The sequence below is a fragment of the Triticum aestivum genome, chromosome 4A (genome assembly GCF_018294505.1).
Source record: "Triticum aestivum cultivar Chinese Spring chromosome 4A, IWGSC CS RefSeq v2.1, whole genome shotgun sequence".
Classification (NCBI taxonomy): domain Eukaryota; kingdom Viridiplantae; phylum Streptophyta; class Magnoliopsida; order Poales; family Poaceae; genus Triticum; species Triticum aestivum.
In genome coordinates this window covers 75,643,716-75,715,804 of record NC_057803.1, presented here as the reverse complement: position 1 = coordinate 75,715,804, position 72,089 = coordinate 75,643,716, and positions in this window count along the sequence as shown.

Here is a 72,089-nt window from a genome sequence, read left to right as displayed (position 1 = left end):
AGTAGTGAACAAAAATGGGACCAACCTAGACATGATGCTTGTTGCTTTGTTACAACAAATTCAGCATCACCCCCTTTATAAGCCAGTAATTGATGCCACTCTCAGAATTAACTACTGATCTATTTTAAGAGAATTTCTCTATTAATATGAATCAATGCAACCGTTTTAGAAATGCTACTATCCTATACTTTGTTTTCCATCAAGATAAGGTAGATGCTTCATTTTGTGGCCGCGTGTTTCATCCTCCTTTATTGGCCAATAATTGTTTTCTTTTTTGCCTCTTAAAACAGGGATATCTATTCAATTTGTTGCTATAGAAAACTTAAATGTCACACCGACAACTTTGCTTGATTTCAGTGCAACTGCACAAAACTTGATTGGATTTCCTATTCGTGTTGGTAGATTCGTATTTTATCTTGGTCGTCTCATGAAAGGTCAGTACAGGCCTTCATCCACATGATTGTGCAGTGTGCTTTGAGATGCTGTGCTACTTGTATTGGTACTATTTTAAATAAATGATGAATTGAAGCTATTGTATTGCTGTCTTTTCCCATTAAGTAGTGAACAAAAATGGGACCAACCCAGACATGATGCTTGTTGCTTTGTTACAACAAATTCAGCATCACCCCCTTTATAAGCAAGTAAGTGATGCCACTCTCAGAATTAACTACTAAATCTTATTTCAAAACTGCAAAACTTGTTAGGGATTGGTGGGATTACCATTTTTGTGGCCGCATGTTTCATCCTCCTTTATTAGCCAGTAATTGATTCCTTTTTTTGCTTCTGTTTAAACAGGGATATCTATTCAACTTGTTGCTATTGCGACATTTTGCTTCGCTACGCGAAACACTTTGCTTGATTTTAGTGCAACTGCACAAAACGAGATTGGATTTCCTATTCGTGTTGGCAGATTCGTATTTTATCGTTGTTGGTCTCATGAAAGGTCAGTACAGGCCTTCATCCACATGATTGTGCAGTGTGCTTTGAGATGTTGTGCTACTTGTATTGGTACCATTTTAAATAAATGTTGAATTGAAGCTATTGTATTGCTGTTTTTCCCATTAAGTAGTGAACAAAAATGGGACCAACCCAGACATGATGCTTGTTGCTTTGTTACAACAAATTCAGCATCACTCCCTTTATAAGCCAGTAATTGATGCCACTTGCAGAATTAACTACTGAATCTTATTTCAAAACTGCAACACTTGTTAGGGATTGGCTGGATTACCATTTTTGTGGTCGCATGTTTCATCCTCCTTTATTGGCCAGTAATTGATTCCTTTTTTGCCTCTGTTAAAACAGGGATATCTTTTCAACTTGTTGCTATTACGACATTTTGCTTCGCTTAATTTTGGTGGAACTGCACAAAATGAGACCGGATTTCCATATATGTGTTGAGATCTCTGTGAGATCTTCCTCACGAGTTGTTTCAAATCTTGGTCTTGAATGGTCAGTACCGACCTTCCTCCGAATTAACTACTGAATCTTAGTTCAAAACTGCAAACACTTGTTAGGGATCGGCAGGAGTACCATTTCTGTTAGGGATTGGCCAGAGTACATGTTTAAGAAATGTATTGTTCAGATAATGTCTCTGTTATTATATATCAGTTACAGACTTACAATGTTTTACAAATGGTACTATCCTGCTTTGTAGTTCTTTCTACATGTTTAACCAAGGTATTGTTAAGATAATGTCTCTGTTAAAATGAATCAGTCGCATTGTTTTAGGAATGATACTTTAATGCTTTTTCGTTCTTTATACATCTTGAAACAAGGCATTGTTAAGATAATGTCTCAGTTAATATGAATGAATCACACTGATTGATAATTGCTACTCTCCTCCTTTGTTTCCCATTAAGATAAGGTAGATCAGTGGATGTTTTTCTTCTGGGAGTACAAGTCATCAACCATTATTTCTTAGTAATTGTTTCCCTTATACTTTTTGTTGCTTACAGGGATATCAAAATTAAAGCTCGGTTTTATTCCGACTTCGATTTTAGTTCAACTACACAAAAGGAGCCAATGTGTCCAAGGCAAACTGCTGCATTACTGGGTCCAGTTGGTCGTTCCACTTTGCATAAAGAAGCAGTCACTGTTTGCGCTACATTACAGAAGGAATGACCGAGAAGCTTACAGAGTATTATTAGACACCGGTGACTCATTAGTCTGCAGAGACCATTGGAAATTTAACAACACGTGGAGTGCCTCCATGATCATAGGCATTACATATTTTGAATGGGAAAAGCTTGTCAAAGTTTAATCATTGATGTTAGCAAGAAGCGACAGGACTCCACGATCATAGGCATTACATATTTTGAATGGGAAAAGCCTGTCAAAGTTTAATCATTGATGTTAGCAAGAAGCGACAGGACTCCACGATCATAGGCATTACATATTTTGAATGGGAAAAGCTTGTCAAAGTTTAATCATTGATGTTAGCAAGAAGTGTTGGAAATATGCCCTAGAGGCAATAATAAAATGGTTATTATTATATTTCTTTGTTCATGATAATTGTCTATTGTTCATGCTATAATTGTGTTATCCGGAAATCATAATACATGTGTGAATACATAGACCACAACACGTCCCTAGTGAGCCTCTAGTTGACTAGCTCGTTGATCAAAAGATAGTAATGGTTTCCTGACTATGGACATTGGATGTTATTGATAACGGGATCACATCATTAGGAGAATGATGTGATGGACAAGACCCAATCCTAAGCATAGCTCAAAGATCGTGTAGTTCATTTGCTGTAGCTTTTCCGAATGTCAAGTATCATTTCCTTAGACCATGAGATTGTGCAACTCCCGGATACCGTAGGAGTGCTTTGGGTGTGCCAAACGTCACAACGTAATTGGGTGACTATAAAGGTACACTACAGGTATCTCCGAAAGTGTCTGTTGGGTTGGCATGAATCAAGACTGGGATTTGTCACTCCGTATGATGGAGAGGTATCTCTGGGCCCACTCGGTAATGCATCATCATAATGAGCTCAATGTGACCAAGTGGTTGATCACGGGATCATGCATTACGGCACGAGTAAAGTGACTTGCCGGTAACGAGATTGAACGAGGTATTGGGATACCGATGATCGAGTCTCGGGCAAGTAACGTACCGATTGACAAAGGGAATTGTATACGGATTGATTGAATCCTCGACATCGTGGTTCATCCGATGAGATCATCATGGAGAATGTGGGAGCCAACATGGGTATCCAGATCCCGCTGTTGGTTATTGACCGGAGAGGCGTCTCAGTCATGTCTGCATGTCTCCCGAACCCGTAGGGTCTACACACTTAAGGTCCGGTGACGCTAGGGTTGTAGAGATATTAGTATGCAGTAACCCGAAAGTTGTTTGGAGTCCGGACGAGATCCCGGACGTCATGAGGAGTTCCGGAATGGTCCGGAGGTAAAGATTTATATATAGGAAGTCCAGTTTCGGCCATCCAGAAGGTTTTGGGGGTCTCCGGTATTGTACCGGGACCACCAGAAGGGTCCCGGGGGTCCACCGGGTGGGGCCACCTATCCCGGAGGGGCCCATGGGCTGAAGTGGGAGGGGAACCAGCCCCTGGTGGGCTGGTGCGCCCCCCTTGGGCCTCTCCTGCACCTAGGGTTGGGAAACCCTAGGGGTGGGGGCGCCCCCCACTTGGCTTGGGGGGAAGCCACCCCTTGGCCGCCGCCCCCTTGGAGATCCATCTCCTAGGGCCGGCGCCCCCCAAGGCCCCTATATAAAGAGGAGGAGGGAGGGCAGCCATAACCCTCGGTCTTGGCGCCTCCCTCTCCCTCCGTAATACATCTCCTCCCCGCTTGTGCTTGGCGAAGCCCTGCCGGGATCCTGTTGCATCCACCACCACGCCGTCGTGCTGCTGGATCTTCATCAACCTCTCCTTTCCCCTTGCTAGATCAAGAAGGAGGAGACGTCTTCCTAACCGTACGTGTGTTGAACGTGGAGGTGCCGTCCGTTCGGCACTTGGTCATCGGTGATTTGGATCACGGCGAGTATGACTCCATCAACCCCGTTCTCTTGAACACTTCCGCGTGCGATCTACAAGGGTATGTAGATGTACTCCTCTCTCCCTCGTTGCTAGATGACTCCATAGATTGATCTTGGTGATGCGTAGAAAATTTTAAAATTCTGCTACGTTCCCCAACAATGGCATGATGAGCTAGGTCTATGCGTAGTTTCTATGCACGAGTAGAACACAAAGCAGTTGTGGGCGCCGATATTGTAAATTATCTTGCCGTTACTAGTCTTATCTTGATTCGGCGGCATTGTGGGATGAAGCGGCCCGGACCGACCTTACACGTACGATTACGTGAGACTGGTTCCACCGACTGACATGCACTAGTTGCATAAGGTGGCTGGCAGGTGTCTGTCTCTCCCACTTTAGTCGGATCGGATTCGATGAACAGGGTCCTTATGAAGGGTAAATAGAAATTGGCAATTCACGTTGTGGTTTTGGCGTAGGTAAGAAACGTTCTTGCTAGAAACCTATAGCAGCCACGTAAAAACTTGCAACAACAATTAGAGGACGTCTAACTTGTTTTTGCAGCAAGTGTTTTGTGATGTGATATGGCCAAAGGATGTGATGAATGATGTATGTGATGTATGAGATGATCATGTTCTTGTAATAGGAATCACGACTTGCATGTCGATGAGTATGACAACCGGCAGGAGCCATAGGAGTTGTCTTTATTTATTTATGACCTGTGTGTCAACATAAACGTCATGTAATTACTTTACTTTATTGCTAAAGCGTTAGCCATAGTAGTAGAAGTAATAGATGACAAGACAACTTCAAGAAGACACGATGATGGAGATCATGATGATGGAGATCATGATGATGGAGATCATGGTGTCATGCCGGTGACAACGATGATCATGGAGCCCCGAAGATGGAGATCAAAAGGAGCAAATGATATTGGCCATATCATGTCACTATTTGATTGCATATGATGTTTATCATGTTTTACATCTTATTTTCTTAGAACGACGGTAGCTTATATAAGATGATCCCTTGTAATAATTTCAAGAAAGTGTTCCCCCTAACTGTGCACCGTTGCGAAGGTTCGTTGTTTCGAAGCACCACGTGATGATCGGGTGTGATAGATTCTAACGTTCGAATACAACGGGTGTAAGCCAGATTTACACACGCAATACACTTAGGTTGACTTGACGAGCCTAGCATGTACAGACATGGCCTCGGAACACAGAAGATCGAAAGGTCAAGCATGAGTCGTATAGAAGATACGGTCAACATGAAGATGCTCACCGATGTTAACTAGTCCGTCTCACGTGATGATCAGACACGGCCTAGTTAACTCGGATCATGTTTCACTTAGATGACTGGAGGGATGTCTGTTTGAGTGGGAGTTCATTGAATAATTTGATTAGATGAACTTAATTATCATGAACTTAGTCTAAAAATCTTTACAATATGTCTTGTATATCAAATGGCCCACGTTGTCCTCAACTTCAACGCGTTCCTTGAGAAAACCAAGCTAAAAGATGATGGCAGCAGCTATATGGACTAGGTCCAGAACCTGAGGATCATCCTCATAGCTGCCAAGAAAGATTATGTCCTAGAAGCACCGCTAGGTGATGCACCTGTCCCAGAGAACCAAGACGTTATGAACACTTGGCAGTCACGTGCTGATGATTACTCCCTCGTTCAGTGCGGCATGCTTTACAGCTTAGAACCGGGGCTCCAAAAGCGTTTTGAGAGACACGGAGCATATGAGATGTTCGAAGAGCTGAAAATGGTTTTTCAAGCTCATGCCCGGGTCGAGAGATATGAAGTCTCCGACAAGTTCTTCAGCTGTAAGATGGAGGAAAATAGTTCTGTCAGTGAGCACATACTCAAGATGTCTGGGTTGCTTAACCGCTTGACTCGGCTGGGAGTTAATCTCCCGGATGACGCGGTCATTGACAGAATCCTTCAGTCGCTTCCACCGAGCTACAAGAGCTTTGTGATGAACTTCAATATGCAGGGGATGGAAAAAACCATTCCTGAGGTATATTCAATGCTGAAATTAGCGGAGGTGGAAATCAAAAAGGAACATCAAGTGTTGATGGTGAATAAAACCACTAAGTTCAAGAAAGGCAAGGGTAAAAAGAACTTCAAGAAGGACGGCAAGGGAGTTGCCGCGCCCGGTAAGCAAGCTGCCGGGAAGAAGCCAAAGAATGGACCCAAGCCCGAGACTGAGTGTTTTTATTGCAAGGGAAGTAGTCACTGGAATCGGAACTGCCCCAAATACTTAGCGGACAAGAAGGCCGGCAACACTGAAGGTATATGTGATATACATGTAATTGATGTGTACCTTACTAGTACTCGTAGTAGCTCCTGGGTATTTGATACCGGTGCAGTAGCTCACATTTGTAACTCAAAGCAGGAGCTGCGGAATAAACGGAGACTGGCGAAGGACGAGGTGACGATGCGCGTTGGGAATGGTTCCAAGGTCGATGTGATCGCCATCGGCACACTGCCTCTACATTTACCTACGGGATTAGTTTTAAACCTCAATAATTGTTATTTAGTGCCAGCTTTGAGCATGAACATTGTATCAGGATCTTGTTTAATTCAAGATGGCTACTCATTTAAATCCAAGAATAATGGCTGTTCTATTTATATGAGAGATATGTTTTATGGTCATGCTCCGTTGGTGAATGGTTTATTCTTAATGAATCTTGAGTGTAATGTTACACATATTCATAGTGTGAATACCAAAAGATGTAAGGTTGATAATGATAGTCCCACATACTTGTGGCACTGCCGCCTTGGTCACATAGGTGTCAAACGCATGAAGAAGCTCCATGCAGATGGACTTTTAGAGTCTCTTGATGACGAATCATTTGACATGTGCAAACCATGCCTCATGGGTAAAATGACCAAGACTCCGTTCTCAGGAACAATGGAGCGAGCAACCAACTTATTGGAAATCATACATACTGATGTGTGCGGTCCAATGAGTGTTGAGGCTCGCGGTGGTTATCATTATGTTCTCACCCTCACTTATGACTTGAGTAGATATGGGTATGTCTACTTAATGAAACACAAGTCTGAGACCTTTGAAAAGTTCAAGGAATTTCAGAGTGAGGTTGAGAATCAATGTGACAGGAAAATCAAGTTCTTGCGATCAGATCATGGGGGAGAATACTTGAGTCACGAATTTGGCACACTCTTAAGAAAATGTGGAATAGTTTCACAACTCACGTCGCCTGGAACACCTCAGCTTAATGGTGTGTCAGAACGTCGTAATCGCACTCTATTAGATATGGTGCGATCTATGATGTCTCTTACCGATTTACCGCTGTCATTTTGGGGCTATGCTTTAGAGACTGCCGCATTCACTTTCAATAGGGCTCCGTCGAAATCCATTGAGATGACACCGTATGAATTATGGTTTGGGAAGAAACCTAAGCTGTCGTTTCTAAAAGTTTGGGGATGCGATGCTTATATCAAGAAACTTCAACCTGAAAAGCTCGAACCCAAATCGGAAAAATGCGTCTTCATAGGATACCCTAAAGAAACTATTGGGTATACCTTCTACCTCAGATCCAAAGGCAAGATCTTTGTTGCCAAGAATGGGTACTTTCTAGAGAAAGAGTTTCTCTCGAAAGAAATAAGTGGGAGGAAAGTAGAACTTGATGAAGTATTACCTCTTGAACCAGTAAGTGGCGCAGCTCAAGAAAATGTTTCTGAGGTGCCTGCACCGACTAGAGAGGAAGTTGATGATGATGATCATGAAACTTCAGATCAAGTTGCTACTGAACTTCGTAGGTCCACGAGGACACGTTCCGCACCAGAGTGGTACAACAACCCTGTCTTGGAAATCATGTTGTTAGACAACGGTGAACCTTCGAACTATGAGGAAGCGATAGCGGGCCCGGATTCCGACAAATGGCTGGAAGCCATGAAATCCGAGATATGATCCATGTATGAAAACGAAGAATGGACTTTGACTGACTTTCCCGATGATCGGCGAGCCATAGAAATAAATGGATCTTTAAGAAGAAGACAGACGCGGATGGTAATGTGACCATCTATAAAGCTCGGCTTGTCGCTAAGGGTTATCGACAAGTTCAAGGGGTTGACTACGATGAGACTTTCTCACCCGTAGCGAAGCTGAAGTCCGTCCGAATCATGTTAGCAATTGCTGCATTCTATGATTATGAGATATGGCAAATGGACGTCAAAACGGCATTCCTTAATGGTTTCCTTAAGGAAGAATTGTATATGATGCAGCCGGAAGGTTTTGTCAACCCTAAGAATGATGACAAGGTGTGCAAGCTCCAACGCTCGATTTATGGGTTGGTGCAAGCATCTCGGAGTTGGAACATTCGTTTTGATGAGATGATCAAAGCGTTTGGGTTTACGCAGACTTATGGAGAAGCCTGCATTTACAAGAAAGTGAGTGGGAGCTCTGTAGCATTTCTCATATTATATGTGGATGACATACTGTTGATGGGAAATGATATAGAATTCTTGGAAAGCATAAAGGCCTACTTGAACAAGTGTTTTTCAATGAAGGACCTTGGAGAAGCTGCTTATATATTAGGCATCAAGATCTATAGAGATAGATCGAGACGCCTCATTGGTCTTTCACAGAGTACGTACCTTGACAAGATATTGAAGAAGTTCAAAATGGATCAGTCAAAGAAGGGGTTCTTGCCTGTATTGCAAGGTATGAGATTGAGCACGGCTCAATGCCCGACCACGACAGAAGATAGAGAAAAGATGAGTGTCGTCCCCTGTGCCTCGGCCATAGGGTCTATCATGTATGCTATGTTGTGTACCAGACCTGATGTAAACCTTGCCGTAAGTTTGGTAGGAAGGTACCAAAGTAATCCCGACATGGAACACTGGACAACGGTCAAGAATATCCTGAAGTACCTGAAAAGGACTAAGGATATGTTTCTCATTTATGGAGGTGACGAAGAGCTCGTCGTAAAGGGTTACGTCGATGCTAGCTTCGACACAGATCTGGATGACTCTAAGTCACAAACTAGATACGTGTATATTTTGAATGGTGGGGCAGTAAGCTGGTGCAGTTGCAAGCAAAGCGTTGTGGCGGGATCTACATGTGAAGCGGAGTACATGGCAGCCTCGGAGGCAGCACAAGAAGCAGTCTGGGTGAAGGAGTTCATTACCGACCTAGGAGTCATACCCAATGCGTCGGGCCCGATGACTCTCTTCTGTGACAACACTGGAGCTATTGCCCTTGCCAAGGAGCCCAGGTTTCACAGGAAGACCAGGCATATCAAGCGTCTCTTCAACTCCATTCGTGAAAGTGTTCAAAATAGAGACATAGAGATTTGTAAAGTACATACGGACCTGAATGTGGCAGATCCGTTGACTAAACCTCTCCCTAGAGCAAAACATGATCAACACCAGAACTGCATGGGTGTTCGATTCATCACAATGTAACTAGAATATTGACTCTAGTGCAAGTGGAAGACTGTTGGAAATATGCCCTAGAGGCAATAATAAAATGGTTATTATTATATTTCTTTGTTCATGATAATTGTCTATTGTTCATGCTATAATTGTGTTATCCGGAAATCGTAATACATGTGTGAATACATAGAGCACAACACGTCCCTAGTGAGCCTCTAGTTGACTAGCTCGTTGATCAAAAGATAGTCATGGTTTCTTGACTATGGACATTGGATGTCATTGATAACGGGATCACATCATTAGGAGAATGATGTGATGGACAAGACCCAATCCTAAGCATAGCTCAAAGATCGTGTAGTTCGTTTGCTGTAGCTTTTTCAAATGTCAAGTATCATTTCCTTAGACCATGAGATTGTGCAACTCCCGGATACCGTAGGAGTGCTTTGGGTGTGCCAAACGTCACAACGTAATTGGGTGACTATAAAGGTACACTACAGGTATCTCCGAAAGTGTCTGTTGGGTTGGCATGAATCAAGACTGGGATTTGTCACTCCGTATGATGGAGAGGTATCTCTGGGCCCACTCGGTAATGCATCATCATAATGAGCTCAATGTGACCAAGTGGTTGATCACGGGATCATGCATTACGGCACGAGTAAAGTGACTTGCCGGTAACGAGATTGAACGAGGTATTGGGATACCGACGATCGAGTCTCGGGCAAGTAACATACCGATTGACAAAGGGAATTGTATACGGATTGATTGAATCCTCGACATCGTGGTTCATCCAATGAGATCATCGTGGAGCATGTGGGAGCCAACATGGGTATCCAGATCCCGCTGTTGGTTATTGACCGGAGAGGCGTCTCGATCATGTCTGCATGTCTCCCGAACCCATAGGGTCTACACACTTAAGGTTCGGTGATGCTAGGGTTGTAGAGATATTAGTATGCAGTAACCCAAAAGTTGTTCGGAGTCCCGGATGAGATCCCGGACGTCACGAGTAGTTCCGGAATGGTCCGGAGGTAAAGTTTATATATAGGAAGTCCAGTTTCGGCCATCGGGAAGGTTTCGGGGGTCTCCGATATTGTACTAGGACCACCGGAAGGGTCCCGGAGGTCCACCGGGTGGGGCCACCTATCCCGGAGGGCCCCATGGGCTGAAGTGGGAGGGGAACCATCCCCTGGTAGGCTGGTGCGCCCCCCCTTGGGCCTCCCCTGCGCCTAGGGTTGGGAAACCCTAGGGGTGGGGGCGCCCCCCACTTGGCTTGGGGGGGAAGCCACCCCTTGGCCGCCACCCCCTTGGAGATCCATCTCCTAGGGTCGGCGCCCCCCAAGGCCCCTATATAAAGAGGGGGGAGGGAGGGCAGCCATAACCCTTGCTCTTGGCGCCTCCCTCTCCCTCCGTAATACCTCTCCTCCCCGCTTGTGCTTGGCGAAGCCCTGCCGGGATCCTGCTGCATCCACCACCACACCGTCGTGCTGCTGAATCTTCATCAACCTCTCCTTTCCCCTTGCTGGATCAAGAAGGAGGAGACGTTTTCCTAACCATACGTGTGTTGAACGCGGAGGTGCCGTCCGTTCGGCACTTGGTCATCGATGATTTGGATCACGACGAGTACGACTCCATCAACCCCGTTCTCTTGAATGCTTCCACGCGCGATCTGCAAGGGTATGTAGATGCACTCCTCTCTCCCTCGTTGCTAGATGACTCCATAGATTGATCTTGGTGATGCGTAGAAAATTTTAAAATTCTTCTACGTTCCCCAACAAGAAGGCGTTAGTTTAATATATTGGAATTGGAAAACCTTGTCAAAATTTGCTCATTGATGTTAGCCAGAAGCGTCGAGTGTTTTTTCCTATCCCTGTGTTCAGTTTAGAAGTAGATAGTTACTCTGCTGAGATATTCCTGTGTTAAGAGTTTGTTCTGAATATTGTCTATGTAATGCCAGGCCTTGTGGTTGATTACAAAGTTGAGCTTGGAATGTTGTGGCATGCGGCATCACGAGCTGTTCACCGTGCCTCCTGAGAATAATGCTTCGTATTGTTTTGCATGTCGATCTAATGCCAGTGATTTGCTTGTTAAGAAGATCATCCTCTTCTGTTGTTTCCGTGCTTAAGAAGTTCATCGTCTGATGTTTCATTCATAGCCTATGCGACAAGTCGGGTTGGTTAGACATGAAACCATATGATCTTCCGACCAACTCATGATATTAGGCCGTGATTGGATCATCGTTTTCCAACCAAAACCGCTTGTAAAACTGACACTTGTAAATTAAAGCAGATGGTCTCCGGCGAAGGCGCTTGGTTGGTCGATTTCGACTAGTAAAATATCGGAAGTACTTGACACACGATAAAAACGCTGAACGACACTCGGACGATTGCTAATCCAGCCGTTAGCTGTTGTTTCAGCCTTGCCCATGGATGGCATGATACGCACGTCGTGCATGTATCGTCTGGTAATGTCGTCCATATAGCAGTGCTCGTAAAATATACACTGGTCTCTCAAATTACACGCATAACCCGCCGGTTTTACTTACAGACCTCGGGCCCTCGGTTTCATTACGCCTGTATTTTACGCGTTGTTTTCGATGACGAGTAAATTACACTTGTATGTTAATACAGGTTTGAAATAAACCAGAGCTCCCAAGCGTGGCCTTACCATTTCATGGCATCTCAGTTTCTCGAAGGTGCTCATAGGTGTCCGATGATCCTGGCTTCCTGAATGAGTAGCGGGCGCTGTATCAGACCATCCGTAGGGCCCGCGAGGCCCTCTCCGTTGTCCTTCGAGTTGTTGCGCTTGCCGTGGCGCCGAGCATTGTTAACATCGTCAACGAACATGAGGATTTAGGAGATGACTTTATTTTGACTGGATGACACTAGGGACCCACTAGGGCCATAGCCGTACGTACGCAAGTGCCTCCTTATTATGTACAACTATATTTTTTTTGCTTTCTCCTGGTTTCCTGACATCACGGTCCCACACCATTGTCAACCTATGTAGTCAATATAAACGAGAGAATTGCACAAGGTGCGGCCGACAGCTGGGACCAAGCAGCTCGAGCAGTATTGAGGAGAGCAGGGTATTAACTGGGCAGGCTGTGGCCCATCTAGCCCAGGCCAGATATCCAGCCCAGATACTAATTTTTTCAAGATGAAAATGGCTAGCCCAGCTATACGTCTTTTTGAGGAATACCCGCTGGGCTGCAAATCTTTCCTAGGAGGGATGCATTAGGCTTAACAGGAAAATGGGCTTTAAAAATAATAAATGGGATGTAATTATAAAAACTGGGCAGTAACTATAAAAAAATGCACCAAACACGAAATTAGTTTATAAAATATTATTTATGGATTTTGAAAATCTTAAATTTTCATTGTTGCGCGCGCAATGTTTCGTTAGATTTTTACGTAATACAAATTTATATTTAATCTGACTAGAAATTTCGGGATAAAAATATTTCGGAGCCCATCAAAATGTGGGAAATTTTATTGAATTCTGTCTTCAACGGTTGGTTGAAATTATTAATCATTGTCCTAGCTAGAAAATGGGCTGTACTTTTAACAAACTGTAAATGGGCTGTTGTAAATTCCATTAGAATTCCAAAATGGGTTGTACATTCTTACAAAATGTAAATGGGCTATAAGTTCTCTGCCACACACTTGTGGGCCTACTAAGTGACGCGTCCCCTAAAAAAATAAGTTGACGCGTATGCAAGGCTTTGCCAACTTATTATAGTCAACACAGTGTTCTAGTAGCAGTGGCCGTTGGATGTCTATCCAACGGATGTCATGCTTCTTCTTCAATTTCGGATATTCTTAGCTTCGGCCGCCCAAAAAATGATTCCCCCCCTGACATCTGGGGCGCACCGTTTCGGAGGCTGACCTGTGGGCCTACTAAGTTGGGGCGTACCAAGGGCTTTCTCAACTTAGTCAATAATAAACGTTTCTAGCTTCAGTGACCGTACGATGTCCATCCAACGGTCGTAGTGCTTCCTCAACCTCTGGTCTTCTTGGTCCAGCCGCCCAAAGCAGCGCCGGTCGTGCCACCTACTCCTGCCTCCCGTGGCCGGCTGTGCTGCCGTGGAGGCCTCACCGCCCCCATACTACTCCCACCGCTGGCCATCCCTCCACTCACCCACACCCCCTGTTATTCTGCAGCGATGGTAGCCTCACACCGTAGCCGAACCAGTGAACCCTCGTACTCCTCTCTGCACGGGCTTCCACTGCTGCGTCTTCCCTGGCTCCGTGTCGTCCCCTTCCTAGGCCTCGCCATCGTCCAGACCACCGCCCTGGTGCTCTCGGCGCGGTGTGGTCAATGTGGTCAACGACCGACTTCCATCGGAAGAGTATTGTACATGGAGAGGCTGACAGCTGGGTCCAGGCGGCCGCAAGGAAGTGCCTCATTACACGCAAAATAATTATTCCTCCACCTTATAGCAGGGACCCACCGAACGGGCCACCTTATTTCGCAAAAAAACGTTGCCCCCCTGACTGCTCGGACCCGCCGGACGGGCCAGCTTATTTCGCGAAAAAAACGTTCCCCTCGCTGTCAGCTCGGACCCACCGGAAGTGCCTCCTTATTATGCACAAAAAATGAATACCCCCTGCTAGCTGGGACCCACCATGGTGGGAGGCTGACTTGTGGGCCTACTAAGTTGACTGGGATGGGGGCCTTTGTCAACTTTAGTCAATATGAACGATTCTAACTCCAGTGACCATACGATGTGCATCCAACGGCCGTAGTGCTTCTTCAATCTCTGGTCTTCATGCTCCAGCCGCCCAAAGCAGCGCCAGTCGTGCCGCATGCTCCTGCCTCCCGTGGCCGGCTGTGATGCCGCAGAGGCCTCACCGCCCCGTACTACTCCCACCGCTGGCCAGGCCATCCCTCTACTCACCCACACCCCCTGTTATTCTGCGGCGACGGCAGCCTCACACCGCAGCTGAACCAGTGAACCCTCGTACTCCTCTCCGCGCGGGCTTCCACTTTTGCGTCTTCCCTGGCTCTGTGTCGTCCCCTTCCTAGGCCTCGCCGTCGTCCACTGCCCTGGTGCTCTCGGCGCGGCGTGGTTAACGTGGTCAAGGAACGATTTCCATCGGACGTTGACTATACATGGAGAGGCTGACAGCTGGGTCCACAGCCGCAGCAAGGAAGTGCCTCCTTATTACGCGGAAAATAATGTTTCTCCACCTGACAGCAGGGACCCACCGGACGGGCCACCGTATTTCGCAAAAAAAAGTTTCCCCCCTGACTGCTGGGACCCACCAGCTACACCTTCGCACGCAAGGAAGTGCCTGACAGTCGGGACCCACCTGGTCGAAGCGTGCGTAGCGTTGTCATTCTGGTCGCGAACATGTACGTACATATATACTGGTGGATGTAGAGGCATGCACGTGTCGTAGTAGAGGCGCGCACGTGTCGTTGTAGAGGCGTGCACGTGTCGTAGTAGAGGCGCGCACGTAGCATGTACACATACGTACAACGGCCAGGGTGCAAGAAAGAAAATACGGCCATGTATGTGTACATATGGGCGGGGTCTCGAACGCCTACTCGCGCATACGTACGGCGAGGGCTCGTGTACATGGCTGGGTCGGAACGGAGAAACAACGTCGTCGTCGTGTTCATGGGTCGGAACGGAATGCGTGGTCGTGTTCATCGGGAGGGCTTGGACGGAAGAGGCGATGGAAACGAGGCCTGGCGTACCGCACAACGGAGGAAACGGACCTCCTACGGTCGAAACAGGGGTCCTGTTGATCGGGAGGGGTGTGGCGTACCGCAAAACGGAGGAAACGGACCTCCTACGGTCGAAACAGGGGGTCCTGTTGATCGGGAGGGGTGTGGCGTACCGCAAAACGGAGGAAACGGACCTCCTACGGTCGAAATGGGGGTCCTGTTGATCGGGAGGGGTGTGGCGTACCGCAAAACGGAGGAAACAGACTTGTGTTGGAGCGCTACGGTCGAAACGGGGGCCCTGTTCATCGGGAGGGGTGTGGCGTACCGCAAAACGGGACTCCACGGGATACTGTTCATCTCCACCGTCGACCCCCTCCAGCCTCCACGAGCTACTGTTCATCCACTGTCAACCTCCTCCAGCCTCCACGGGCTCCTGTTCATCCAGCCTCCACCGCGCGCTACTCCACCGGCTACTGTTCAACCACCCCTCCACCGTCTACTGTTCATCTAGCCCTCCACACCACGGGGTCCTGTTCAACCACCCCTCCACGGGCACCTCTCCACCGTCTACTGTTCATCCTGCCCTCCACACCACGGGGTCCTGTTCATCCACCCCTCCACGGGCACCCCTCCACCGTCTACTGTTCATCCAGCCCTCCACCACACCACGGGGTCCTGTTCATCCAGAGGCAACGCCACCGCTCACTGTTCATCCAACCCCCCCGCAACGCTCACTGTTCATCCCATCGATCGGCTTTAGTTAGCAGCAGTAGCCAAGGAATCGCTCGATCGGGTTCAGTTAACAGCCATCGATCAATCGCTCGGGTTTAGTAACGCGTAGCCTGCAGTGCAATCGCTTGGGTTCAGTTAGAGCCTAACGCCTCACTCGGGTTCAGTTAGAGCCAACGCCTCGCACACACACGCGTACGTGTACGAGAGAAACGTGCATTGCTCGGCCCCCGACCTCCCACCGTAACCGGGAACTCCCCGAAAGTTTCCTCCCCCTCACTTCTACCACGGGTTTTCCGTCATGGATGGCCCAAAGAATGTCATGCAGCTGCGTCTCCGGCCCGTCCAGGATGAAAAGCCCATTTTCTGTCATGATTTTTTGTCATAGAAGTAGGAGCCCACCACATCTATGATGATACCGGGTTTTTTCACAATTATCGTCATAGAAGTGTCATATGTATGACAGGAAAAAAATTCGTTCGGCCCAAAATGTCACGGATGTGTCTTTTTTTGTAGTGATGTGATTCAAAGCAATAGTCTAGTTTTGACATAATAATTTAGATACTCAATCATATCAACAAGCAACCATGTCTTTCAAAATATCAATGCTAAAACAAGTTATCCCTAGCCCATCATGCTCAAACATTGATCCATTCATGAAACTCACTCGAATATTAACTACACCCAATACTTGAGCACGATCATATTGCCTCCTAGTTGGTGCTTTTTTGAGAGAAGATGGAGACTCAAATTTCAAAATAAAAATTGCATAAAGTAAAAGAAAGTCCCTTCATAGAGGGAAGCAGGGATTTGTAGAGGTGCCAGAGCTCAAAGCGAAAAATTTGAGATAAAAACATTTTGGGAGGTGTATCCATCCCACCAACAAAAATGACTTAGAGTTCCTAATACTCTCCATGAATAGATATATCATAGGTGGTTCCCAAATAGAAAATAAAGTTTATTCTTTTTTCCACCATAACTTTCACTTTCCATGGCTAACCGTATCCACGGGTGCCCTCCCTACCAACACTTTCCAAGGAATTTATTATTTAACAACATAAAGTAAATTCATTTATTTTTGCATTTCGGGACTGGGCATCCCTAATACCTTTGCCTTACTCTCGTGCAATGACAAGTGAATAAACACTCATCTTGAGAATAACACATCTAGCATGGAAAATATTAGCCACCCCTCACCGCTCCGCGAGTGAAACAAACACACAAAAGAGAAGTTTATTTTGAAAATTAGAGATGGCACATGCAAATTTGCTTAGAACGGCAAAATAATACCGCATATAGGTAGATATAGTGGACTCATGTGGCAAAATTGGTTTAAAGGATTTTGGATGCACAAGTAGAGATCATACTTAGTGCAAAACGGAGGCTAGCAAAAAGATTGGGAAGCGACCAACCAAGAAACGAATAATCTCATAAGCAAGCATTAAGCATAATTAACACCGAATAATGCACCATAAGTATGATATAATTTTCATTGCATGATTATTGACTTTCATGCATGCATAGGGAATCACAAACCTTAACACCAATATTCCTACTAAAGCATAATTACTCATCAAGATGACTCACATATCACATCATCATATCTCAAAACTATTACTAAGAATCAAGTTTATTTTGTCCAATGACCTTCATGACATTTTCTTTTACTTTATCCTTCTTGGATATCTATCACTTTGGGACTAATTTTCATGTGTTGCTTTTCATAAGCTCAAACAAATATAAGTGAAGATCATGAGCATAACAAATTTCCTTTCTCTCAAAATAATTTAAGTGAAGCAAGAGAGAATTTCTTAAATTTTTTACCAACTCTCAAATAAATCTAAGTGAAGAAAGAGAGCATTTCTTCAAAAATAACAAAGCACACCATGCTCAAAAAGATATAAGTGAAGCACTAGAGCAAGTCCTAGCTCATAAAAGATTTAAGTGAAGCATAGAGAGCAATTCTAACAAGTCATGAAATAATTTTGGCTCTCTCAAATAGGTGTGTCCAGCAAGGATTGATAACTTAAAACACAAAATAAAACAAGCAAAGACACATATCATACAAGACGCTCCAAGCAAAACACATATCATGTGACGAATAAAAATATAGCCTCGAGTAAAATACCGATAGTTGTTGGAAGAAAGCGGGGATGCTACTTGGGGGCATCCCCAAGCTTAGTTGGTTGCTCATTCTTGGATAATAGCTTGGGATGCCGAGTCATCCCCAAGCTTAGGCTCTTACATCCTTCCTTCATCCATCGTAAGATAACCCAAAACTTAAAAACTTCAATCACACAAAACTCAACAAAGCCTTGCGAGATCCGTTAGTATAAGAATAATAAATCACTACTATAAGTGTTGTATCAAACCAATTCATATTTTGTTTTTGTATTATATCTACTGTATTCCAACTTTTCTATGGCAAAAACTCATCAAAGAAAACCATAGAGCCATCAAAATAAGCACACAACACAAAGAAAACAGAATCTGTCAAAACAGAACAGTCTGTAGCAATCTGACTATTTCGAATACTTCTGTAACTCAAAAAACTCTGAAAAATTAGGATGACCTGAGAAATTTGTATATTGATCTACTGCAATTGCAATGGGTATTTTATCGCTCTCTGGTGAAAAATGAAAATTAATTTCGTGAGCGTAAAAGTTTCTGTTTTTTCAGCAAGATCAAACAACTATTGCCCAAGAAGATCCTAAAGGCTTTACTTGGCACAAACACTAATTAAAACACAAAAAACACAATCATAACAGTATCATAATTGTGCCAACACTCAAGAACATAAAGCAAAAACACATTTTATTCATTGGGTTGCCTCCCAACAAGCGCTATAGTTTTACGCCCTCAGCTAGGCATATAGCAAGGATCTAAGTTTTGTCATCTTTGGTTCGAGATCCATAAGATGCCCTCATGATTGATTCATAAGGTGGCTTAATTCTAGTTCTAGAAAAGTGTTCCATACCCTTCCTCAAAGGAAATTGGAACTTAATATTGCCTTCTTTCATATCAATCACGACACCGGTAGTGCGTAAAAACGGTCTACCAAGAATAATAGGACAAGACAGATTGCAATAAATATCAAGAACAATAAAAATATATGGTCACATAATTCCTATTTGCAAGAATAAGAACATCATTAATTCTTCCCATAGGCTTTTTAATAGTAGAATCCGCCAAGTGCAAATTCAAAGAACATGATTCAAGATTGGTAAGATCAAGCACATCACATAAAGATTTCGGAATTGTAGAAACACTAGCACCCAAGTCACACAAAGCAAAACATTCATAATTTTCAATCTTGAATTTGATAGTAGGTTCCCACTCATCATGCAATTTTCTAGGAATTGAAACTTCTAATTCCAATTTTTCTTCAAGAGCTTTCATCATAGCATCAACAATATGTTTAGTAAAAGATTTATTTTGTCCATAAGCATGGGGTGAATTTATCATGGATTTCAACAAATAAATACCATCAATCAAAGAGCAACTATCATAATTAAAGTCTTTGTAATCCAAAAGAGTGGGTACATCACTAGCTAAAGTTTTGACCTCTCCAAACCGAGTTTCATCAATTTTTTCAACAAGATTTTCACCCTCTGAAATATTGGGACGCCTTCTACCTAAAGTTGACTCTTCTCCAGTCCCTTTTTCATCATTCTTAACTTTACTAAACAAGGAATCAATGGAAGAAACACCATTCATTTTAAGATCTTCATCATCTTTGAAAGAATAATCACTAAAAAAAGCTTTTTCCAAAACTTCTCTTTTAGCTCTAAGCATAGCAGTTATTTTCTTACTTTCATCCATAGAAACACAAAGAGCTTTAATTGATTCATCTACTTTAGGCTCAAAAATTTTCATCTTGAGATTTTCCACATCATGAGCAATTCTATCAAAACTTCTAGACAAATCATCAATCTTGTTCAACTTTTCTTCTATGGAAGTGTTGAAAACTTTTTGTGTGTTGATAAATTCTTTAATATTATTCTCAAGATCAGAGGTGTTCCTATTATTATTGTAAGATTTATTTCCATAGGAATTACCATAATTTTTAGAGGAATTACTAGGAAAAGGCCTAGATTAAAATTACCTCTATAAGCATTGTTGTTGAAATTATTGCGAGAAATAAAATTCACATCAATGGCATCACTATTTTGCTCAATCAAAGTAGACAAAGGCATATCATTAAGATCAATAGGAGCACTTCTACTAGCAACCAATTTCACAAGAGCATCGACTTTTTCACTCAAAGAAGAAATTTCTTCAACCGAATTAACTTTTTTACTAGTAGGAGCTCTTTCGGTATGCCATTGTGAATAATTTGCCATGATATTATCAAGCAATTTGGTGGCTTAACTCAAATTAATTTCCATAAAAGTACCACCCGCGGCAGAATCTGAAAGATTACAAGAAACAAAATTCAATCCCGCATAAATTTTTTGTATGATCATCCAAAGATTTAACCCATGAGTTGGGTAATTCCTTACATCATTTTCATCCTTTCCCAAGATTGTGCAACATGCTCATGTTCAAGTTGCTTGAAATTCATGATCTGGGTTCTATGGGAAATAATTTTTGCAGGAGAAAAATACTTAGTGATAAAAACATCTTTGCACTTGTTCCAAGAATCGATACTATTATGAGGGAAAGAAGAGAACCATTTTTTGCAGAATCACTCAAAGAGAACGGAAATAATTTCATCTTGACCACATCATTGTCCACATCTTTTTTTGTTTGCATATCGCATAATTCCACGAAGGTATTAAGATGGGACGTGACATACTCATAAGGAGTACCAGAAAATTGGTCTTTCATAACAAGATTCAGCAAAGAGGTATTAATATCACAAGTCTCTGCACTAGTGGTGGGAGGAGCAAGCGGAGTGCCAATAAAATCATTGTTGTTGGTATTTGAGAAATCACATAACTTGGTGTTCTCTTGAGTCATGATGACCACACAACAAGATTGCACTCAAAAACAGACCCGGCAAGAAAACGGCGAACGGAAAAAGAGAGGCGAATAAAATGGAATTTTTTTGTGAAGTGGGGGAGAGAAAAACGAGAGGCAAATGGCAAATAATGTAAATTGCAAGGAGATGAGATTTGTGATTAGGAACCTGATTATGTTGAAGATCCTCCCCAATAGCGGCGCCAGAAATTCTCCTTGATGGTAGCTGCAACTATGTCGGTAATTCCCTGGAGAGGGAGGGATGATGTGGCACAACGACGGTAGGTATTTCCCTCAGTTATGAAACCAAGGTATCGAACCAGTAGGAGAACCAAGCAACGCAATGTAAACAACACCTGCACACAAACAACAACACCTCGCAACCCGACGTGTTAAAGGGGTTGTCAATCCCTTCCGGGGTATGGTGCCAGAAATTGCGAGTTGATGGGAGAAAGTTGTAATAGATCGCAAATAAAATAAAGTGCAACAAAGTATTTTTGGATTTTTGGTTTAATAGATCTGAATAAAATGCAAAGGAAAAGTAGATCGCAAGGCAAATATATGAGAAAGAAGACCTGGGGGCTGTAGGTTTCACAAGTGGCTTCTCTCGAGAAAAATAGCAAACGGTGGGTAAACAAATTACTATTGGGCAATTGATAGAACTTCAAAATAATTATGATGATATCCAGGCAATGATCATTACATAGGCATCACGTCCAAGATTAGTAGACTGACTCCTGCCTGCATCTACTACTATTACTCCACACATCGACCGCTATCCAGCATGCATCTAGTGTATTAAATTCATGGGAAAATGGAGTAATGCAATAAGAACGATGACATGATGTAGACAAGATCCGTTTATCTATATGGTGGTAGATATAGATCTCATCTTTTTATGCTTAGTAGCAATGATACATATGTGTCGGTTCCCTTTCTGTCACTAGGATCAAGCACCGCAAGATCGAACCCACTACCGGGCACCTCTTCCCGTTGCAACATAAATAGATCAACTTGGCCAAACAAAACCCAAATATCAGAGAAAAAATATGAGGCTATAAGAGATCATGCATAAAAGAGATCAAAGAAACTCAAATACTTTCATGGATATAAAAAGATAGATCTGATCATAAACTCGAAGTTTATCGATCCCAACAAACACACTGCAAAAGAGTTACATCATATGGATCTCCAAGAGAACATTGTATTGAGAATCAAGAGAGAGAGATGAAGCCATCTAGCTACTAACTACGGACCCGAAGGTCTACAAAGAACTACTCACGCATCATCGGAGAGGCACCAATGGAAGTGGTGAACCCCTCCGTGATGGTGTCTAGATTTGTATCTGGTGGTTCTGGACTCTGCGGCGGCTGGATGAATATTTCACCGACTCCCCTAGGGTTCTGGTATTTGTGGGGTATTTATAGAGCAAAGAGGCAGTCCAGGGGGCACCCGAGGTGGGCACAACCCACCAGGTGCAACCAGGGCCCATTGCCTTCCTTCTGGCCCATAAAAATCTCTGTAAACTTTTGTGGCATTTGGACTCCGTTTGATATTGATTTTCTGTGATGTAAAAAACATGGAAAAAACAACAACTGGCACTTGGCACTATGTCAATAGGTTAGTACCAAAAAATGATATAAAATGACTATAAAACATCCAGGATTGATAATAAAACAACATGGAACAATCAAAAATTATAGATACGTTGGAGACGTATCACGGTGTAAAACCCTACTCCTGCTTTGTGGTGGATTGGCCTCGAGGGGCTATGGATGAACTAGTACAGTTGACGAACAGCCTCAGGAGGTGAGGTGTTCTTGAGCTCGATGAGCTCGTGAGGTGGTCAGGATGGAATGGATTCGATCCCTTCTATGGTGGTGGCTAGGTCCTATTTATAGTGGCCTTGGTCCTCTTCCCAAATGTAGGCGGGAAGGGATCCCACAACGGCCAAATTCAAAGGGAGACAACTAGTACAAGTTATCATGACAAAAGTAGTCTTCACCTGCAAAAGCTCCTGGTCATGACACCGTGGTGGGCTCCATGATGACCTCCGTTCTGCCGTCCTGGTGATCTTGGTCTTGTTGCACCGAAACAGAAACCTTTGCTTGATTCCCTGGGACTCCGCGCCTGCGCTTGCCTCCTTAGCACCAAAGAGGAAACTGCTACACTATGCCCGCTAGCACCCGCCTGGCCATGGTCTTCATGGCTCACGTCATATGAACCTCGTGAGGTGCACCTTGCATTGATATCTCCGCTCCTCGGGAGCCAGCCTGGTGAGGCTGCCCCCAAGGGAGGTCTTGGTGTCGTCTGCCTTGCGAGGCTCGGCCCCTCTCGAGGGTCTTGGATTGTTGTTGTTGAAGCTAGGCCATACCAGGCCGTCGATGGAGCCACGTCATGGGCCGCAGGCAGGCAAGTCTGGGTACCCCCATTCCCAGAACACCGATAGTAGCCCCCAGGCCCAAGGCGCGCTCGAACTTGGCTTCGAGGCGAAGCCAAAGGGCAAGTGCGGAGCGCCACGGGCCCTAACGGCCTATGGCCTTGGTCGATGCATGGCGATTGATGGGACGTGGGGGCCTCCGCTTCCTCACACTACCTCGGCAATCGTCCTTGCCTGGTAAAAAGGCTGGCGCCCACTGCAGAGCTTTCATTGCCTTCCCTTCGTCTTGCTCCAGATCCCCTTCTCCTTCTGCCAGGAAAAACTCCAGATTTGCCGAACCTCCGCCCCTAGCCCGCGATCGATGGCCACTGACAAGCCAAAGCCCTCGGCTGCAGTCGTGCGCTCACCCTCCTGGTTTGAGCCTGCCTTGAGCGCATTCACTGTCACCGAGGAGAAGCACCTTGCCGCCGTGCTCCAGCTGACGGCGGGTAGCAGCAACGAGGGGGGGAACGGCACTCTGGACTGGCTCCGCCAAGCCGGAAGCCTTGGGCGGCATCTTCTATCCCTTCTTCCTTCACAACGTCTTTGCGTGGCTGATTCCCCCTTTCTCTGAGTTCTTCTATGCCGTTCTTCACCACTATAAGCTCCACGCCCTCCATCTTCATCCCAACTCCGTCCTCCTCCTGCCGATATTTGCTTTTTATTGCGAGGCGTTTCTGGGGGTGATGCCCTCCGTGGCGCTGCTCCACCACTTCTTCTATCTTCGGGTCAAAGATGACTAGTGCACGGGGTGCGCCAACTTCGTCGCAGCCAACTACAACAACACGAACTCGCGAGCCGGGAAGAAGGTGGAGGACTTCCGGAACAAATGGATCTTCATGGACGCCAAGCGCTCCTACCCTCGGCTGAAGCTACCGACCGGGATGCCTGCGCCCCATGACAGATGGACTCACCAGAAGCTCATGGGTCCTCGGGTGGGGCAACTGATGGAGAAGATGGTGGCCGATCTGAAGCCGGCCGATCCGTAGGCGGAGAAGCTGACGGGGGCCATGATCTTCAAGGAGTTCCTGATGCAGCGCCTGGCCCCGCTCTAGGCGCGCTCTCGCCCCTTGTGGAAGCTCAAGGGCGCTGGTGGGGACCTCCAACTACGCCCGGGCAACTTGCCCGACGAGGAGCTAAACAAGGCCGTGCACACCTTGCTCGGGAAGGATCAGGGTTGCCCCCGGATACCGATCTTCCGCTGTATCGCCGTCCCGATGGGGAGAAGATCACCAATGCCATGTATGTCTTCAACAAGCGCGGGCTTGTGCCTCTGCGGCCTTCCCGGCCCCTGGGCTCCCCGGTGGCGGTGTCCTTCGGCGAGTCCGACAAGGAGGAGAGGGTGGAATCGGAGGAGACCTTGGAAGGTGCGGGGGAGACCTCCCCCCCGTGCCAGACTGACCTCCTCCTCGTCCGTTCTGACGACGCCAACGACATCGGCGAGCACCTGGTCCATGAGTCCCCCCCGCACTCCGTCGGGGTCACCACGAGATCTAGGGGCACCCCTCCAAAGAAGCTGAAGCCGGGGTCCCGAAGAAGAGCAGGTCAACGCTGATCCCCCGAGGCATCGCCTCCGCCTTGTCACCGGCCGGCACTGCTGCAGATCCGGGCATCACGCCCTTGTCCGCCCCTGGGGCTCGCGTGCCTGTGCCCCAGTGTGCGAAGCCCGCGGGCATGGTGCTTCAGAAGAGGGCGAGGGATTACGCCGCTGTGGACCAATAAGCACACCGTCTTGGTCTTTGTTCCCTGTTCTTGTCTTAGTGTGTTGATGCTTCCCTCTTGTACGACTAGGCCAACGCTGATGAAGAAGAAGGAGGAGTCAGCTAGGACCGCAGAGGCCCAGCAGCCTGCCGCGGCTGCGCCACCTCTGGAACGGAAGGATGGGGCCGACCTGCGCGCTCCTGTGGCTAGGTCGTCCTCCCAAGGCTCGAAGGCTTGGTCTCAGGAGGAGGCGATCCCCGCGGCCACGCCGGCTCCAGAGGCGCCCGCCCTCAGCTCGCGTGCTAAGGTCTTGAAGGGTTTGGAGCCCCCGGCCCTCTCTGCCACTGCTGCCTCGCCAGTCCTGGCGCTAACGTTGCCTTCTCCCCCGTCCATCACGCCGCTGGGCCGTGATTCTTCCACCACGCCCAGTGTTCTAGATGACGCCCTCTCCGTGCTGGATCAGCTCCAGGGTGATCTTCAAGGGCCTGACCGACGCAGGTCGTCGGGGCGCCTGGAGCTGATCTCCGGATGGCTCTGGGCCGACGCGTCCGTTAGGGCGGCCTGGCGCCAAGCCGCGATGGCTTCAGAGGAGGGCGAGCGGGTGGCGGCTTGGCTACGGCAGCTCGTGACATGGCGGTGAAGGATGCCAAGGCCGCCGAGGAACGTTGCCGATCAGCAGAGGCCGAGCTGAAGGCCCTCCTCGATGGGCAGGCCACCGAAGCCCGCCGACTCGAGGTGCGGGAGGAGGAGCTGAAGGCTCGTGAGGCTGCAGTTGCTGATCGTGACGCCGAGCTGGAGCAAGCAGGCCGGGAGCAGGCTGCGGAGCGTGGCCACCTGGAGAAGTTGAAGGAGAAGATGGAGGCGGAGAAGGCCCAACTGGAGGTCAAGGAGAAACTTCTTGCCGAGAGGCGTGCTGCCTTTGATTCCCTTGAGCAGAGGTCCCGCAAGGCCCTACGGGATCTCTATGGGAGGGGGTTGAAGAAGCTGCTAGTGACTGTGGAGGAAGGCCCTGCCGAGCTGCTCCCCCAGCTTGTCACGGCGCTCGAGGGCGTTGTTGATGGGGTCGGCCCTATGGTGGAAGGAGAGGCCCGCACACTCTCCTCCTTGGCTGTGACACGTGTGTCCAGCCACCTCCATCTTTGCGACCCAACTTCGACTTTGGAGCCTTGCTTGAGCCTGTGGACCTGGAGCACTGCATAGCCGCTACTGAAGCCGTGAAGGACCAGCTGGATGCCTTGCTGCGGAAGTTCCTCGCCATCGACCCCGCGACCACGGCTGATGGCGCCATTGACCCTACGGCCACGGCTGACGGCACGGGCAACGGCGACATTGTTGACGATGGGGCACTCCTTGCGGGCGATGGCGGCACCCAAGGCTGAAGAAGGGGCTCGATGGTGGCGCTCCCCTCCATTTTATTTCCTGGAACATGCACCGTGCCTCATGGAGGCGTAAACACTTATATGCTTGGCACCTGTAAGAGACAATATGTGTTGTAATAATTTGCTAGGATTTCACGATTTCCTCCCCGTTTGCTTTAATGTTCTTCATCGGCATGACCCGGCCCCGCGCGTACCTCAGCCGCCGTTGGGTCATCTGGATCGCCAGGACAAGACCAAGGGGTGAGGGGCTACGTGACCAGTTAGGCTCCTGAGTCGCAATGCTCAGGAGTCCCCCTTGATGTACGAACAACCCTAGGGAAGGAGATGTAAGAGTAGGCTTAGAGTTCTGCGTCGGCAGGGCCCAGCCCCGCGCGTACCTCAGCTGCCGTTGGGTCGTCCGGATCGCCAGGACGAGACCAAGGGGTGAGGGGCTACATGACCAGTTAGGCTCCTGAGTCGCGATGTTTAGGAGTCCCCCTTGACGCACGAATAAACCTTCATACCTTTCCTCGCCGAGGTCCCGCTCGGGAGGGGCATGCGAAGACCAGGTCCGAGGGACCTTGCAGGGTGGCGTACGCCAGGCGTGGCCTGAGCGTCGCCCCCGTTCCCAGCCCCCTCACGCGACTCTCCCGAAGAGAAAGCGTTGCGGTGAGGCTGAACACTGATCCCGGTGGCTACTTGAGGTTATTGCGGCCCTGGGGCCGCCCTCAGTTGTTTATCACCAGCGCAGAGCATGGCGCTTCCGCACTTGCATGGGCATAGCCGCTCCTCGACTGTGTTGACTGCCAGCACGGAGCATGGTGCTTCCACTGGTGCGTGGGAGGGGGCTCCCTTTGAGTGAAGTCCTCGGGGCGTGTACAACCCCGCCCTGACATGTGGCTTGCACGACAGTGCTAGAGGAGGTGTGTATGGGCACTCGTGAGCCAGCGCGGGACTCACGAGGCCCTACCTCAAGGCGGGTTGCACCTGGATTTGACTTGTGATAAACCTGCAAGGTGGTTAGGCAACTTGTGCTGAGTGAATCTCCTTAGGTTATCACATGAGAAGGCCGAACACCAACAACCCCGGGAGGTGACGTGAACGGGACCGGCACGCCAGACAGAGCTTAGTCAGCGGGTTTGTCGACGCTGCAGGGATAGACCCAAGCGTACACGCGGTGCCCAGTCTTCTCATGCGAAGGTCCTGAAGAAAAATAGCCGGCGCGTGGCTCCTGTGGTGACAAGGCATCGAGTTGCGTGCCCTAGCTTACCCGCGCGTGATTAGCTCATGCGAGGGCAAGGCACCAAGGACCATGGGAGGTGATGAACACAGGAGCTGGTGAAGGAAATATGCCCTAGAGGCAATACTAAAGTTATTATTTATTTCCTTATATCATGATAAATGTTTATTATTCATGGTAGAATTGTATTAACCGGAAACTTAGTACATGTGTGAATACATAGACAAACTAAGTGTCACTAGTATGCCTCTACTTGACTAGCTCGTTAATCAAAGATGGTTAAGTTTCCTAGCCATGGACAAGAGTTGTCATTTGATGAACGAGATCACATCATTAGAGAATGATGTGATTGACTTGACCCATCCGTTAGCTTAGCACTTTGATCGTTTAGTTTACTACTATTGCTTTCTCCATAACTTATACATGTTCCTTTGACTATGAGATTATGCAACTCCCGAATACCATAGGAACACTTAGTGTGCTATCAAACATCACAACATAGCTGGGTGATTATAAAGATGCTCTACAGGTGTCTCCGATGGTGTTTGTTGAGTTGGCATAGATCGAGATTAGGATTTGTCACTCCAATTGTCGGAGAGGTATCTCGGGGCCCTCTCGGTAATGCACATCACTATAAGCCTTGCAAGCAATGTGACTAATGAGTTAGTCACACGATGATGCATTACGGAACGAGTAAAGAGACTTGCCGGTAACGAGATTGAACTAGGTATTGAGATACTGACGATCAAATCTCAGGCAAGTAACATACCGATGACAAAGGGAACAACTTATGTTGTTATGCGGTTTGACTAATAAAGATCTTCATAGAATATGTAGGAGCCAATATGAGCATCCAGGTTCCGCTATTGGTTATTGACCGGAGATGTGTTCCGGTCATGTCTACATAGTTCTCGAACCCGTAGGGTCGGCACGCTTAACGTTCGGTGACGATTGGTATTATGAGTTTATGTGTTTTGATGTATCTAAGGTTGTTCGGAGTCCCGGATGTGATCACGGGCATGACGATGAGTCTCGAAATGGTCGAGATGTAAAGATCGATATATTGGATGACTATGTTTGGACATTGAAATGGTTCCGGGTGAGTTCGGGCATTTACTGGAGTACCGGGAGGTTACCGGAACCCCTCGGGGAGTATATGGGCCTTATTGGGCCTTAGTAGAATAGAGGAGAGGAAGGCCTAGGTGGAGGGCGCGTCCCCTAGCTCAATCCGAATTGGGTGGGGGGGGGGGCGGACCCCTTCCTTCCCTCTCTCTCCTCCTTCCTTCTCTCCTACTCCAACTAGGGAAAGGGGGACTCCTACTCCCGGTGGGAGTAGGACCCCCCCCCTAGGGCGCGCCATAGAGTGGGCCGGCCCTCCCCTCCTTCACTCCTTTATATACGGGGGAAGGGGGCACCCCATAGACACACAAGTTGATCATTGATCCCTTAGCCGTGTGCGGTGCCCCCCTCCACCATAATCCACCTTGGTCATATCGTCGTAGTGCTTAGGCGAAGCCCTGCGCCGGTAGCTTCATCATCACCGTCATCACGCCGTCGTGCTGACGAAGCTCTCCCTCAACACTCAACTGGATCGAGAGTTCGTGGGATGTCACCGAGCCGAACGTGTGTAGATCGCGGAGGTGCCGTACTTTCGGTACTAGGATCGGTCGGATCATGAAGACGTACGACTACATCAACCGCGTTGTCATAACGCTTCCGCTTACGGTCTACGAGGGTACGTAGACAACACACTTCCCCTCTCGTTGCTATGCATCACCATGATATATCTTGCATGTGCGTAGATTTTTTTTTGAAATTACCGCGTTCCCCAATAGTGGCATCCGAGCCAGGTCTATGCGTAGATGTTATATGCACGAGTAGAACAAAAAGGAGTTGTGGGCGTGGGTATATACATATTGCTTGCTGTCACTAGTTGTTTCTTGATTCGGTGGTATTGTTGGATGAAGCGGCCCGGACAGACATTACATGTCCGCGTTCATGAGACTGGTTCTATCGACGTGCTTTGCACACAGGTGGCTGGCGGGTGTTGGTGTCTACTACACAACCTTCTTCTTGTAGATGTTGTTGGGCCTCCAAGTGTAGAGGTTTGTAGGACAATAGCAAATTTCCCTCAAGTGGATGACCTAAGGTTTATCAATCCGTGGGAGGCGTAGGATGAAGATGGTCTCTCTCAAACAACCCTGCAACCAAATAACAAAGAGTCTCTTGTGTCCCCAACACACCCAATAAATGGTAAATTGTATAGGTGCACTAGTTTGGCGAAGAGATGGTGATACAAGTGCAATATGGATGGTAGATATAGGTATTTGTAATCTGAAAATGTAAACAACAAGGTAACAAGTAATAAAAGTGAGCGTAAACGGTATTGCAATGCTAGGAAACAAGGCCTAGGGTTCATACTTTCAATAGTGCAAGTTCTCTCAACAATAATAACATAATTGGATCATATAAATATCCCTCAACATGCAACAAAGAGTCACTCCAAAGTCACGAATAGCGGAGAAAAACAAAGAGATTATGGTAGGGTACGAAACCACCTCAAAGTTATCCTTTCTGATCGATCTATTCAAGAGTCCATAGTAAAATGACATGAAGCTATTCTTTCCGTTCAATCTATCATAGAGTTCGTACTAGAATAACACCTCAAGACACAAATCAACCAAAACCCTAATGTCACCTAGATACTCCAATGTCACCTCAAGTATCCGTGGGTATGATTATATGATATGCATCACACAATCTCAGATTCATCTTTCAAACCAACACAAAGAACTTCAAAGAGTGCCCCAAATATTCTACCGTAGAGTCAAGACGAAAACGTGTGCCAACCCCTATGCATAGGTTCATGGGCGGAACCCGCAAGTTGATCACCAAAACATACATCAAGTGGATCACGTGATATCCCATTGTCACCACAAATAAGCACGGCAAGACATACATCAAGTGTTCTCAAATCCTTAAAGACTCAATCCGATAAGATAACTTCAAAGGGAAAACTCAATCCATTACAAGAGAGTAGAGGGGGAGAAACATCATAAGATCCAACTATAATAGCAAAGCTCACGATACATCAAGATCGTGTCACCTCAAGAACACGAGAGAGAGATCAAACAGATAGCTACTGGTACGTACCCTCAGCCCCGAGGGTGAAATACTCCCTCCTTGTCATGGATAGCGCCGGGATGATGAAGATGGCCACCGGTGAGGGATTCCCCCTTTGGCAGGGTGCCGAAATAGGGTACCAATTGATTTTCGGTGGCTATAGAGGCTTGCGGCAGTGGAACTCCCGATCTATTATGCTCTCCGAAGTTTTTAGGGTATATGGGTATATATAGGAGGAAGAAGTACGCCGGTGGATCTCCGGGCTGTCCACGAGGCAGGGGGTGCGCCCCCCACCCTCGTGGGTAGCCCGGGACTCTCCTGGTCCATCTCCAATACTCTGTGGGCTTCTTCTGGTCCAAAAATAAGTTCCGTGAAGTTTCAGGTCAATTGGACTCCGTTTGATTTTCCTTTTCTGCGATACTCTAAAACAAGGAAAAAACAGAAACTGACACTTGGCTCTAGGTTAATAGGTTAGTCCCTAAAATCATATAAAATAGCATATAAATGCATGTAAAACATCCAAGGTTGATAATATAATAGCATGAAACAATCAAAAATTATAGATACGTTGGAGACGTATCAGCATGAAATAATCAACGGGCTATGGGGATGCCCATAAATTGATGTTAATGTAAGGAGTAGGGATTGCCATGCAACGGATGCACTAGAGCTATAAATGCATGAAAGCTCAACAAAAGAAACTAAGTGGGTGTGCATCCAACTTGCTTGCTCACGAAGACCTAGGGCATTTAAGGAAGCCCATTGTTGGAATATACAAGCCAAGTTCTATAATGAAAAAATTCCACTAGTATATGAAAGTGACAAAACAAGAGACTCTCTATCATGAAAATCATGGTGCTACTTTGAAGCACAAGTGTGGAAAAAGGATAGTAGTATTATCCCTTTTTATTTTCCTTTTTTTGGGCCTTCCCTTTTTTGGCCTTTTTTTGGGGGACAATACTCTATGAATGATGGTCACCACACTTCTATTTATTTACAACTCAATGATTACAACTCAATACTAGAACAAAGTATGACTCTATATGAATGCCTCCGGCGGTATACCGGGATAGCAATGAATCAAGAGTGACATGTATGAAAAATTATGAACGGTGGCTTTGCCACAAATACGATGTCAACTACATGATTATGCAAAGCAATATGACAATGATGAACGTGTCATGATAAATGGAACGGTGGAAAGTTGCATGGCAATATATCTCGGAATGGCTATGGAAATTCCATAATAGGTAGATATGGTGTCTGTTTTGATGAAGATATAAGGAGGTTTATGTGTGAAAGAGCGTATCATATCACAGAGTTTGGATGCACCGGCGAATTTTGCACCAACTCTCAATGTGATAAAGGGCAATGGACGGTACCGAAGAGGCTAGCAATGATGGAAGGGTGAGAGTGCGTATAATCCTTGGACTCAACATTAGTCATAAAGAACTCACATACTTATTGCAAAAATCTACAAGTCGTCAAAAACCAAGCATTATGCGCATGCTCCTAGGGGGATAGATTGGTAGGAAAAGACCATCGCTCGTCCCCGTCCGCCACTCATAAGGAAGACAATCAAATAACACCTCATGTTTCAAAAAATTTTACACAAGGTTTACCATACGTGCATGCTACGGGACTTGCAAACTTCAACACAAGTATTCCTAAAATTCACAACTACTCAACTAGCACAACTTTTATATCACTATCTCAATATCTCAAAACAATCATCAAGTATCAAACTTCTCTTAGTATTCAATGCACTTATATGAAAGTTTTTATTATATCAAAAGCAAATTACCATGCTGATATAAAGGACTCTCAAAATAATATAAGTGAAGCATGAGAGATCAATTATTTCTATAAAATAAAACCACCACCGTGCTCTAAAAGGATATAAGTGAAGCACTAGAGCAACGACAAACTACTCCGGAAGATATAAGTGAATATCAATGAGTAGTTGATTAATTATGCAACTATGTGAAGACTCAAACATTTAATAATTTCAGATCTTGGTATTTTATTAAAACATCAAGCAAAACAAAAAAATGACGCTCCAAGCAAAACACATATCATGTGGTGAATAAAAATATAGCTCCAAGTAAAGTTACCGATGAACGAAGACGAAAGAGGGGATGCCTTCCGGGGCATCCCCAAGCTTAGACTTTTGGTTGTCCTTGAATATTAAATTGGGGTGCCTTGGGAATCCCCAATATTAGTATCTTGCCACTCCTTATTCCATAGTCCATCAAATCTTCACCCAAAACTTGAAAACTTCACAACACAAAACTTAATAGAAAACTCGTAAGCTCTGTTAGTATAAGAAAATAAATCACCACTTAGGTACTGTTGTGAACTCATTCTAAATTCATATTGGTGTAATATCTACTGTATTCCAACTTCTCTATGGTTCATACCCTCCGATACTACTCATAGATTCATCAAAATAAGCAAACAACACATAGAAAACATAATCTATCAAAAACAGAACAGTCTGTAGTAATCTGGATCAAACGTATACTTCTGGAACCCCAAAAATTCTAAAATAAATTTCTGGACGTGAGGAATTTATCTATTAATCATCTGCAAAAATAATTAACTAAATATCACTCTCCAATAAAAAATGGCATCAAATCTCCTGAGCGCTAAAGTTTCTGTATTTTACAGCAAGATCGCAAAGACTTTCCCCAAGTCTTCCCAAAGGTTCTACTTGGCACAAACCTAATTAAAACATAAAACCACATCTAAGCAGAGGATAGATGATTAATTTATTACTCAACAGTAACAAAAAGCAAGGAACAAAAATAAAAATTGGGTTGCCTCCCAACAAGCGCTATCGTTTAACGCCCCTAGCTAGGCATGATGATTTCAACGATGCTCACATAAAAGATAAGAATTGTAACATAAAGAGAGCATCATGAAGAATATGACTAGCACATTTAAGTCTAACCCACTTCCTATGCATAGGGATTTTGTGAGCAAACAACTTGTGGGAACAAGAATCAACTTGCATAGGAAGGTAAAACAAGGATAACTTCAAGATTTTCAACACATAGAGAGGAAACTTGATATTAGTGCAATTACTACAAGCATATGTTCCTACCTCATAATAATATTCAGTCGCATCATGAATGAATTAAACAATATAACTATCACATAAAGCATTCTTTTCATGATCTATAAGCATAGAATTTTTATTACTCTCCACATAAGCAAATTGCTTCTCATGAATAGTGGGAGCAAACTCAACAAAATATCTATCATGTGAGGCATAATCCAATTGAAAATTAAAATCATGATGACAAGTTTCATGGATATCATTATTCTTTATAGCATACAAGTCATCACAATAATCATCATAGATAGCAACTTTGTTCTCATAATCAATTGGAACCTCTTCTGAAATAGTGGATTCATCACAAAATAAAGTCATGACCTCTCCAAATCCACTTTCATAAATATAATCATCATAAATAGGAGGCATGCTTTCATCATAATAAATTTGCTCATCAAAACTTGGGGGACAAAAAATATCATCTTCATCAAACATAGCTTCCCCAACCTTGTGGCTTTGCATATCATTAGCATCATGGATATTCAAGGAATTCATACTAACAACATTGCAATCATGCTCATCATTCAAATATTTAGTGCCAAACATTCTAATGCATTCTTCTTCTATCACTTGAGCACAATTACCGGAATCCTTATTCTCACGAAAGACATTAAAAAGATGAAGCATATGAGGTACCCTCAATTCCATTTTTTTGTAATTTTATTTTATAGGCCAAACTAGTGATAAAACAAGAAACTAAAAGATTCAATTGCAAGATCTAAAGATATAACTTCAAGCGCTAACCTCCCCGGCAATGGCGCCAGAAGAGAGCTTGATGTCTACAACACAAACTTCTTCTTGTAGATGTTGTTGGGCCTCCAAGTGTAGAGGTTTGTAGGACAGTAGCAAATTTCCCTCAAGTGGATGACCTAAGGTTTATCAATCCGTGGGAGGCGTAGGATGAAGATGGTCTCTCTCAAACAACCCTGCAACCAAATAACAAAGACTCTCTTGTGTCCCCAACACACCCAATACAATGGTAAATTGTATAGGTGCACTAGTTTGGCGAAGAGATGGTGATACAAGTGCAATATGGATGGTAGATATAGGTATTTGTAATCTGAAAATGTAAAAACAGCAAGGTAACAAGTAATAAAAGTGAGCGTAAACGGTATTGCAATGCTAGGAAACAAGGCCTAGGGTTCATACTTTCACTAGTGCAAGTTCTCTCAACAATAATAACATAATTGCATCATATAAATATCCCTCAACATGCAACAAAGAGTCACTCCAAAGTCACTAATAGCGGAGAAAAATGAAGAGATTATGGTAGGGTACGAAACCACCTCAAAGTTATCCTTTCTGATCGATCTATTCAAGAGTCCATAGTAAAATGACATGAAGCTATTCTTTCCGTTCAATCTATCATAGAGTTCGTACTAGAATAACACCTCAAGACACAAATCAACCAAAACCCTAATGTCACCTAGATACTCCATGTCACCTCAAGTATCCGTGGGTATGATTATACGATATGCATCACACAATCTCAGATTCATCTATTCAAACCAACACAAAAAACTTCAAAGAGTGCCCCAAAGATTCTACCGGAGAGTCAAGACGAAAACGTGTGCCAACCCCTATGCATAGGTTCATGGGCGGAACCCACAAGTTGATCACCAAAACATACATCAAGTGGATCACGTGATATCCCATTGTCACCACAGATAAGCACGGCAAGACATACATCAAGTGTTCTCAAATACTTAAAGACTCAATCTGATTAGATAACTTCAAAGGGAAAACTCAATCCATTACAAGAGAGTAGAGGGGGAGAAACATCATAAGATCCAACTATAATAGAAAAGCTCGCGATACATCAAGATCGTATCACCTCAAGAACACGAGAGAGAGAGAGATCAAACACATAGCTACTGGTACATACCCTCAGCCCCGAGGGTGAACTACTCCCTCCTCGTAATGGAGAGCGCTGGGATGATGAAGATGGCCACCGGTGCGGGATTCCCCCTTCGGCAGGGTGCCGGAACAGGGTCCCGATTGGTTTTCGGTGGCTACGAAGGCTTGCGGCGGCGGAACTCCCGATCTATTCTGCTCTCCGAAGTTTTTAGGGTATATGGGTATATATAGGAGGAAGAAGTACGTCGGTGGATCTCCGGGCTGTCCACGAGGCAGGGGGTGTGCCCAGGGGGGTGGGCGCGCCCCCACCCTCGTGGGCAGACCGGGACTCTCCTGGTCCATCTCCGATACTCCATGGGTTTCTTATGGTCCAAAAATAAGTTCCGTGAAGTTTCAGGTCAACTGGACTCCGTTTGATTTTCCTTTTATGCGATACTCTAAAACAAGGAAAAAACAGAAACTGGCACTGGGCTCTAGGTTAATAGGTTAGTCCCAAAAATCATATAAAATAGCATATAAAACATCCAAGGTTGATAATATAATAGTATGAAACAATCAAAAATTATAGATACGTTGAAGACATATCAGGTTTCTGTTTCTCCAACTTTAGTTGAATCGGATTGAATGAACAGGGTTCTTTCTGAAGATCAAAAAGCAATCACTATACCATGTTGTGGTTTTTATGCCGTAGGTAAGGACGGTTCTTGCTAAGCCCGTAGCAGCCACGTAAAACTTGCAACAACGAAGTAGAAGACGTCTAACTTGTTTTTGCAGGGCATGTTCTATGTGATATGGTCAAGACGTGATGAGATATAAATTGTTGTATAAGATGATCATGTTTTGTTAAAGTTATCGACAACTAGCAGGAGCCTTATGGTTGTCTCTTTATTGCATAAGATGCAAGCACCATATAATTGCTTTACTTCATCGCTATGCGATAGCAATAGTTGCAAAAGCAATAGTTGGCGAGACGGCCATGTGACGACACATTGATAAAGATCAAGATGATGGAGATCATGGTGTCATGCAGGCGATGATGGAGATCATGATGGTACTTTGGAGATGGAGATCAAAGGCACAAGATGATGATGGCCATACCATGTCACATATTTTGATTGCATGTGATGTTTATCTTTTATGCATCCTATTTTGCTTAGTAAGACGGTATCATTATGAGATGATCCCTTACTAATATTTCAAGGTATAAGTGTTCTCCCTGAGTATGCATTGTTGCGACAGTTTGTCATGCTGAGACACCACATGATGATCGGGTGTGATAAGTTCTACGTTCAAATACAACGGGTGCAAGCTAGTTTTGCACACGCAGAATACTCGGGTTAAACTTGAAGAGCCTAGCATATGCAGATATGGCCTCAGAACACTGGGACCGAAAGGTCGAGCATGAATCATATAGTAGATATGATCAACATAGTGATGTTCACCATTGAAAGCTACTCCATCTCACGTGATGATCAGACATGGTTTAGTTGATATGGATCACGTGATCACTTAGATGATTAGAGGGATGTCTATCTAAGTGGGAGTTCTTAAGTAATATGATTAATTGAACTTAAATTTATCATGAACTTAGTCCTGATAGTATTTGCATATCTATGTTGTAGATCAATTGCTCGCGTATAGCTTCCCCGTTTTATTTATAAAATGTTCCTAGAGAAAACTATGTTGAAAGATGTTAGTAGCAATGATGCGGACTAGCTCCGTGATCCGAGGATTATCCTCATTGCTGCATAGAAGAATTATGTCCTTGATGCACCGCTAGGTGACGGACCTATTGCAGGAGCAGATGCAGACGTTGTGAACTTTTGGCAAGCTCGGTATGATGACTACTTGATAGTTTAGTCTGCCATGCTTTACAGCTGAGAACTGGGAATTCAAAAACGTTTTGAATGCCATAGAGCATATAGGATGTTCCAAGAGCTGAAATTGGTATTTCAGACTCATGCCCGAGTCGAGAGGTATGAGACCTCTGACAAGTACTTTGCCTACAAGATGGAGGAGAATAGCTCAACCAGTGAGCATGTGCTCAGAATGTCTGAGTACTACAATCGCTTGAATCAAGTGGGAGTTAACCTTCCAGATAAGATAGTGATTCACAGAGTTCTCTAGTCACTATCGCCAAGTTACTGGAAGTTCGTGATGAACTATAATATGTAAGGGATGACGAAAATGATTCCCGAGCTCTTCGCGATGCTGAAATCAGCGAAGGTAGAAATCAAGAAAAGCATCAAGTGTTTATGGTTGTCAAGACCAGTAGTTTCAAGTAAAAGGTCAAGGGAAAGAAAGGGAACTTCAAGAAGAATGGCAAGCAAGTTGCCACTCCCATGAAGAAGCCCAAAGCTAGACCCAAGCCTAAAACTGAGTGCTTCTACTGCAAAGGAAATGGTCACTGTAAGCAGAACTACCCCAAATACTTGGCGGATAAGAAGGATGGCAAAGTGAACAAAGGCATATTTGATATACAGATTATTGATGTGTACTTTACTAGTGTTCATAGTAACCCCTAGGTATTTGATACCGATTCAGTTGCTAAGATTAGTAACTCGAAACAGGAGTTACGAAATGAATAGAGACTAGTTGAGGGCAAAGTGACGATGTGTGTTGGAAGAGATTCCAAGGTTGATAAGATCACCATCGCATACTCGCTCTACCTTCGGGATTAGTGTTGAACCTAAATAAATGTTATTTGGTGTTTGCGTTGAGCATAATATGATTGGGTCATATTTATTGCAATACGGTTATTCATTTAAGTCAAAGAATAATTGTTATTCTGTTTAAATGAATAAAACCTTCTGTGGTTGTCGGTGTCAAAACCGGCGGATCTCGGGTAGGGGGTCCCGAACTGTGCGTCTAGGCCGGATGGTAACAGGAGGCAGGGGACACGATGTTTTACCCAGGTTCAGGCCCTCTTGATGGAGGTAAAACCCTACGTCCTACTTGATTAATATTGATGATATGGGTAGTACAAGAGTAGATCTACCACGAGATCGGAGAGGCTAAACCCTAGAAGCTAGCCTATGGTATGATTGTATGTTATGGTTCTTGTCCTACGGACTAAAACCCTTCGGTTTATATAGACACTGGAGAGGGTTAGAGTTACACAAGGTCGGTTACAAAGGAGGAGATATCCATATCCGTACTGCCTAGCTTGCCTTCCATGCCAAGTAGAGTCCCATCCGGACACGAGACGAAGTCTTCAATCTTGTATCTTCATAGTCTAACAGTCCGGCCAATGGAGATAGTCCGGCTGTCCGGAGACCCCCTAATCTAGGACTCCCTCAGTAGCCCCTGAACCAGGCTTCAATGACGATGAGTGCAGCGCGCAGTATTGTCTTCGGCATTGCAAGGCGGGTTCCTTCTCCGAATACATCACAGAAGAATTTGAATACGAGGATAGTGTCCGACCCTGCAAAATAAGTTCCACATTCCACCGCAGAGAGAATAATATTTTCGCAGATCTAATTTGCTGGCTTGTTTTGGCAGCACGACGTTATGTCATGGCCCGGTGATTATTCAAACCGTTTCTTTTAACCAGCTCCACACATAACGCGAGGCGGTTTCTTGACACGTCTTGCCGAAGCGGAGATCGTGTTCCCCCCAATTACGGGATTCTCATTAATGCGGTCGTGGGTAACCCAACCGTGTCTAGGACTCCTAGATTATAGGCAAGTCCTAAACGGCTACGGAGAGGACGCTTGATATTCACCCTCTTTATAAAGGGACAAGGTTTTCGCTTTTTCCCTCTCGTGCTCAATCGAACCCTTCCCCCGCCTCGAGTTCTAACACCCAAAGCCCAGGTTAGGTGCTCTGGATCTTCAATCATGTCCGGATCCAGCCTTCAAGGCCGATGGATGCCCTCCTCCGTTACGGAAGAGGACATTAAGAAGTTGAGGGAGGCCAGATACCTGACCGCCGAGGTTTCGCATCGGCTGCCTGCTCGAGGGCAGATCGTCCCTACTCCCGAACCCAACGAGAACGTTGTGTTCGTCTCCCACTTCCTCCGAGGTCTAGGCCTCACTCTGGATCCTTCGTCAGGGGTTTGATGTTCTATTACGGGCTAGATTTCCACGATCTAGCTCCGGACTCCTTTCTCCACATCTCGACATTTATTGTCGTGTGTGAGGCCTTCCTCCGCGTTACCCCTCACTTCGGCCTGTGGCTCAAGACCTTTGAAGTAAAGCCGAAGATGATCGAGGGGCAACATGCAGCGTGCGGAGGTGCATCAATAGGCAAGATGGCAGGAGCTCCATGGCCAAAAGGTTCCTTTCCAGAGGTGTCCGAATTATGGCAATGGGAGTGGTTTTACGTCACGGCTCCCAGAAGTGCCAAGTGGGCGGCTGCCCCCGCTTTCCGCTCGGGCCCCCCACCACAACTGATGTCATGGATTAGCAGAGGTCTGAGCTGGGGTCCAGCCAAGGACGTGCCTATACTGCAAAGCCGCATCCGAGATCTCTTCGAGGGAGATTTTAATTTGGCTGTGGTAATACAAGTTATGTTGGTTCGTCAAGTCCAGCCTTGCAAACGCCGGCCCCTTCGCTTGTGGGAGTTCAACCCAGAGGGACCGCGTGCCATTCAAAGTTTCCTCGGCCTGACGCACGAGGAGATGTACAAGTCATTCTTCGGACCTCAAGTATAGTGTCCGGATATTACCGAGGACGTGGGCCTGAGCAGTAACCGCGCCGCCGAACAAGTAAGAAATCCTCTGGCCGAACACACTGTCTTTTATTCGTCACGAAGTTATTTCTGAGAGTTTGCTTTTTGACCAGGACTGGCTAACAAAGGCGAAGATGATTCGGTGTTTGGCCCCCCTCCCCGAGGGTTTGGAAAATCCGGTATTGGAAAAGATGCTCGAGGTCGCACCTTGCCCGGAGCCCTCGAAGGAAGATACCGGGGGGGATAATACGGGCGGACGCGGGCCCCCATCGCTGCCCGTTCCAACCGAGGGAATGAGCGTCTCCACGAAGGAGGACAACCGGGGGAGGAAAAGGACTGCTTCCGAGGATCCGGAAGCCGAAGCCTCCAAACGGGAGAAGAAGTCTCCCACAGAGGGTCCTGCCTCGGGGGGTGCTTTTGCCGCACAAAGTCCGCGGGGGATCAGCCCTCCAACGAGTCGTAAGTGATCCAAAATACTTTAATAGTAAAGGTATGCTATCTTTTTTCTGAGAAAATAACCACCGCATATATCTTGCAGTTCGGGCCTTAGCCCCTCTCAGATGAGCTCGTCTTCGGGGGATCTTCTTCCAGAGATGATGGAGAGCGAAACGCCTCCCCCGGACTCCTCCGCTCAAGAAGCGGGCGACCCCGAAGTGTCGTCACGGAGGGCCTCTCCGGATCCGGTGAGGCCAGAAGATAATCCCATAGACCCCCGAAGTCCCCAGCGTCCGGCTCCCGAAGAGAGCAGACAAAAGAGTCCGGCACCGTCTGGTGTGCGGTCGGACGTTCTGAGGGAGTTGGTGGGGCGAGCGGCCATCTCAGAAGAACACCGTATGCTGATGGGTACGGTGATGGAGAGAATCTCGTCCGCCGAAAGCGGATTACATGAAGCCTTTATGAGTCTACTGACAGGCTTTGAGGTACGTGAGATAATATGTGATAGTACTGCACATGTTAGGTGTGCCCTGTGTAGATAGTAGCCCCTGAGACTCTGGTTGTCGTCGAGAACGGCGGCGAACAGAGGATCATATTCCCAGGCAATAACCAGACTGCCCCTATGTGCAGGTGGTGGAAGCTCCGGTGGCTAGCCGGACTAGTGAGTTTGCCAAATTAAAACGGCAACTGGATGCGGCAGACGCCGACATCGAGCTTGTTAACAAGAGGCTTGACGAGGCACAGGGTAAGTGTTATTATCTGGTGAACGCCACATAGTAAGAGCAGCATGATGCCAGTATCTTTAATATGTTGTGACTGCAGATGGAGCTGCCACCGTGGAAACCTTGCGGGCAGAACTTGCCCGAGCCAAGGAACAAGCGAGGATTAGTAATGCCGCTGCTTTGAAGGCGGCCGAAGAGTTGAAAGCCGAGAAGGCCGCACATTGCGAGAGCCAAGAGAAGATGGCCAAGATGGCCGTAGAATTAAAAGACACTGCCGACCGTTGCCGGGTCCTTGAAAAAGAAAACCGAGCGAAGGCAACGGACCTTGAGAAGGCCACGGCGGCGGACAAAGACACCCGTTCTGCTATGAGAGCGAAGAAGGAGGAGCTGCGGGAAGCCGGGGATATTGCGGCTGGGAAACCCTTCATGTTACGGAGGAAGTTCGGAGATCCACGGTATGCCCCTCTGGATCGGCTGTGGAGTTCGGCAGATGCGTATATGGATTTGGCGGCGAGCGCTGCCGATGCGGCCAAGTACTTCCAAGGTCAGACAGATCGTGAAGTGGACAAGCTGTTCTGGTCGCAATTCCACGTTCCAGAGCGTCCGCTTTCATTGACTGACCAGCTAGCCGAATGGGCCGAACTGAATAGGTTGTCCGGACTCGCCATGAGGTCTGTTGTGGATCAGCTATGGCCGGAAAAGCCAAAGCCGAACAACTATTTCAGCTTAGTGCAGCAGTTCCTTGGTGCGGTGCCGCGCATTAATGCGATGAAGAGGTCGGCGTGCATAGAAGGCTCGCGGATGGCCCTTGCCCGTGTTAAAGCATACTGGGCGGAGATGGACGCTACCACTGTTGCGGCGCAGGGTTCGGCCATAGGCCGAGTGGCTGCCGAGCATTATTTCGAGGAGGTTCTCGAGGGTGCTCGTTTGATAGAGGCCCAGTGCTCGAAGAATATTATGTTTGAGTGATATGTATTCTCATTGTAAACACAATGCTTTTATGAAGTTTTTATAAGGCTATGTTTATACTTTTGCCTGAAAGTAGTATGATGCCTCCTGTGCGGCCGTTTATGTATACATGTGTATAACCTGAAAGATTGCAGCCGTCGGCTTCAACCCCCACGCATATAATGCGGAGGTGCTCGCAAAAAACGCGTGTTCACACTTAACCCAACGTCTTGGTCCTATTAAGGAGGTGATAGCGTAGCGAGCGAGGCAACCGGACTATAATGCTTTAACACTTTCACTTAGCCATAGGAGTTTGACAGTGGGGCTACTAGATAGCCCCTGGTGGCTCCGCACTCTCCCGATCGCGGGGTGCGTACATGCCTGGCCGGAAAACGGCCCTTCGTTAAGGCGGAGGAATTCTAACATTCCGATAGGTCATCGAGTGGTTGACCAGTCTCACGCTATATCATGACAGTCAGTTTTCGGCTTTCTCTACTGAGGTGCTCGTCCGGATGAACCAGGGCACAATCGCAGTAGTTCTCCTGGTGCTACCTTAGCCGATAAAGCGGAACGTAAGGCACCAAAACACAGGAGCCGGGCAAACCCAACATTTGACCAAAGACAATGATTCGGAGCTGATGCATATAAGGCCAAACTCGCGACGCCGAACACTCCCTAAGGTATTCGGTCTTTATGGTATAAACCGGGCCTAAATAGTGCCCTTTGTAAGAAGCCCCTTGTGTCCAGGTACGTGCATTATTCTGACGTGGCCACATGCCAAGACGTCAGCATCCTTCTCAACTGTGCTGAGAATTCGGTGGATATGTATCAACAAGAGACAGTAAAAAAGGTTTACGCAGGGTCTTAATCTAAAAAGAATCCTTGGAGCGGGTCCCTGCTGCACGGCTGTGCCTGTGTCTCTTTTGTGTCGTATCCTGGACGGGTGTAGCACGATGATCATCTGTAAAAGATAGGAACTTAGGTGAAAAAGTTGTCGTGCAAAAAGATAGTTTTTAAAGAAACCATGTATAATTCAAGATGAGTAAAAATTGCCACTTGTCTGCGCGCGTTGAGCCCCTTGTATTTGTAATAGGGGTGTGACCATTGATCCGGTATGAATTACATATAGCTGCGCCGGACTCGTCTAACCGTGTCCGAGGTCTTGACGACCTGTTAAATGCTTTAGTTGGTGAGGCCGTTTTTAGTGTGCGGCTGCCGAGGCAGCCGCACTCTCTTCGGCGTGCAAAGATCGCTTAATACTTCCGTTTACTGTAATGATGCCACGTGGGCCGGGCATCTTGAGTGTGAGGGAAGCATAGTGCGGTATTGCATTAAAGCGAGCGAAAGCTTCGCGTCCGAGTAGTGCTTGATAGCCACTTTGGAACGGAGCGATGTGGAAGGTTAAATGTTCGCTACGGAAGTTATCGGGGAAGCCGAATATAACCTTTAGTAGCAGGGAGCCCGTGCAATGAGCCCCTGGGCCTGGCGTTACTCCTTTAAAGGTAGTATTGCTATGGCAAATTTTTGTTGGGTCTATCCCCATTTCGCGGATTGTATCCTGGTATATCAGGTTTAGACTGCTGCCACCGTCCATCAGGACTCGTGTGAAGTGGTATCCGTCAATTATTGGGTCTAATACCAGGGCAGCCCATCCTGCACGCCGGATACTTGCTGAGTAATCACGATGGTCGAAAGTGATCGGTTGAGACGACCAGTGGCAGGACTCCGCGGTGATAGGCCCTTGGGCATATTTTTCTGGGAGTGCCGTTTTGTTTCTTCCCTTGATCACGTGTAACACGTTTACTGTTTTGACTTCTGGTGGAAATTTCTTTTGTTCCCCAGTGTCTTGCTTGAGAGGCTCATCCTCGTCTTCGCTTGGTGTATCCTCCCCCTTGTGTACGGCGTTGAGCTTGCCGGACTGCTTGAAGACCCAACATTCTCTGTGGGTATGATTAGCGGGTTTACCAGGGGTGCTATGGATCTGACATATTTGGTCCAGAATTTTGTTTAGGCTGGACAGTTCGTCTCTGGCGCCTTTAGAGGGCGGCTTTTGCTGACCTGGCCGAGAGCTTTTGAATCCGGCGTTTACTGTCGTGCTCTTCGTGCTGTCTTCTTTATTCCGGCGTTTGTTATTGCTGTTGCGCCGTGATTTCCCGTTTCCATCTCTAACTTCAGATGTACTGGGGTCGCTGGTGCTGCATCTGGCTAGCCAGCTGTCCTCACCCGCGCAAAAGCGGGTCATGAGGCTTGTTAATGCTGCCATTGTTCTCGGCTTTTCTTGGCCGAGGTGTCTGGCAAGCCATTCGTCACGGACGCTATGCTTAAAAGCTGCCAAGGCTTCGGCGTCCGGACAGTCGACAATTTGGTTCTTTTTAGTAAGAAACCTGTTCCAAAGTTTTCGGGCTGACTCTCCGGGCTGTTGAGTTATATGACTCAAATCGTCCGCGTCCGGAGGTCGGACATAAGTCCCTTGAAAATTTGCCCGAAAAGCGTCTTCGAGCTCTTCCCAGCTTCCAATGGAGTTTTCGGGGAGGCCTTTAAGCCAGTGACGAGCTGGCCCTTTGAGCTTGAGGGGTAAGTACTTGATGGCGTGGAGATCATCTCCTCGAGCCATATGGATATGGAGGATAAGTCCTCGATCCAGACCCCAGGGTCTGTTGTTCCGTCGTATGCCTCTATGTTTACGGGTTTGAATCCCTCTGGAAATTCATGGTCCAGTACCTCATCGATGAAACATAGGGGGTGTGCGGCACCCCTGTATCTGGGTGTACCGCGTTGTTCGGATGTTTGTTGTGTTACATCGTATGCTGGGGCGCGCTTGCGTGGTCCATAGATGGATCTGGTTGCGCCGTCCTTTTGGTGCGAGCCCTCGCATGGATCGTGTATTGTCTTGTGAGTGGCATTGTTTGCCGCTCTATGTTGGCCGTGAGGTCGTCTATCTGGCCAGGTGGCTGTTTTGATTTTTGGTTGTGGGGGGTCTGAGGCCTCCTCATCGAATTCAGGTAGCAACTTCCGCTTTGGGTAGCTCTTGGTGGGGCGATTGTCGCCGTACTTCGCTGCTGTGTTGAGTACTTTACTCCATCTGATTTGGAGTGTGTCCTGCGCAGCCTTGAGCCTTTGCTTCTGCTTTTTCAGACTCCTCGCGGTGGCAACAAGCCTTTGACGGGCATTCTGCTGCTTCGGGTGCCTGTCCGGCGTTATGTCGTCCGGACTATTATCTTTGACAGAATTGGTTTGTTCGGTTTGATTCTCCGTATTGCCGTGGTCCGGCAGTGGTTCGCCCTGCTCCAACGCTGGGTCTGTATGATCGTTATTTCTGCCGAGGCGGGATTTGGGGCGGCGCTTGCGCCGCTGCTTTGACTGCTTCTCGAGGGAACAAGCCTTCGGTGCGTCCTTCCGTTCCTCGTCGTCGTCTTCTTTTGATGTGTCCACCATGTATACGTCATATGATGAAGTGGACGTCCAGCGCCCTGTGGGCGGTGGTTCCTCTTCGCCTCCCGCATCGTCGTCCATACCGTCGATGTCTTCGGAGTCGAAGTCGAGCATGTCGGTTGAGTCATCGATAGTGGCTATTAAGTGGGTGGTGGGTGGGCGTTGAATTTCTTCGTTGTCCGCATCCCAATCCTGTTGGCCATAATCCGGCCAGGGCTCTCCTGACAAAGAGAGAGACCTTAGTGAATTCAGAATGTCGCTGAAGGGCGAGTGTTGAAAGATATCCGCGGCGGTGAATTCCATGATCGGCGCCCAATCGGATTCGATTGGCAGGGGCACGGATGGTTCGGAGTCCGGAAAAGGGTCCGGCACCTTGGAGTCACGGGCTGCGTAGAGGATTATGCTGGTGTTTTGCTCGATCACCGTCGAGACTGCAGCCCCTGAGTCGGTGTCTAGCCACCCGTCCTCAATTGGCGCAGTTGGCTCCGAGCTAAGGTTCGGAGCTGATGCGGGCGCGGCCTCTGGGGTACTGTTCGGCGGCAGAGCTAGGTCATACCCATCGCGACAGTGCGGCGCGCCCGGCTGTGGCTCGAATCCGTCGAAGATCAAGTCTCCGCGGATGTCAGGGGCGTAGCTTTCAATCTGCTCCAGATGGCCAAGCGAATTAGCCCGCAGTGCAAAGCCGGCGAATACGAAGATCCGTTCGGGGAGAAAAGTCTCACCCTGGACCGCATCGCTACTGATGATAGTAGGAGCCATCAAGCCTAACGGCGGCGACACAAAGGAACTCTCAATGAAAGCACCAATGTCGATGTCAAAACCGGCGGATCTTGGTTAGGGGGTCCCGAACTGTGCGTCTAGGCTGGATGGTAACAGGAGGCAGGGGACACGATGTTTTACCCAGGTTCGGGCCCTCTTGATGGAGGTAAAACCCTACGTCCTGCTTGATTAATATTGATGATATGGGTAGTACAAGAGTAGATCTACCACAAGATCAGAGAGGCTAAACCCTAGAAGCTAGCCTATGGTATGATTGTATGTTATGGTTCTTGTCCTACGGACTAAAACCCTTCGGTTTATATAGACACCAGAGAGGGTTAGGGTTACACAAGGTCAGTTACAAAGGAGGAGATATCCATATCCGTACTGCCTAGCTTGCCTTCCACGCCAAGTAGAGTCCCATCCGGACACGAGACGAAGTCTTCAATCTTGTATCTTCATAGTCTAATAGTCCGGCCAATGGATATAGTCCGGCAGTCCGGAGACCCCCTAATCCAGGACTCCCTCAGTGGTCATACACCCAAGGTGAATGGTTTATTGAATCTCGGTCGTAGTGATACACATATTCATAATATTGAAGCCAAAAGATGCAAAGTTAATAATGATAGTGCAACTTATTTGTGGCACTGCCGTTTAGGTCATATTGGTGTAGAGCGCATGAGGATACTCCATGCTGATGGGCCTTTGGAATCACTTGATTATGAATCACTTGATGCTTGCGAACCATGCCTCATGGGCAAGATGACTAAAACTCCATTCGCCGAAACAACGGAGTGAGCAACTGACTTATTGGTACCGATGTATGTGGTCCGATGAGTGTTGAGGCTCGCGACGGGTATCATTATTTTCTGACCTTCACAAATGATTTGAGCAGATATGAGTATATCTACTTGATGAAACAAAAGTCTGAAACGTTTGAAAAGTTCAAAGAATTTTAGAGTGAAGTGGAGAATCATCATAACAAGAAAATAAAGTTTCTACGATCTGATCGTAGAGACAAAATATTTGAGTTACGAGTTTGGCCTTCAGTTGAAACAATGTCGAATAGTTTCGCAACTCACGCCACCTAGAACACCACATCGTAAAGGTGTGTCTGAATGTCATAATCGTACTTTATTAGATATGGTGCGATCTATGATGTCTCTTACTGATTTACCACTATTGTTTTGGGGTTATGCATTAGAGACAGCCGCATTCATGTTTAATAGGGCACCATCTAAATCCGTTGAGACAACACCGTATGAACTATGGTTTAGCAAGAAACCTAAGCTGTCATTTCTTAAAGTTTGGGGTTGCGATGCTTATGTGAAAAATTTTCAGCCTGATAAGCTCAAACCCAAATTGAGAAGTGCGTCTTCATAAGATACCCAAAAGAAACTATTGGGTACACCTTCTATCACAGATCCGAAGGCAAGATCTTTGTTGCTAAGTGTGGATCCTTTCTAGAGAAGGAGTTTCTCTCGAAAGAAGTGAGTGGGAGGAAAGTAGAACTTCATGAGGTAATTGTACCTTCTCCTGAATTGGAAAGTGGTTCATCACAGAAATCAGTTCCAGTGATGCCTACACCAATTAGTGAGGAAGTTAATGATGATAATCATGAAACTTCAGATCAAGTTACTACCAAACCTCGTAGGTCAACCAGAGTACGTTCTGCACCAGAGTGGTATGGTAATCCTTTCTGGAAGTCATGTTATGAGACCATGACGAGCCTACGAACTATGAGGAAGCGATGATGAGCCCAGATTCCGCAAAATGGCTTGAGGCCATGAAATCTGAGATGGGATCCATGTATGAGAACAAAGTGTGGACTTTGGTTGACTTGCCCAATGATCGGCAAGTCATTGAGAATAATTGGATCTTCAAGAGGAAGACAAACGCTGATAGTAGTATTACTATATGCAAGGCTCGAATTGTCGCAAAAGGTTTTCAAGAAGTTCAAGATGTTGACTACGATGAGATTTTCTCACTCGTAGCGATGCTTAAGTCTGTCCGAATCTTGTTAGCAGTTGCCACATTATATGAAATCTGGTAAAAGGATATCAAAACTACATTCCTTAATGGATTTATTAAAGAAGAGTTGTATATGATGCAACTAGAAGAATTTGTCAATCCTAAAGGTGCTAACAAAGTGTGCAAGCTCCAGCGATCCATCTATGGACTGGTGCAACCATCTCGGAGTTGGAATATACGCTTTGATGAGTTGATCAAAGCATATAGTTTTATACAGACTTTTGGAGAAGCCTGTATTTACAAGAAAGTGAGTGGGAGCTCTGTAGCATTTCTGATATTACATGTGGATGACATATTGTTGATTGGAAATGATACTGAATTTATGGATAGCATAAAAGGATACTTGAATAAGAATTTTTCAATGAAAGACCTCGGTAAAGCTGCTTACATATTAGGCATCAAGATCTACAGAGATATATCAAGACGTTTGATAAATTTTTCAGTAAGTACATACCTTGACAAGTTTTTGAAGTAGTTCAAAATGGAACAGTCAAAAAAGGAGTTCTTGACTGTGTTGCAAGGTGTGAAGTTGAGTAAAGACTCGAAACCCGACCACGGCAAAAAATAGAAAGAGAATGAAAAGTCATTGCCTATGCCTCAGTCATAGCTTCTATAAAGTAGGCTATGTTGTGTACCATACCTATTGTATACATACCTTAGCATGATCTTGGCAAGGGAGTACGATGGTGATCTAGGAGTAGATCACTGGACAGCGGTCAAAATTATCCTTAGAGGACTAAGGAAATATTTCTCGGTTATGGAGGTGATAAAAGAGTTCGTCGTAAAGAGTAACATCGATGCAAGCTTTTGACACCGATCTAGATGACTCTAAGTCTCTATCTAGATACATATTGAAAGTGGGAACAATTAGCTAGAGTGGCTCCATGCAGAGTATTGTAGACATAGAAATTTGTACAATAAATACGAATCTGAATGTTGCAGACCCGTAGACTAAACTTTCCTCACAAGCAAAACATGTCACTCTTTGGGTGTTAATCACATAGTGATGTAAACTAGATTATTGACTCTAGTAAACCCTTTGGGTATTAGTCACATGGAGATGTGAACTAATCACATAAAGATGTGAACTATTGGTGTTAAATCACATGACGATGTGAACTAGATTATTGACTCTAGTGCAAGTGGGAGACTGAAGGAAATATGCCCTAGAGGCAATAATAAAGCTATTATTTATTTCCTTATATCATGATAAATGTTTATTATTCATGCTAGAATTGTATTAACCGGAAACTTAGTACATGTGTGAATACATAGACAAACTGAGTGTCACTAGTATGCCTCTACTTGACTAGCTTGTTAATCAAAGATGGTTCAGTTTCCTAGCCATGGACAAGAGTTGTCATTTGATGAATGGGATCACATCATTAGAGAATGATGTGATTGACTTGACCCATCAGTTAGCTTAGCACTTTGGTCATTTAGTTTAATGCTATTGCTTTCTCCATAACTTATACATGTTCCTTTAACTATGAGATTATGCAACTCCCGAATACCAGAGGAACACTTAGTGTGCTATCAAACGTCACAATGTAACTGGGTGATTATAAAGATGCTCTACAGGTGTCTCCGATGGTGTTTGTTGAGTTGTCATAGATCAAGATTAGGATTTGTCACTCCGATTGTCGGAGAGGTATCTCTGGGCCCTCTCGGTAATGCACATCACTATAAGCCTTGAAAGCAATGTGACTAATGAGTTAGTCACGCGATGATGCATTACGGAATGAGTAAAGAGACTTACCGATAACGAGATTGAACTAGGTATTGAGATACCAACAATCGAATCTCGGGCAAGTAACATACCGATGACAAAGGGAACAACGTATGTTGTTATGCGGTTTGACCGATAAAGATCTTCGTAGAATATGTAGGAGCCAATATGAGCATGCAGGTTCCGCTATTGGATATTGACCATAGATGTGTCTCGGTCATGTCTACACAGTTCTCGAACCCGTAGGGTCCGCACGCTTAACGTTCGGTGATGATCGGTATTATGAGTTTATGTGTTTTGATGTACCGAAGGCTGTTCGGAGTCCCGGATGTGATCTTGGGCATGACGAGGAGTCTCTAAATGGTTGAGCCATAAATATCGATATATTGGATGACTATGTTTGGACATCGGAATGGTTCCGGGTGAGTTCGGGCATTTACCGGAGTACCGGGAGGTTACCGGAACCCCCCGGGGAGTATATGGGCCTTATTGGGACTTAGTGGAATAGAGGAGAGGAAGGCCTAGGTGGAGGGCGCGCCCCCCTAGCCCAATCCGAATTGGGTGGGGGTGGGGGGGCCTTCCTTCCCTCTCTCTCCCCCTTCCTTCTCTCCTACTCCAACTAGGGAAAGGGGGGAATCCTACTCCCAGTGGGAGTAGCCCCTAGGGCGCGCCATAGAGAGGGCCGGCCCTCCCCTCCTCCACTCCTTTATATACGGGGGAAGGGGGCACCCCATAGACACACAAGTTGATCATTGATCCCTTAGCCGTGTGCGGTGCCCCCTCCACCATAATCCACCTCGATCATATCGTCATAGTGCTTAGGCGAAGCCCTGCGCTGGTAGCTTCATCATCACCGTCATCACACTGTCGTGCTGATGAAGCTCTCCCTCGACACTCAGCTGGATCGAGAGTTCGTGGGACCTCACCGAGCCGAACATGTGCAGATCACGGAGGTGCCGTACTTTCGGTACTAGGATCGGTCGAATCGTGAAGACGTATGACTACATCAACCACATTGTCATAACGCTTCCGCTTACGGGCTACGAGGGAACATGGACAACACTCTTCCCCTCTCATTGCTATGCATCACCATGATAGATCTTGCGTGTGCGTAGGATTTTTTTTGAAATTACTACGTTCCCCAACAGCTGGCCCGTGAGCCAGAGCTCAGCCTCTTGGGTTTAGCGACACTGCAGGGACGGACCCGAGCACAGTCGCCGTGCCTGCCCTTAATCATGAGGCGGTCGTGGATGGGTTTGCAAGGGTGTATGACGATCATGGCAGCGACGTGTCGGACAGGAAGATGATAATCATGAAATAACTCATGGAAGTAGGTATGCCAGTTCTAATAGGTGCAAAGAAGGATACATGCCACAAGGACAGACCCACACGGCCTGGGGATGATGCAGCCCGAGGGGCGCTCCCAGCTGAACGACTAGAGGATGCAAGAACGATACATGTTGCAGGGACAGACCCATACGATCTGGGGATAATGTAGCCCGAGGGGCGCCCCCAACTGAATAAACCAGAAAATGTCACCTGGCACCGTTACTGAAGAGGTGTTGAAGTAGCTGAAGACGCGTGCTGAAGAAGTCGCTCCTCACGAGACACTTGGGTTCTGAGCCACGGGGGCTCTAGAGGCTCAGGGGGCTCGCGCAGAACCGTCGCCATCTCCGCCAGGACCGCCTGGTGCCTGGCCTCCTGAGCCGCCACGACACTCCGCAGGTGGCGCTGGAATGCAACAGCCGCGTTCGCAAGCCCAAAGGCATGCGAATGTAGCTGTTAGGGGGCCCTCACACCGGCCGACACGGGACGGCTGGTAGAGCCGCTGAGAGGCAACCCTGTTGAGTCCTGGGATGTTGACGCAGACGCGTAGCTCGCCGTCCTTGCCAGGATAAGGAGTCGTGCCATGTGGTGGGCAGCGGTCGCCACGCATGGCTCTTGCCTCTTGAAGCTCCTCAGTTGCCTTGGTGATGAACTCCTAAGCACCTGGCGTCCCGCGCCTTGTGCCCTCGTGGGGGAAGCGCGTGATGAAACATGCCTCCATGTGGTGCCCGAGCGCCTCCCTCGTGATATTGGCTAGGTCAGAGGCCCTCCAGAAGAGAGCCCCTGAGCCCGGCCTGAGGGGGGCTCCAGGCGCGCCATCCTATGCGAGGGAGGGAGGCAGCCCATCCGTGGGCACAGGTCCTGAGGTTGTGCCGCTGGACGCCCTGCTCCCTTGAGGTTCCTGGTGGAGCAGCTGCTTCTTCTTCTTGGGGATAGCCTCACGAGGGTAGATGGCACCTTCGTCGTCGGGGTTCTCGACTGCCGCAGCCTGGTAAGCGTGCTTGAGGGAGCACACTGCGTCCTTTTCCTCACAGGCGATCGTGATGATGTCGCTATTTCCTGGCATCTTAAGGACATTGTAACCATGATGAGTCACTGCCATGAACTTGGCCAGGGTTGGATACCCAAGGATGGCATTGTATGGAAGGCATATGTGGGCAATGTCGAAGTCCATGAGCTCTATGCGATAGTTTTCGCGCTGGCCGAAGGTGACAGGGAGGTGGATCTGCCCTATCGGGGTGGTGGAGCCATCGGTCACTCATGAGAAAGGCTTGGTGGGCTACAGCTAGTCGTAGGGCACTTGGAGGTGGTCAAACGTCTCGATGGAAAGAACGTTGAGCCCTGCACCACCATCAATGAGAGTCTTGGTGACGAGGATGTTGCTGATGACAGGCGAGCAGAGCATCGGGAGGGCATCGGCAATTCCTGCGCACTTGAGCTGGTCGGTCGAGCTGAAGGTGATGGTGCACTTGGACCACCTGAGCGGTCGTGTGGCCTCGAGCCTGGGGAGAGCTGCGTTCACTTCACGGGCAAACTACTTGAAGATGCGATGAGAGGCTGGGGCCTGAGCATCGCCCAGGATGCAGGCGATGGCACGAGGCTCGTGGAAGCCCCCAACCCCCTCGTCCTGGTGGTGGTCGTCGTTCCTTCTTGGCACTGGTAGCAGCAGAGGGAGACCAGTGTTGCCCTGAGGATGATCCTCATGAGTGAAGGAAGTATGCCCTAGAGGCAATAATAAAGTTGTTATGTATATTTCCTAATATTATGATAAATGTTTATTATTCATGCTAGAATTGTATTAACCAGAAACTTAGTACATGTGTTACATAGACAAACAAAATATCACTAGTATGCCTCTACTTGACTAGCTCGTTGAATCAATGATGGTTATGTTTCCTAACCATATACATGAGTTGTCATTTGATTAACGAGATCACATCATTTGAGAATGATGTAATTGACTTGACCCGTCCGTTAGCTTAGCACGATGATCGTTTAGTTTGTTGCTATTGCTTTCTCCATAACTTATACATGTTCCTATTACTATGAGATCATGCAAACTCCCGAATACCGGAGGAACACCTAGTGTGCTAGCAAACGTCACAACGTAAATGGGTGACTATAACGATGCTCTACAAGTGTCTCCGATGGTATTTGTTGAGTTGGCATAGTCCGAGATTAGGATTTGTCACTCCGAGTATCAGAGAGGTATCGCTGGTCCCTCTCGGTAATGCACATCACTATAAGCCTTGCAAGAAATGTGACTAATGAGTTAGTCGCGGGATGATGCATTACGGAATGAGTAAAGAGACTTGCCGGTAATGATATTGAACTAGGTATTGAGATACCGACGATCGAATCTCGGGCAAGTAACATACCGATGACAAAGGGAACAACGTATATCGTTGTGCGGTTTGACCAATAAAGATCTTCGTAGAATATGTGGGGGCCAATATGAACATCCAGGTTCCGCTATTGGTAATTGACCGGAGACGTGTCTCAGTCATGTCTACATAGTTCTGAACCCATAGGGTCCGCATGCTTAACGTTCAGTGACCATCGATATTATGAGTTTATGTGTTTTGATGCACCGAAGATAGTTTGGAGTCCCAGATGTGATCACGAACATGACGAGGAGTCTCAAAATGGTCAAGACATAAAGATTGATATATTGGATGACTATATTCGGACACCAGATGAGTTCCGGGGGTCACCGTATAATTATCGGAGTGCTGGGGGGTTATCGGAACCCCGGGGGGACTAATGGGCCAAAATGGGCCTTAGTGGAGAGAGAGAGAGGGCCGGCTAAGGTAGGGCCGTGCGCCCCTTCCCCTCTAGTCCGAATTGGACTAGGGAAGGGGGGGGGGGAGGGGGCGGCGCCCCCCTTTCCTTCTCTTCTCTCCCTCTCCTTCCTTCCCCCTTCCTCCTCCTAGTTGGACTAGGAAAGGGGGAGTCCTACTCCTACTAGGAGGAGGACTCCTCCCCTCCTTGGCGCGCCTCCAAGGGCCGGTCGGCCTCCCCCCTTGCTCCTTTATATACGGGGGCGGGGGGACACCCTAGGACACACAAGTTGATCATTGATCCCTTAGCCGTGTGCGGTGCCCCCCTCCACCATAATCCACCTCGGTCATATTGTTGTAGTGCTTAGGTGAAGCCCTGTGCCGGTAGCTTCATCAACACTGTCATCACGCCGTCGTGCTAACGAAGCTTTCCCTCAACACTCAGCTGGATCGAGAGTTCGTGGGACGTCACCGAGCCGAACGTGTGCAGATCGCGGAGGTGTCGTACTTTCGGTACTAGGGTCAGTCGGATCGTGAAGACTTATGACTAGATCAACCGCGTTGTCATAACACTTCCGCTTACGGTCTACGAGGGTACATGGACAACACTCTTCCCCTCTCGTTTCTATGCGTCATGATGATAGATCTTGCGTGTGCGTAGGATTTTTTTTTGAAATTACTGCGTTCCCCTACAGTGGCATCTGAGCCAGGTCTATGCGTAGATGTTATATGCATGAGTAGAACACAAAGGAGTTGTGGGAATGGGTATATACATATTTTTTGCCGTCACTAATTGTTTCTTGATTCGGCGGTATGGTTGGATGAAGCAGCCCAGACCGACATTACGCGTACGCTTACACGAGACTGGTTCTACCGACGTGCTTCGCACACAGGTGGCTGGTGGGTGTCAGTTTCTCCAATTTTAGTTGAATCGGATTCAATGAACAAGGATCTTTCTGAAGATCAAAAAGCAATCACTATACCGCGTTGTGGTTTTTGATGCGTAGGTAAGAACGGTTCTTGCTCAGCCCGTAGCGGCCACGTAAAAATTGCAACAACAAAGTAGAGGACGTCTAACTTGTTTTTGTAGGGCATGTTTTGTTGTGATATGGTCGAGACATGATGCTAAATTTTATTGTATGAGATGATCATGTTTTGTAACACAGTTATCGGCAACTGGCAGGAGCCACATGGTTTTCGCTTTATTGTATGAAATGCAATCGCCATGTAATTGCTTTACTTTATCACTAAGCGATAGCGATAGTCGTAGAAGAAATAGTTGGTGAGACGACAATGATGCTTCGATGGAGATCAAAGTGTCAAGCCAGTGACGATGGTGATCATGACAGTGCTTTGGAGATGGAGATCAAAGGCACAAGATGATGATGGCCATATCATATCACTTATATTGATTGCATGTGATGTTTATCCTTTATGCATCTTATTTTTCTTAGTTCGGCGGTAGCATTATAAGATGATCTCTCACTAAATTTCAAGGTATAAGTGTTCTCCCTGAGTATGCACCATTGCTACAATTCATCGTGCCAAGACACCACATGATGATCGGGTGTGATAAGCTCTACGTTCACATACAATGGGTGCAAGCCAGTTTTGCATACGCAGAATACTCGGGTTAAACTTGACGAGCCTAGCATATGCATACATGGCCTCGGAACACTGAGACCGAAAGGTCGAGCGTGAATCATATAGTAGATATGATCAACATAGTGATGTTCACCATTGAAAACTACTCCATCTCACGTGATGATCGGACATGGTTTAGTTGGTATGGATCACGTGATCTCTTAGATGATTAGAGAGATGTCTATCTAAGTGGGAGTTCTTAAGTAATTTGATTAATTGAACTTCAATTTATCATGAACTTAGTACCTGATAGTATTTTGCATGTCTATGTTGTTGTAGATAGATGGCCCGTGCTGTTGTTCCGTTGAATTTTAATGCGTTCCTTGAGAAAGCTAAGTTGAAAGATGATGGAAGAAACTACACGGACTGGGTTCGTAACTTGAGGATTATGCTCATTGCTGCACAGAAGAATTACGTCTTGGAAGCACCGCTAGGTTACAAACCCGCTGCAGGAGCAACGCCAGATGTTGTGAACACCTGGCAGAGCAAAGCTGATGACTACTCGATAGTTCAGTGTGCCATGCTTTACAGCTTAGAACCGGGACTTCAACGACGTTTTGAACATCATGGATCATATGAGATGTTCCAGAAGTTGAAGTTAATATTTCAAGCAAATGCCCGGATTGAGAGATATGAAGTCTCCAATAAGTTCTACAGCTGCAAAATGGAGGAGAATAGTTCTGTCAGTGAACATATACTCAGAATGTCTGGGTACCACAACCACGTGACTCAGCTGGGAGTTAATCTTCCTGATGATAGTGTCATTTACATAGTTCTTCAATCACTGCCACCAAGTTACAAGAGCTTCGTGATGAACTATAATATGCAAGGGATGGATAAGATGATTCCTGAGCTCTTCGCAATGCTAAAGGCTGCGGAGGTAGAAATCAAGAAGGAGCATCAAGTGATGATGGTCAACAAGACCACCAGTTTCAAGAAAAAGGGCAAAGGGAAGAAGGGGAACTTCACGAAGAACAGCAAACCAGTTGCTGCTCAAGTGAAGAAACCCAAGTCTGGACCTAAGCCTGAGACTGAAGCAAAGGGACTGGACACTGGAAGCGGAACTGCCCCAAGTATTTGGCGGAGAAGAAGGATCGCAAAGTGAAAGGTATATTTGATATACATGTTATTGATGTGTACCTTACTAATGCTCGTAGTAGTGCCTGGGTATTTGATACTGGTTCAGTTGCTAACATTTGCAACTCGAAACAGGGGCTACGGATTAAGCGAAGATTGGGTAAGGACAAGGTGACGATGCGCGTGGGAAATGGTTCCAAAGTCGATGTGATCACCGTCGGCACACTACCTCTATATCTACCTTCGGGATTAGTTTTAGACCTAAATAATTGTTATTTGGTGCCAGCGTTGAGCATGAACATTATATCTGGATCTTGTTTGATGTGAGACGGTTATTCATTTAAATCAGAGAATCATGGTTGTTCTATTTATATGAGTAATATCTTTTATGGTCATGCACCCTTGATGAGTGGTCTATTTTTTCTAAATCTTGATAGTAGTGATACACATGTTCTTAGTATTGAAGCCAAAAGATACATGGTTGATAATGATAGTGCAACTTATTTGTGGCACTGCCGTTTGGGTCATATTGGTGTAAAGTGCATGAAGAAACTTCATTCTGTTGGACTTCTGGAATCACTTGATTACGAATCACTTGGTACTTGCGAACCATGCCTCATGGGCAAGATGACTAAAACTCCGTTCTTCGGAACAATGGAGCGAGCAACATAGTTATTGGAAATCATACATACTAACGTATGTGGTCCAATGAACATTGAGGCTTGCGGCGGATATCATTATTTTCTGACCTTCACAGATGATTTGAGCAGATATGGGTATATCTACTTAATGAAACACAAGTCTAAAACATTTGAAAAGTTCAAAGAATTTCAGAGTGAAGTGGAAAATCATCGTAACAAGAAAATAAAGTTTCTACGATCTGATCGTGGAGGAGAATATTTGAGTTACGAGTTTGGTCTTCATTTGAAACAATGCGGAATAGTTTCCCAACTCACGCCACTCAGAACACCACAACATAATGGTGTGTCCGAACGTCGTAATCGTACTTTACTAGATATGGTGCGATCTATGATGTCTCTTACTGACTTACCACTATCGTTTTGGGGTTATGCTTTAGAGATAGCTGCATTCACGTTAAATAGGGCACCATCTAAATCCGTTGAGACGACACCTTATGAACTGTGGTTTGGCAAGAAACCCAAGTTGTTGTTTATTAATGTTTGGGGCTGCGATGCTTATGTGAAGAAACTTCAATCTGATAAACTCAAACCCAAATCAGAGAAATGTGTCTTCATAGGATACCCAAAGGAGACTGTTGGGTACACCTTCTATCACAGATCCGAAGGCAAGATATTCGTTGATAAGAATGGATCCTTTCTAGAGAAGGAGTTTCTCTCGAAAGAAGTGAGTAGGAGGAAAGTAGAACTTGATGAGGTAATTGTACCTGATCCCTTATTGGAAAGTAGTTCATCACTGAAATCAGTTCCAGTGATTCCTACACCAGTAAGTGAGGAAGCTAATGATGATGATCATGAAACTTCTGATCAATTTACTACCGAACCTCGTAGGTCAACCAAAGTGAGATCCGCACCAGAGTGGTACGGTAATCCTGTTCTAGAGATCATGTTACTTGACCATGACGAACCTACGAACTATGAGGAAGCGATGATGAGCCCAGATTCCGCAAAATGGCTTGAGGCCATGAAATCTGAGATGGGATCCATGTATGAGAACAAAGTGTGGACTTTGGTTGACTTGCCTGTTGATCGGCAGGCCATAGAGAATAAATGGATCTTCAAGAAGAAGACTGACGCGGACGGTAATGTTACTGTCTACAAAGCTCGACTTGTTGCAAAAGGTTTTCGACAAGTTCATGGAGTTGACTACGATGAGACCTTCTCACCCGTAGCGATGCTTAAGTCCGTCCGAATCATGTTAGCAATTGCCGCATTTTATGATTATGAAATTTGGCAAATGGATGCCAAAACTGCATTCCTTAATGGATATCTTAAAGAAGTGTTGTATATGATGCAACCAGAAGGTTTTGTCGATCCAAAAAGTGCTAACAAAGTGTGCAAGCTCCAGCGATCCATTTATGGACTGGTGCAAGCCTCTCGGAGTTGGAATATATGCTTTGATAGTGTGATCAAAGCATATGTTTTTATACAGACTTTTGGAGAAGCCTATATTTACAAGAAAGTGAGTGGGAGCTCTGTAGCATTTCTGATATTATATGTAGATGACATATTGTTGATCGGAAATGATACTAAATTTTTGAATAGCATAGAAGGATACTTGAAGAAGAAATTTTCAATGAAAGACCTCGGTGAAGCTGCTTATATATTGGGCATCAAGATCTATAGAGATAGATCAAGACGCTTAATTGGACTTTCACAAAGCACATACCTTGATAAAGTTTTGAAGAAGTTCAAAATGGATCAAGGAAAGAAAGGGTTCTTGCCTGTGTTACAAGGTGGGAAGTTGAGTCAGACTCAATGCCTGACCACTTCAGAAGATAGAGAGAAAATGAAAGTCATTCCCTATGCTTTAGCCATAGGTTCTATCATGTATGTAATGCTGTGTACCAGACCTGATGTGTGCCTTGCTATTAGTTTAGGAGGGAGGTACCAAAGTAATCTAGGAGTGGATCACTGGACAGCGGTCAAAAACATCCTGAAATACCTGAAAAGGACTAAGGATATGTTTCTCGTATATGGAGGTGACAAAGAGCTCATCGTAAACGGTTACGTCGATGCAAGCTTTGACACTGATCCAGATGACTCTAAGTCACAAACCGGTTTCATATTTTTATTAAATGGAGGAGCTATTAGTTGGTGCAGTTCCAAGCAGAGTGTCGTGGCGGGATCTACGTGTGAAGCGGAGTACATAGCTGCTTCGGAAGCAGCAAATGAAGGAGTCTGGATGAAGGAGTTCATATCCGATCTATGTGTCATACCTAGTGCATCGGGTCCAATGAAAATCTTTTGTGACAACACTGGTGCAATGGTCGTGGCAAAGGAATCCAGATTTCACAAAAGAACCAAGCACATCAAGAGATGCTTCAATTCCATCCGTGATCAAGTCAAGGAGGGAGACATAGAGATTTGTAAGATACATACGTATCTGAATGTTGCAGACCCGTTGACTAAGCCCCTCTCACGAGCAAAACATGATCAACACCAAGACTCAATGGGTGTTAGAATCATTACAATGTAATCTAGATTATTGACTCTAGAGCAAGTGGGAGACTGAAGGAAATATGCCCTAGAGATCTTCATAGAATATGTGGGAGCCAATATGAATATCCAGGTTCCGCTATTGGTATTGACCGGAGACGTGTCTCGGTCATGTCTACATAGTTCTCGAACCCGTAGGGTCCGCACGCTTAACATTCGGTGACGATCGGTATTATGAGTTTATGTGTTTTGATGTACTGAAGATAGTTCGGAGTCCCAGATGTGATCACAGACATGACGAGGAGTCTCGAAATGGTCGAGACATAAAGATTGATATATTGGATGACTATATTTAGACACCGTATGAGTTGGGGGGTCACCGAATAATTATCAGAGTGCCGGGGGGTTATCTGAACCCCGGGGGGACTAATGGGACAAAATGGGCCTTAGTGGAGAGAGAGAGGGCCGGCCAAGGTAGGGCCGCGCGCCCCTTCCCCTCTAGTCCGAATTGGCGCCCCCTTTCCTTCTCTTCTCCCCCTCTCCTTCCTTCCCCCTTCCTCCTCCTAGTTGGACTAGGAAAGGGGGAGTCCTACTCCTACTAGGAGGAGGACTCCTCCCCTCCTTGGCGTGCCTCCAAGGGCCGACCGGCCTCCCCCTTCTCCTTTATATACGGGGGCAGGGGGCACTCTAGGACACACAAGTTGATCATTAATCCCTTAGCCGTGTGCGGTGCCCCCCTCCACCATAATCCACCTCGGTCATATCATTGTAGTGCTTAGGCGAAGCCCTGCGCTGGTAGCTTCATCATCACCATCATCACGCCTTCGTGCTGACGAAGCTCTCCGTCGACACTCAGCTGTATCGATAGTTCATGGGACGTCACCTAGCGGAACATGTGTAGATCACGGAGGTGCCGTACTTTCGGTACTAGGATCGGTCGGATCGTGAAGATGTACGACTACATCAACCGCGTTGTCATAACGCTTCCGCTTATGGTCTACGAGGGTACATGGACAACACACTTTCCCTCTCGTTGCTATGCATCACCATGATAGATCTTGCGTGTGCGTAGGATTTTTTTTGAAATTACCGTGTACCCCAACAACGAGGCTGGTCTCTCTAGGTGCCCTCGCGAGGTTGGGCCTGCTAGCGTTCCTCACGAGGTTGATCGCGCCATTCCTGGCGGGGGCCATGCTCGTCCCAGCGTCCTCTAGTTCGGCCTCCTCCACGATCGTAGCCCTGGTCGCTACGCTCGGGGCGATGACCGAGGCGCCCGTCGCGGATGGCCCTGTGCTCCTGATAGTCGTTGGTGTTGTGGCTGTGCATGTTGTGGAAGACACAGAACGGGCGGCTGCTCTTGGATGACTCTGAGTGGTCGCAGCCGCACTTCATCTATGGTTCAGCCGCAAGCACGGCCACCCCCTTGCGCTTCATGTTCTTGGCCTTGGCCTTCTTGTCCTCTTGGTAGGTCCCTGGGAGCTCGAGGAGGGAGAGGCGTCGTTCCTCAGCTGTCGCGCACTTGGTTGCCATGTTGAACATCTCCAGAGCTGTGCACAGGTCCTCGTGTACGGCGAGCTCTTCCTTCATCTTGACATCGCAGACGCCATCAGTGAATGCGGAGATGATGGCCTCATCCGACACCTCGGGGATCTTGAGGTGAATGCTGTTGAAGCGCTAGATAAACTTCTACAGGGTCTCCCCTGGCTGCTGCTTGATGCACCGCAGGTCTCCCGCGGCAGGCAGGCGGTCGCGAGTGCCCTGGAAGTTGGCGACGAAACGCTCGCGCATCTTGCCCCAGGAGGAGATCGATCCCATGGGCAGGTTCAGGAACCAAGAACATGCCCATCCTTGAGGGCCATGGGAAACCAGTTCACCATAACCTTCTTATCACCGTTGGCCACCTCGATGCTCAGCTCATAGAGCTGCAAGAACTCCGTAGGGTCGGGGGTGGCGTCATAGCACGGAGGTAGGTCGGGCTTGAACTTCCCCGGCCAGATGATGCTGTGTAGATCTGGAGTGAAGGCACATTAGCCCACGGTAGTCACAGGAGCTCGTCGTGGAGGTGGAGCCTGGTCTTGGCGCTCACGCGCCACCACCGCAGGCGGCGCGCGGTCGTGACGTGGTAGTGCTGGAAGCGCAGGAGCATCTTCTTGCAGCCGCTGGACCTCATGGCAGCTTCCTTCTTCATGTGCAGGCGCCCTGCATAGTGGGTCGCACCGCGGGGCCGCCCGCCTTGGTCCGAGGGTGACGTCTTGACGGTAAGGTGGCGGAGGCGCTCCGTGGGCTACATCGCCTGCGGCAGGCGGCAGACGAGGCAGCGAAAGAGACGGTGCAGGAGAGCCCCCAGCAGCCCTGACGAGCTCGGCGATGCGGTCCAGCCAGTCTTCATAGAAGTCGTCGACAGGGCGGTAGCGCAAGAGCTCACGCACCATGAGCAGCGCAGCCTATGTGTCCGCCGGCCCGCGACGGGCGTGAGATGACGAACCAGTCGGAGTCAGCGACGGGGTGGCCATGCGCCCATCACAGAGCACAGAGGGGTGCATCGATGAAGCTTGCTGTTCGTGCCCCGCTAGGACGGTGGCGACGTTGGCGGCATACGATGGAGAATGACAGGGAGGCCCATAGGCGGGCGCTGTTTGGGCGACGCAAGCGGCGAGGGCGGCCCGACACTCTGCACAAGCTCGACGGGCGTCAGCCATGGAAGCGGTGGAGCAGCGACGAATCAATCGGCGAAAGAGAGGCTCTGACGCACACCTACCTGCCGCGCCAAATGTCGGATTCGGGGTTGCGCAGACCCTTGAGAGGTTCGAACACTGGGGTGCGTGCGAAGAACTCGTTCTTCCCAGTATGCCCACACACCGATTCCACAGCCTAGCTTGAGGAACCAAATGGACTAGAGACACTGCAGTTTACCCAGGTTCGGGCCACCTTGCTGTATAAAACCCTACTCCTGCTTTGTGGTGGATTGGCCTCAAGGGGCTATGGATGAGCTTGTACAATGGACGAACAACCTCGGGAGGTGAGGTGTTCTTGAGCTCGATGAGCTGGTGAGGTGGTCATGGTGGAATGGATCCGATCCCTTCTATGGCGGTGGCTAGGTCCGATTTATAGTGGCCTTGGTCCTCTTCCCAAATGTAGGCGGGAAGGGATCCCACAACGACCAAATTCAAAGGGAGACAACTAGTACAAGTTATCCTGACAAAAGTAGTCTTCGCATGCAAAAGCTCATGGCCGTGATGCCGCGGTGGGCTCTGCGATGACCTCCGTCCTGTCGCCCTGGCGGTCTTGGTCTTGTTGCACCGAAACGGAAACCTTTGCTTGATTCCTCGGGACTCCGCGCCTGCGCCTGCCTCCTTAGCACCAAAGAGGAAACTGGTACACTGCGCCCGCTGGGGCCCACCTAGCCTTGGTCGTCATGGCTCACATCATATGAACCTCGCAAGGTGTACCTTGCATTGATATCTCCGCTCCTCGGGAGCTAGCCTGGTGAGGCTGCCCCCAGGGAGGTCTTGGTATTGTCCTCGTGAGGGTCTTGGGTTGTTGTTGTTGAAGATGGGCTGTACCAGGCTGTCAATGGAGCCACGTCATGGGCCGCAGGCAGGCAAGTCTGGGTACCCTCGTTCCCAGAACACCGACATAGGCGTCTGGAGATGGTGCCCGGGGTACTGCTCCATTGTGATGGAGGGTTTCGTCGTTGGAGTAGCTCCAGTGATGTGAAAGCCACCCATCATCTCCAATTAGAATAGTGTGTCCATGCACGGATGCAATATGGCCAAACGATGTCTGCCATCGGTATCTCAAATTCAAATCGGTGCGACCTTGTTCAATGTGTATACAATATAGCATGCTCGTTTCCAAACCACACCGCGCATATCTCAGTTATATTCATGCATGCATGGGTTTCAAACATCATGATCTCTTATTCAAATATTTGAATAAAACTTTATATTGATTATGACCTCACCTAGTCTTTTACACCCACATACTCATCTTCTCTTCATAATTGTACCACTAACTTTCTCTCGTGCATGCATGCACACACACTACCACTCGGTATTATCCCTCACACACATGCAATCTTTTTCTTCAGGTTGGTCTCCCATGCATGCACACACACACCTACCCCTCTTCATCATTTATGACATTCTTTATCTCTCACGTGCATGCGCAATGATCGATGTTCCTCTATGTGCGTGTATATATAGCTAGGTCTTTCCTAGTTTTCCACACAAACCAATCGATCTATATATCTAGTCATGTCTCACCCTCTTTCCCACACACACATCGATCAATCTATACCTCTCTATATATGATTACATAGCTAATACACCCACATTAACTATATATATCCAACGTCCCCCTCTCATCATCCATGCCTTCCACTTCATCTCTCAGACGCGCGCAAAGTGGTGAAGACAGGGGCAGCAAGGGCCCTACCTCCCTAACATCACTATATATTGAGGCTAATATGAATGTGATCAGTAGATCAATTGCTGGTAAAATGGTTTAAGTTGATGATTGGCCCTCCTTGTAAAGGATTAGCAAAGCTTGACCCCCTAGCTCATTTATTTTTCATGGCTCTGCCACTGCGCGCAACCGCGTACGTTCTCGCCCCCTCTCTTTAAATATTGATCTCACACTTGTGCCCTCCTTCATAGTCTCCCTCCACTTGGACCCTCGCACCATCTTCTCGCCCCCACCAGATTCTGCCACATGTACAATCTAGAAGACTCCATGGTTGAACTTAAGCATAATGCACAAACCTCAAAACACAAGTGCTTCTCCTTTGTTCTAGAATCTTCCGTATCATAACTGCCCAAACTTTTTTCTAGCTGAATTGCCATTATTTGTTTTTACTTTATGCTTTACAACACACAATTCCATGAATCATAAAATAGATTAACTTTTTATAAAAACTAATTGATTTTGAATGAGATGAACTATAAGAATTAAACGAACATCTACATCATGCATATATGACTCAAAGCTTACATGCTATAGTGTGGTATTTATTCATATTTGGTTGCCAAATCTGATGCATGCAATGCACGTGTACCTTACTAGTACTTCCTGTATGTGCAAAACATGTAAATTAGAATTCCAATGGCACGCTACACAGTGTCTTGCCTCTTTTCAGTTCATGAAGCCACATGGCACATGTGGAGGCGTTGTCGCAACCTCCTTGTGTGGATTGATCACAGTGATGTGTTGCTAGTTCCAGAAGAATGTACTCATCCTGTCTGATTCACACTGGCAGTACATGCACGAAGCGAAGATGTGCACACACACTCATTCCTTCGTACGCACACGCGGGTACACGGTGGGACGCATTTTTGTACGAAGATCGACCCCATGTGATAATTTGACATGTGTAAAGTCCTTCACTTCGTTGATGGTCAATTAACAGCGCATGCAAATTGAGTGCATGTGAGGGAGGAAGTAGTTGAGAAAGACATTACTACTCCACTGCGTGCATGCGAGTAGTTAAATTATGGGTGGCTACTTCCATTGGTCTCCTTCATATTTTGTGCCAATTTTTGACCATATTTTTATGTAACATAATATTTATGCATGTCATAAAAATTGGCACAAAAAAGGGGCCAATAAACCAGGACGCAGGCAACATGATCAATTTTTGCCTGGGCTACTGTTGGTGGCCTTTGTATTTAAATATGGACGGAGTGGAGTAGTACTATCTTTATCTTAGCCTCATAGGGCTCTCCCAGAGCCTAGGCTCGCCTCCCCGCCTCACCCACCGGATCACGCCATTGAGGATCCCTTAGATCCCAGGATCTCGCGGGCTGCCCTCTCGCTGCAGCCCACAGCACTGCTGCCTTTGAGCGAAACCCACATGTGTTTTAGAGGGGATCCATTGCTCTGGAATCACAGATCGGTGGTACCAGAGGACATGCCAGGGCTGCGTTTCAGGTGGTGGGCAGCAAGGGAAAATCGGATCAAGGAAGCGTCACATCAATTGGAGACAAGTTCGAAGGAGCTGCGCCTGGCGCAGCACAAGGCAGAGGCGCAAGTCGATCTCAGGGGAGAGATGCTGAGGGATGTTAGCATCTGGCAGCGTCGTGTTGATTTCGAGCTAGGGATAATGGCAGCGATCATATTCATGGAGTCAACTATGGAGGAAAGAACGCGCATGCCTGCGGAATGGCATGAGCAGCCGCTGTAACTATTCAAATGGGCGGTAGGAGAAGCCAAATCATGGGACCAGCTGAGGCGGCACCGCTGGGCATGCATCATTGGTGAGGTGAGCTACCCTCCTTCCCCGCTAGCAAAGCAGTGACCTACTCAATTGCTGCTGCAGTGAACTTGCGGCGCCATGGCGGTTTGCAACCGTGACAATTACTCCATCTATATGTATTGTATTCCTGTGAAAATACTTGGTCATTTGGAAAAAGATGGCAATTGATTTATCACTAGTTTTTGAATGCTTGGTCGTGACAATCACCCGAAGCCACAACCAGAAGTCTTCATCGCGTAATACTTACGGTCGGTCGCACCAATAGACGGTCGGCCGGACCCGCGACACGCATCAGCTTGGTTTGACATGTACGACCAGTTACATCACTGACTTGTGCGACCGCATTTGAGCAGTAGTACTTGAAATTTGTGTTCCAGGAAACTCATTGGGAGCCGTTTCGGGCCTCGAAACCAAAACCATCAATTAATCTTTAGCTTGTTCCTATCACATTCCAAAGTGTATAGTATAATTAAGTGCAAACTTGCTCACACCTAGTACGTATCAAACCTGAACGTGTTCCCACTATGCAGGTTTTAGTACTAGTGCTAGTACTAGGTTATAAAAAGGGGAACTAGTACCTAGCCAAAAATCACTCTACCTCTTCCTCCTCATAGTCTTTCTTGTTCGTCCGTCCTTGCCATGGACGGTGTGCGGAGCTCTAGGTCGAGAACTACTCGTAACAACAGAGCGACAACCAAGGCCGTGAAAAAAGAGGGCTCCCACCTGGAAAAGACCTTGAAAGATCTCTCACGGGCAAGCGAGGGCTCCCAGGAGCACCCTAGCCGCGGAGGCGAGGGCTCCCTGGAGCACCCTAGCCGCGGAGGCAAACATGCTGAGCTGTTGGTGCTGGAGTCGTTATCCCTCTACGACATGCCCGATCAGCTCAATAAGCAGGAGGAGTTCATCAACGGCTTGGTGGAGCTGCTGAAGGAGAGCCTTGATGACATGCTCGCTGAGCTCAATGGGCAGGGGGAGTTGACCGCCGGCTTGGTGATGCTGCTGAAGAAGAGCATTGCCTCGGATAAGAAGGTGACCGGTGAAATCCTGCAACTTCAGGAGGACATGGTGAAGCTCCGCCACGAGATCGACCTGGTGAAGGAGGAGAATGCCAGCTGGAAGAAGCTGCATGAGAAGAATAGATCCTCGATGAAGATGCTGTAGGCCCTCGTCATGGAACAGAAGGAGAAGTTGGAGAAGCTCCGCATCAAGCACCCGGCTGCTGTCAAGGTACGTAATGCGGCTGTGGAATAGATGATGAAGGCTTGCATCGAGAAATCCCGCATCATGGATAAAATGAAGAAGATGGCGAAGGAGATGCGCAAGGAGATGGAGGTCGTGGAGGCGATGAAGAAGCAGTTACGACTCCACGGCCAGCAACCCTTCATGAAGTAGAGAGCAGCGCCCCAGACTTGTGTGTGCGTCTTCCTTCTTTTTTTGGGTGGTTAATCTTCCTTCTTCTTTTGCTCCTGTGTTTCTTCTTTTGCTTCGAGTGTTTCGCCGCACGTGTCACGTTCTCTGCGAGGCATGAATAGAACAATGCTAACAATGAGCGGCGCCGTGGGATCGATGACTAGCAAATTAGATCATTTTTTATTGCCATATCACACTGGGCTCCGTGTTTCGTGCTCCTCTGTCGTACTAGTACTCCGGTGGAAAACTTGAGTATACCGTACGGTTCTTTGCTCCTCCTCAGGTCGTCGGCAACATTTATATGAGCATCAAATCACAAGGCCCCGCCTTCCAGTAGTAATGAGCCGTCAAATCACAAAGGCCCTCGCCTGTCGTGAAACCGACCAAGCGAGACTGCCCCATCCTCTAGCCTTTTAAATGCATACTTTTGTACAATAGTAGTATCGATGGATTGCGCCATGGAGCAAAACTAACAAGATGAAATTAAACAAAAAAGGTGGTACATATAGAGAGCGCTCGTCGCCAAATTATGCATATAGTACTATCAAAAAAGCTAGTACGTGCTTAGATGGGGTGCTAAATTCTATTAAAGAAATTAGCATACCTATTTAATTCTTGGGTTTTTATTAGTTATGCCACTAGTTGTGTCTCACTACTCAATTTTTCCATTAGAAGTTACAACTACTCAAAAATGCCATCGATCCGTGAGATGCTTGCTCAAAAATGCAATTAGATATCTAAAAAATGCCATCGTTCTGTTAGATGTTTGCTCAAAAATGCCATTAGACATTGTTATTTTCACGTCAAACTCGTTGACCATGTGGTATGACAAAAATAAGCCTAGACCCACATGTCAATTATCTCTATCTCACAATGATAAGTGTGGCCCCGCTTGTCAGGAGTAACCAAGTGAATAATTTTACAGGAAAATAAGAACACTGTTGGGATCAAGTACGCCCCACACTTTATTGTACTGCAGTGAGATAGAGGGAGAGCTGGCATGTTGGTGCATCGATATTTATGTCATTATAACATGGCAAAAGAGATTTGAGGCACAATAATGGTGTCCAGCACAACACACCCCTCAAATAAAACTAAGCACCCTGAAATTCTTTGACAACTAAACTGCTGCTATAGGATGTTGGCCATATATATTGTACGTATATAATGTGAAGAAACGAGTGGTAGTACTACCAACTACAAGATGAACTATAAGAAATACTAGTATGTACGCACTAAAGAGTTAAAGTAACAAGGAGGAACATAACATAGTTCTGCTGGGGGCTCAACACAACACACCCCTCAAATAAAACTAAGCACCCTGAAATTAAACTAAGCAACTAATCCGGTAGACACTGCATTACAACCACCATGAGCAACGACACTGCCACCTTACTCGGACTCCTCGTCCACGTGCTCGACTTTGTCCTTGTCCCTCTTCCTCTTGGCCAATATTTCTTTGCTAGAACCGCACACTTGGCTCTCGCTCTTCATCCAACCTTTGTAGATATTGAAACAAAGGTAGGCATCCATTGCAGCGTAATTGATGTGGTCTCTATCTAGTACATTCCACTGCCATGCAAGATGAAACTTGGGAGGAGGTTTCGTCAGTTTACCGTACGAAGGATCAACCATGGCTGCTGCCAGGGTCAGCATTGAAGGCTGACGAGAGGGCACCAGCACATTCCTCTGGAGGTCGAAGGGCTGGCCTACGATGAGGCCTATCCGACCCAGGACTTCTTTGTCGTTCGTAAAGTCTACAGAAATGAATTTGACTTTGCCGCCCCCGAGGAAGTTCTTAAAATCCTCGCACTCAATGTCGGCATGGCATATGTGGTAGACCAAGCACAAGTTATGCACGCAAACCTGGATCACAACGGGCTTCTTCTTCTCTTCCTCCTTTAGATTCTTCTCTTTTCCCAGGAATGTGGTGTACTCAACATCTAGCCCAGCGACCCACTCATCATCCTTTGACTTTCTGAACATGCGTCTGAAGAGAGCGAGGCATCCTTTCACCATCGCGGAAGAACGAGTGTAGATGGCGTCGAACTCATCGCCGGTGATGGTTCTAACCTTGTACTCGCCACCGATCATGGAGATTTGGGACGCCATGGATTTGGGAGTAGGGTTAGTGATGTAATGTGAAAGGATAGAACGACTAGGAGCGAACTGCCGTAATGTTAAAGGACGACTGAGGACGAGTAGGAGTGAACTGCAAGCGGTTTTCCATTTGTAAAAATGCTGAGTGTGGCATGCGAACGGCAGGGTAGTGGCTTGCTTGGTGGATAAATGGATTCATGCAAAGTACTATGGGGCCCAATTATATGTCATGTCTACTAGACGCCCAATTAAATGGCTTCATGCATCTGCGCGTTCGCACGTCAAGCGTCGGGAAAATTACAGGTGATATGAAGCTTTCCATGCTCCCATGATACAAGCTTCCGAGAGCCCTTGGATCTGAGATCGAACGGTTGCATGGCGTGATTCTAGACTTATGGGTGAATATCCTATCCTGGAGGGTTATTCTGCAAATTTTCATCAACTTAGCATGCGACCATTCGATCTCAGATCCAAGGGTTGTTAGCAGCCCGTATCATGGTCGCGCCTACCATGACCGTCGCCTCGCTCGCCCGACTGCGCCCTTGGAGATTTCAGACGGCTATAAATGAGCATTTTTGCCTACTCCCCATGCATGAAACTACTTCCTCCATCCATGTGCGTTAGGATATCTGATGTTGGCATGTCATACATAGTCATCACTTAGTCACTCATACAACAAGGTTAGATGTAAGGTTGGCTATAAGAGTGATTTTTTACTTCTCTCTAACTCTTTCTTCGTACTCCCTCCATTTTAGTTTACAAGTCCAATGCGTATACCTAGGTTGTAAATTTTATCACCGTAATATAAACTATATAAAACAAAAATTATACTGTTTGAAAATAGAACATCTGAAGTTTATAATGTATGTTTTTTGTAATATATGACTTCTACTACCTCCTTTCTGGTTTATAGGGATCAGTTAAAAAATCTCACCAACCAAGGCAGATGGTGAGTGGTGAAACAAGTTTTGTAGCTTGCAAAACCACTCAATTAATGCGCTTGTTTTCTTCAAAAAATTGTGTTTACCAATGCATTAATTGCAATGCATGGATGCATAAAGTACATGCATTGGTAAATTTTCTCTTAATATTTGCATGCAATGATTTATTGCACCTTGAAATCTGAACATGTGATGGGGAACAACCAAATTGAGACTTATAAATGGGAAAACTAAAATTTTGAGATAACCCCTATAAATCGGACAGGTGGGACTATTAGGTTGGTCAAATTGACGACCTAGGGGTCCGTGCACGCCTTGTAAACTAAGAGAGAGGGAGTAGTATTTATTGCATTTGCCAAAAGGAGTAAGGAGTACAGTACTTGGCACCTGTATACCATGGAGGTGGTTAGGAATCAGGAGACTCACGCCGGTCGTAGCACTGCAGTTAAAATGATAATGGCAAGTCAAATCACAAGGCCTCAAATGTCCAATAGCAACTAGCCGTCAAATCACACAGCCCTACGTTTGCAGCAGCCTACTCCCTCATCTTCTCGTCTCTCTGTCGAACTAACTAGGCGGAACTGCCCCGCCTATCGCATGGGAAAAGCCCCGCCCTCGACTTCTAAATATAATTTTGTACCCATGGATTGTGCCATGGGCAATGCCCCAAGAAAACGGTAGTACACATGTATACATCATGCCCATCGCGTTCGCGTCGCACCCCAGATGGCTGGTCGGTCTAGCACGCTGCTCTCCAAATGGAATGTGCGTCATATTGCGTTTGCACAGACATGTGGGACCATAATTGAGAACCGACCATAGGCACACTCCCCAGCCCCGCAAGTCAGCTGAGTTAATAAAAGAGAGAGACGAGCGATAGTACTGGAGCAGTGTTGTACAGACGTCGATGCCTGGACGATCCCTGCATGACACGGAAGATCAGTTCGTCCATGCATGTGACCAGACTCCAGCAGATGGTTGGATTGGCTATCGTCTACATATCGTGCAGGCTGTGTTGTACAGGGCTGTAGTTCTGATGAGAAATCTAAAAAATGTTTCTTATCATCCCGCAATATTAGGTGTCATGTGCTCCGGATCACTGTGAGAGTTAAACAGCGAC